Source organism: Salmo trutta, chromosome 18 (genome assembly GCF_901001165.1).
Source record: "Salmo trutta chromosome 18, fSalTru1.1, whole genome shotgun sequence".
Classification (NCBI taxonomy): domain Eukaryota; kingdom Metazoa; phylum Chordata; class Actinopteri; order Salmoniformes; family Salmonidae; genus Salmo; species Salmo trutta.
In genome coordinates this window covers 46,542,351-46,614,439 of record NC_042974.1, presented here as the reverse complement: position 1 = coordinate 46,614,439, position 72,089 = coordinate 46,542,351, and the positions used below count along the sequence as shown (strand labels likewise).

Here is a 72,089-nt window from a genome sequence, read left to right as displayed (position 1 = left end):
GGTACATCCTGTTTCCATTGTTCATCCTTGAGATGTTTCTACTAGAGGTCGACCGATTAAATCGGGATGGCCGATTAATTAGGGCCGATTTCAAGTTCTCATAACATATCGAAAATCGTTATTTTTGGATGCCGATTTGGCGTTTAAAAAAAAATAAAAAATTTACACACCTTTATTTAACTAGGCAAGTCAGTTAAGAACACATTCTTATTTTTTATGATGGCCTAGGAACGGTGGGTTAACTGCCTTGTTCAGGGGCAGAACGACAGATTTTTACCTTGTCAGCTCGGGGATTCAATCTTGCAACCTTACGGTGAACTAGCCCAACGCTCTAACCACCTGCTTTACATTGCACTCCACGAGGAGCCTGCCTGTTACACAAATGCAGTAAGAAGCCAAGGTAAGTTGCTAGCGAGCATTAAAATTATCTTATAAAAAACAATCAATCATAATCACTAGTTAACTACACATGGTTGATGATATTACTAGTTTATCTAGCCTGTCCTGCGTTGCATATAATCGCTTAGGTACACGTTGCTCCAACCATAAACATCAATGCCTTTCTTAAAATCAATACACAAGTATATATTTTTAAACCTGCTAACATGAATTTCTTTTAACTAGGGAAAATGTGTCACTTCTCTTGCAAACAGAGTCAGGGTATATGCAGCAGTTTGGGCCGCCTGGCTCGTTGCGAACTGTGAAGACTATTTCTTCCTAACAAAGACAGCCGACTTCGCCAAACAGGGGGACGATTTAACATAAGCGCATTTGCAAAAAAATCAATCGTTGCACGACTGTACCTAACCATAAACATCAATGCCTTTCTTAAAATCAATACACAGAAGTATATATTTTTAAACCTGCATATTTAGCTAAAAGAAATCCAGGTTAGCAGGCAATATTAACCAGGTGAAATTGTGTCACTTCCCTTGCGTTCATTGCACGCAGAGTCAGGGTATATGCAACATTTTGGGCCGCCTGGCTCATTGCGAACTAATTTGCCAGAATGTTACGTCATTATGACATAACATTGAAGGTTGTGCAATGTAACAGGAATATTTAGACGTAGGGATGCCACACGTTAGATAAAATACGGAACGTTTTGTTTTCGAGATGATAGTTTCCGGATTCGACCATATTAGTGACTTAAGGCTCGTATTTCTGTGTGTTTATTATATTAGAATTAAGTCTGATTTGATAGAGCAGTCTGACTGAGCGGTGGTAGGCAGCAGCAGGCTCGTAAGCATTAATTCAAACAGCACTTTCGTGCGTTTGGCCAGCAGCTCGTCGCTGTGCTTCAAGCATTGCGCTTTTTATGACTTCAAGCCCATCAACTCCCAAGATTAGGCTGGTGTAACCGATGTGAAATGGCTAGCTAGTTAGCGGGGTGCGCGCTAATAGCGTTTCAAACGTCACTCGCTCTGAGACTTGGAGTAGTTGTTCCCCTTGCTCTGCATGGGTAACGCTGCTTCGAGGGTGGCTGTTGTCGATGTGTTCCTGGTTGGAGCGAGGAGAGGGACGGAAGCTATACTGTTACACTGGCAATACTAAAGTGCCTATAAGAACATCCAATAGTCAAAGGTATATGAAATACAAATCGTATAGAGAGAAATAGTCCTATAATTCCTACAACCTAAAACTTCTTACCTGGGAATATTGAAGACTCATGTTAAAAGGAACCACCAGCTTTCATATGTTCTCATGTTCTGAGCAAGGAACTTAAACGTTAGCTTTTTTTTTTTTTTTTTTTTACATGGCACACTTTTACTTTTTTCTCCAACACTGTGTTTTTGCATTATTTAAACCAAATTGAACATGTTTCATTATTTATTTGAACTAAATTGATTTTATTGATGTATTATATTAAGTTAAGTGTTCATTCAGTATTGTTGTAATTGTCATTATTACAAATAAATAAAAAATAACAAAATTGGCCGATTAATCGGTATTGAAATATCATAATCGATCGACCTCTAGTTTCTACAACTTTATTTTAGTCCACCTTTGATAAATTAAATTGATAGGTAATGCACACACCTGTCATCTATATAAGGTCCCACTGTTGACAGTACATTTCAGTCCAAAAACCAAGCCATGAGGTCGAAGGAATTCTCCATAGAGCTCTGAGACAGGATTGTGTCAAGGCACAGATCTGAGGATGGGGACCAAAAAAATTCTGCAGCATTGAAGGTCCCCAAGAACACAGTGGCCTCCAACATTCTTATATGGAAGAAGTTAGAAACCACCAAGACTCTTCCTAGAGCTGACCACCTGGCCAAACTGAGCGATCGGGGGAGAAGGGCCTTGATCAGGGAGGTGACCAAGAACCCAATGGTCACTGAGTTCCTCTAGTTCCTCTGGCGATGGGAGAACCTTCCAGAAGGACAACCATCTCTGCAGCGCTCCACCAATCAGGCCTTTATGGTTGAGCAGCAAGATGGAAGCCACTCCTCAGTAAATGGCACATGACAGCCCGCTTGGAGTTTGCCAAAAGGCACCTAAAGACTCACCGAACATGAAAAACAAGATTCTCTGGTCTGATGAAACCAAGATTGAACTCCTTGGCCTGAATGTCAGGCGTCACTTCTGGAAGAAACCTGGCACCCTCCCTACGGTGAAGCATGGGTGGCAGCATCATGCTGTAGGGATGTTCTTCAGCAGCAGGGACTTGGAGACTAGTCAGGTTTGAGGCAAAGAAAAAGAGCAACGTATAGAGGGCTATTTGATGAAAACCTGCTTCTCAGACTGGGGCGAAGGTTCACCTTCCAACAGGTCAACGACCCTAAGCACACAGCACAGACAACACAGGAGTGTCTACGGGACAAGTCTCTGAATGTCCCAACCAGAGCCCGGACCTGAACCCGATCTAACATCTCTGGAAAGACCTGAAAATAGCTGTGCTACGACGCTCCCCATCCAACCTGACAGAGCTTGAGAGGATCTGCAGAGAAGAATGTGAGAAACTCCCCAAATACAAGTGTGCCAAGCATGTAGCGTCATACCCAAGACTCGAGGCTGTATTCGCAGCCAAAGGTACTTCAACGAGGTACTGAGTAAATGGTCTGAATACTTATGTAAATATGATATCAGTTTGTCATTATGGGGTATTGTGTGTACATTGATTAAATTGAGAGAAAAATCTATTTTAAAATAAGGCTGTAACCTAACAAAATGTGGAAAAAGTAAAGGGGTCTGAATACTTTCTGAAGGCACTGTAGGTGTTGTCTGAAGATATGTTTTGTGAGTATGGATTTAAATATGCAAATGAAGTGATGAATGGTCTAGGAATTTCAGAGGAGTGCAGCAGAGCTCAAGGCACTGCAGGTCCCCATTGGCCATGAGTCTGGTGTTGGGGGTGATAAGCCAGAGTTAGATGAGTAGAGTGAGTGACATGGGATTTAGCTGTGAAGCATGTCAGAGAGGTAAGAAAGAGCCAGGAAATGGAGAGATTTGTTGGTGAGCATAGGAGTTGGAGTGGATGTGATATTTTCCCAGGTTTTGGTGTAAAATTAAGGATGCAAGGATAGAGAAACCAACAACAAGTGTGAATGCTATTAAACCTTTGAGACAATGTGCACAATAGTGAAAAGTAGCATAAAGTCCAACGGTCAACAGTCTTATTTTATACCATAACATCAGATAAGGACCCAGAGGAGGGAGAACACCATCTTTTGCCCTTCCCCTGCCAACCCATCAGAATGCCTGCAAAAAGATTGAGCCTTAACGGTAACACCAAAATTATGTATCTTTCAGGGTGATCCCTGAACAGAATTCTGAACACATTGAAGAGGGTTGACAGAGGCTATAGAGAGGAGTGTTGCAGTAGTCCAGGTAAGAGGTGACAATCTGACAAACTGTTCAACGCAACAAATGAGAATGCACAAAACTTGGTGGTTCAACTTTGCAGAGCAGAAAATCTTATTGGTGTGTGGATCTGATGGAGTCAGAGACTTGGGTGCTTTATGGGGAAAACCAATGGCTGTGTGTTGTGTGCCCTTACCCTGTAAAGAATACAAAGTTATTTTAAGGTGCCTATGTCATGTAATCAAGTAGCTATTGAATTTTAAGTGCTTATAATATACATAGTTTTTTATGTAGGAATCATTTTATGAGAAAACTAAAGGGTGTGCAACATGCCTTTCTACATAACAAAGGACAGTAGACATTAGGTTGCTAAGTCACATGCTTGAAGAGCTATTGAAATGTTACAATAGCTTAAGTGCATATATCAAATATTGATATATGCACTTAAATGGGAAAACCAAAGGGTGTGCAATGTGTCCCTACCCTGTGGACATTCCAAAGTTGGTTTGTGTTGTCTAGGTCACATGGTCAAAGAGCTATTTAATTTTATGTGATTGTATAAATAAAAATGTAGGAATATTTGAGAACTAAAAGGTTGTGCAACTTTCCTCTATGTAAGTAATAAGGGACTGTTTAAAATGAGGTTGCTAAGTCACATGGTGTAACAGCTGTTGAAAATGTAATAATGCACTTTATTGACGGTCCCTAATTAGTTGCATTGACAGTGCTCGAAAAAATGAGCATGAAACTTTGTCTTGTTGAATGACAACAAAGACTTTATTGAAGAATCCCTAGTGTTGACCAATCACTTTGGCATGCCTCAAGAAAAAATGCTACAAGGTTGCTGTGTGAGATTATGAAACTCAGGTCGGAATCGTGAAAATAAGACCTGTGCAATGTTGTACACGTTTATTCCTTCATAAAGAGCCAAACCGGAGGTATGTAGCTCAAACCGTTCGCCAGCATTTGAAGTTTGAAGGTCCGAATATCGAATCAAACCAACATTTGCCACTAAGAGTTGCCCCTTCGCTCGGTCGACCACCACATTAGACCAATGTAGCAAAAAAAGACTAGCTGGACAGCGGCATGTGTAGCCTATTATTTTAATGCATTTCAACTTCTAATCATCAACAAGCAGCAAAAGAGCCGAACTTTGTTACAAAGTAGTTATTCTACCCGTGTAACTTGGCACGTTACAACCACTCAATGAAATTGTTAATATCCTAATTCTAAGACGAAATATTTTTAATTTAACCTTTATTGAACTACGCAAGTCAGTTAAGAACAAATTCTTACTTTACAATAACGTCCTACCCCGGCCAAACCCTCCCCTAACCCGGACGACGCTGGGCCAATTGTACGCCGCCCTATGGGACTCCCGATCACGGCCGGTTGTGATACAGGCCGGGGTCGAACCAGGGTGTGAAGTGTTTAACGACAATGGAGGAAAGTTCGAAGAGTTGGGAAAAAGTGGAGATTTCTTACCGCTCCCAAGCCCCAACAGCCTGCAAATGTCCCGTGTGAACCGCATGACTGCGACCATCCAGCATTATCGTCTCAAATACCCGTTAATAAAATCAAACACATTGTTACAAAGTGAACATGGGAACAATCGCTGTCAACCGGGAATCTGGGAGGTTTTGTCAGGACTTCCTTCTTCTTTAAATATGAATTGGCGGATCGCAACCAACTGAAAAGGTGCCTACACCGCCACCTACTGTACTGGAGTGTGAGGCCAGTATTTCTCTTCTCTTGCCCTGTGTTTCTGCCTACTGTTCTGGAATTCATTACACTTTGTGACAAAAAGAGGACAGAATTAAAAAATAAATAAAAAGCCCTACCAACTAAATGCGTCAGCCTGCTGGCACCTAGCTGAACTCAGGCTAACGTTAGCTGAACCGAAGGAGTATGCTCCCATACTCCCTTAATACCTTTACTTAAAAAAAAGAGATGCTATAGCCAGTATACACTTCCTCAAAATTGTCAGAATTAGTCTAAGATAACACAAGAAATCGTCATTCATTTTGACGTTTTTGCTTAAAAGAGAGCTTAGTCGCACAATTTTACATCTAACTAAGATGTTTGGTGCAGTATTTTTCAATGAAAAAATGAGCATGAAACTTTGTCTTGTTGAATGACAACAAAGACTTTATTGAAGAATCCCTAGTGTTGACCAATCACTTTGGCATGCCTCAAGAAAAAATGCTGACTGCCTGAACAGCTGAAAAAAAACATTCACTGAAGTCCAAAACTAAAAAAAGTCACAAAATGTTGTCATAATATAAGCACGAACTCTACCGAACTGTTTCAGCTGGGAAACATGCAGACGCCTTAACTCTACACCCATTAAAACCACACCACTATTGCACTACTTGGCCCTATCTGATCCTACACCAGGCCGGCAGCCTGGGAAGACGGGACGCTATCATTCAACACACATTGTAACTCCTCTGCAATAAAATCTTGTACACCGAAGTACTTCTCTGCAGCTGCCACCACAACATATATTTTCTGTTATTTACATTCAATTTCTGCGGAACAGTTGATAACCATGTCTTTTAACGCTAAGAAGCCAATCTGACTGAAACACATTATTCCTATCACTCTCTATTGGCCTCTGCCTACTCACATGGAGCCTCTTAGGATGCATTGCCCTGGACCTCTTTTCCTCTGCAATTCTTCATTGCTCAACCTGCCTTTCTCTCACCGGACACTTCTGATTTCAAGCACCATGGGTACCCCTACAGTTAACACACACAGCTTTTTCCACCGACAATACACATTCCTTTGTCTCATGCCCTCCTGCACACTTCTCACATCAAGGAATCTCCCTTCTACACACTGATACGACATGACCACATGCTTGGCACCTACAACACCTAATTGGTTCGGAACAAAAGTCACAGGTCGAAGCACGTGGTGCACTCTGGATGGAAAACACACAAAAAATCAGCACGAGTCCACTTCGAGGTACTTTCACCAATTCAACAGCCTCTAACCTCTTCTCCACCCATCCGGACACCACATATGGATCAGCCAGAAGGCAACGATCCATTATCTCCACAAATCTCACTCCCACTGGGCCAGAATCATCCTTGTCATCATTGGGACTAGGCCCGAACTCGGCGTTCTACACCGCACCTGCCACTGCAGGTAATTCATCCTCACTCTTGTCAGGTTCAATTTCTGAGATACCAGAGTAGTCGGGGCTTCCTGCGCATCGGCATATTGTCGTTGGTGGTACCACACAATGCCAACTAGTGATGGGTTGTTCGCAAATGAACGGCTCTTTTTGAATTTATCTTTTTTGGTGAACGTCGGGAACCGAATCGCATTGGAGAAAAGAGCCGTTCATTTCGCTCCCTGATTTGCATACTGGTACTACTGCTTTTGAGCTACAGATAAGTTACAAAATAATTCTCTAAAGAGGGTGAATCCTCAAATACAATAAATAGTGGGGAGAGAGAGTCAATTTGGTCCACGTTAATTTTTTCTGAGTGTTTTTGCAGGCCATATAATAATTTGGACAGGTAAAAATGTATTTGAATGTGCATTTCACAATCTGACGTAATGGTAGCCTACCTTTTGGGCTTTGAGATTTGCAATATTCTTCATGGTTTCTAGGTCGATTTTTAAGCATTTTTATTGTTTACAGAAGTTTTTCACATAGAAATAGAATCTAGAAGCAGGAAGAGTACCTTCATTCTGTGCTGTGATTTTTTTTGTTTTGTTAACTCAACTGACATTAGGCTAGCCTGGGTACCAGTAGCCTGGATACCAAACACCAGTCTCAACGTCAACAGTGAAGAGGCGACTCCGGGATGCTGGCTTTCTAGGCAGAGTTGCAAAGAAAAAGCCACATCTCAGACTGGCCAATAAAAAGAAAAGATTAAGATGGGAAACAGGGGGATCACATGACCCTTGAACGAGATGGCCGCATGAACTAAGAGCTCCGCACAAGTAGTTTCCAATTCTTAATCTTACCTCCACCTCAAATTAAAACTCCTTTAGTTTTAGTCAAAACGTCATGGCGGCTACAAAAGGTGACATTTTTACTCGGACTCGAACATTAGCGGTGGAAAAAGCCTCCAAGAAGCAGCTAGCTTCAGAAAAAGCTAGCGCTATTAGCCAGGAGCAAGAGGACCCCCCCACCCCGAGGCCCAACAAATGCCAACCTCGCACCCTGTCGAAGACATGCTTTCTGAGCTGAGATCCCAACATACAGAACTCAACATCAAATTAGATGGCATTAATTCTCAGCTTAGTGCGATATGGTGCAAGGTGACAACCCTGGAAAATGCTTTGCCTGACATCAATAGATCCAACGGGATATGTCGAGTTGTTTGGGAACTCGGCTGGGGTGCTCAGAGATTGTTATTTTATGTACGCCATTTATTTTTCTTTTATGTGGTTGCAGCTGTAACTATTATCCAACTTTACCCAGAGATGACTTGCACTAGAGTTCGATTACTGTTCGATGACGTTGACTAGTACCTTAAATCTATTGACATGGAACTGCCATGGTCTAGGTCATGCAATAAAATGGAAAAGATACTATGTGCTCTAAAAAAGGAAAAAGCAGACATTGCGCTATTACAAGAGACACATCTGTGAGCCCAACATGCCAAACTCCGCAGAGCTTGGGTGGGACAGGTGTATTTCTCATCTTTCAAATCAAACAGTAGATGTACAGCCATACTTATCCATAAGAATGTTCCACTCATAATTGACAAAAACATATCTGATCCGGAGGGGAGATTTATTTTGATAACTAGATCACTGTATGGGCAACCAATTACTATCTTAAACATATACGCCCCTAACACAGATACTACTGCTTTCATGTCAAAAATGATAACCCTGTTCAATGAGCATTGTGTTTCCTTTGGCGTGGTGGCCAGAGATTTTAATTGTACCCTCAACCCAACCCTAGACAAATCATCTCAAGTCCCCTCCACAAATCCTAGATCTGCAAACATGTTGAACTCTCTTACTAAAGAGATGGGACTGATAGATATCTGGAGAGAGACTAATAACTCATCTATGGACTTTACATACTACTCTAATGTCCATAACACCTACTCCCGTATAGATTACATTTTTATCCCAAAGATTTTCATAAATTCAGCCAAGTGTACAATCGGACCCATAGCACTTTCAGATCAAGCCTTTGTCCACCTCTGCTTTGACCTCTGAAAAAACATTCCGAGGTCAAAGAGCTGGAAATTCAACACCTCCATGTTATCAAACAAAGCGTTCCATACATTGGTAACTACATGGATAGACAACTACACACAAGACAACAAAGACTCTCCTGTTTCTCTGGCCACAATGTGGGACGCTGCCAAAGCCACACTAAGAGGTCAACTAATTGCATATGCTTCCTCTAAGAAAAAAGCAATGGAAGCACACAGGCTAGATCTTGAGAGGGAGCTGGAACGCTGTGAAAAAGTACATAAACAAGACAGCACCTCCTGGAGTCAACTTAAAGCAGCCAAAGCCAAACTGACCTCGGACTATACTCAGGAGATAAAAAAAAAAAACTTTACTAAACAGAAATACCATGAGTATAGCAATAGGCCTAGTAGATTGCTTGCTTACCAATTAAAAAAAGAGCAGTCAGAGCGTACAATCATGGCTATCCGAACAGCAGAGGATGAGGTCACATATGACCCAAAAAAGATACATTTTACTTTTCATGATTTTTACTGCAAACTATATACTTCTGAGAGAAAACATACGGAGGCAAAACTCCATTCCTTCCTAGAGGGAATCTCGCTACCTAAACTATCAGAGACCGACCAAGAAGATCTCAACTCCCCCTTCACTCCTGAAGAGGTCCTGGAGGCAATTACCTCCATGCCACCTAATAAGTCCCCAGGCCCAGATGGATTCCCCAGAGAGTTCTACAAAGCTTTTTGTCTCCAGCTTAGCCTAATTTTCATACCAATGCTGGATGAATTTTGCAAAAACTAAGTTCTCCCAGACTCTATACACACAACTCGCATTACAGTGTTGCAGAAAAAAGACAAGGACCCTCAATCCTGCTCGTCCCTCCAACCCATAAGCTTGTTGGATTTCGACTACAAAATAATGAAAGCGGACCAAACTGGATTTATTAGAGACAAGTACTCTTCTGATAACATTCGCCGTCTTTTTGATATTATTGATCAAGTAAACACACAGAAGACCCCTGTCCTGCTGGCTTCACTGGATGCTGAGGAGGCGTTCGACAGGATGGAGCGGAGCTTTTTGTTTTCAGTCTTAGACAAGTTCAATATGGGCCCAAACTTTATTAAATTAATTAAGTCCCTATACTCTCATCCAAATGCCATGGTGACTACTAACGGACTGAACTCTGACAGATTCCCTTTGGGACAGGGCACAAGACAAGAGTGCTCGCTGTCCCCCCTGCTCTACTTGTTGGGGGCGGAGCCTCTGGCAGAGTTGATAAGGAGCAATCCAAGTATTATGGGTGTTTCTGCAGGCAGCCTGCAGCACAAGATTTCGCTCTACGCGGATGATGTCCAGCTCTACATATCCAACCCTGAGAAATCCCTCCCATTTTAGACACAATTGCTCAGTATGGCAAGTTTTCAGGATATAAGATACATTTGAACAAAATCCACTGTTTGCCCTCTCAATCTTACACTCACCAGCTCTATGAAGGCACTCTGTCCGTTCCAATGGAAGACACAGGGGTTTCAATACCTTGGGATCTTCGTAACACCAGATCTGAATACCCTTTTCAAGGAAAATTATCTTCCACTCATGGATCGAATCAAGAACGATCTCCAAACCTGGATCTCCCTCCCAATTAGCTTAGTAGGAAGAATTCATGTCATCCGTATGAACATCCTCCCTAGATTGAACTATTTATTTCAGATGCTCCTATGCTATTTCCCAGTTTCCTTTTTCAAAACAACTAACCAAAGCATCACCAAATCTATATGGGCAATAATAAACCTAGGATCAAGTTCTCCACTCTATCGAAACCTGAATCTAAGGGTGGTCTTGCCCTTCCCTCCCTTCAATTGTACTATTGGTCTGCCCAAATCCGCAACATGCTAACATGGATCACAAACAGACAAGACTCAACGTGGATTCAGATAGAAGCCCAACCCTGTGGTTCATTGCCCCGAAGCTCAATTATATTCATTAATAACTTTAGTGAAGTGGGCAACATAGCCAAAACCTTTGTGATTTACAGCATCCTACTAACGTGGAGGCCTGTAAGAAATACCTTGGCATTTCCTCCCAAATATGTTCTCACTCGCCTATAGTATGCAACCCAGACTTGCCAAAAGCCCTGAGTGATGCCAACTTTAATCTTTGGCATACTCTAGGGATCAGGACCTTTTCAGACCTATTTCATCAAAAAACCACTACACTGAAATCCTTTCAAGAGCTCTGCAGTGAATTCATTGTGCCAAGATCCATAAAAAAAAGATATCTTCAAATTAGACATGTCATTTCCTCATTTACTTCCAAGAGGAGGCGGAGGTTTGCGACAGGGTATACTGCTCCTCTACTAATGTAAAAATGAAATTAATCTAATTACACATTTTTGTACAAATTTTATTACACTCCAATGAGACTCCATAGAATGAAAACAGATATTTCTCCTAACTGTAAAAGATGTACCTCTGAAAGTGGAACCTATATGCATGTATTTTGGAGTTGTAGAGAGATTGCCAGATTTTGGCAATCTATACATACTGCTGCACAGAAAATACTAGATGTACAGTTTGATATAACCCCGTGTATCTATCTTCTTAATGCCCAGCAGGACTTTGTTCTTGATCATGACAGAGAAAATTTGTTTATGACTATCACATACTTTGCTAAGAAATGTATTCTTCTATTGTGGGCTTCTAATACTTCTCCTACATTTAAAATGTGGATTGACCAGATTGTTGACTTTCTCCCTCTTGAAAAGCTCACTTATGACCTCCGCAAGAGACAGCCCAAGTTTGATAGACTCTGGTCTCCACTACTCAACTATATTTCAAATAGGATAGAGTGAATGGGGTGATTAGGGAAATGAGCAGATGCATGTTGTGTAAGGTGCTGTAAAAACAAATTATTTGCTCGTCGTCTCAGCTAAGGCTGGAAATAGCTAATAAGAACCTTGATAGGGCTGCTGCAAGTTTATTTTTATATATATATTTATTTTTTTATAATTTTTTACGTTTTTATTTTTAAGTCTGTCACATCTGTAAATGTGGAATGTGTTTTGTTGGTTGATTGAAAAACAAGAAAACTTAATAAAACTTTAGAGAGAAAAAAAAAGATGGGAAACAGAACAGACACTGGACAGAGGAACTCTGCCAAGAAGGCCGGCATCCCGGAGTCGCCTCTTCACTGTTGACGTTGAGACTGGTGTTGTGCAGGTACTATTTAATGAAGCTGCCAATTGAGGACTTGTGAGGCATCTGTTTCTCAAACTCAACACTCTAATGTAGTGTCCTCTTGCTCAGTTGTGCACTGGGGCCTCCCACTCTTTCTTTTCTGGTTAGAGCCAGTTTGCGCTGTTCTGTGAAGGGAGTAGTACACAGCATTGTACGAGATCTTCAGTTTATTAGCAATTTCTTGCATGGAATAGCCTTCATTTCTCAGAACAAGAATAGACTGACAAGTTTCAGGTCTTTGTTTCTGGCCATTTTGAGAGTGTAATCGAACCCACAAATGCTGATGCTCCAGATACTCAACTAGTCTAAAGAAGGCCAGTTTTATTGCTTTTTTAATCAGGACAACAGTTTTCAGCTGTTTGCAAATGGTTTTTCTAATGATCAATTAGCCTTTTAAAATGATAAACTTGGATTAGCTAACACAACGTGCCATTGGAACACAGGAGTGATGGTTGCTGATAATGGGCCTGTGTAAGCCTATGTAGATATTCAATTAAAAAAAATCTGCCATTTCCAGCTACAATAGTCATTTACAACATTAACAATGTCTACACTGTATTTCTGATCAATTTGATGTTATTTTAAAATGGACAAAACATTTTTTGCTTTTCTTTCAAAAACAATGACATTTCTAAGTGACCCCAACTTTTTAATGGTGGTGTATGTACATTTTAGCTCTATTTTTTCCTAATTTCCTTCTAGGTTTTCTTGAAAGAACAATCAGAGATTATAGATTGTAGTTTCCCAGTAGTCATTACCAGTTGGAGGGGCGTTCAAGGGGATTTTACCCAGTCCTGTGCAGGTATTTACGAATTTACAAAATGTTATGAACGCAGCATAATTCTTCATTTACTATTTAGCCTATGCTACTCCCAACCCCGTACAGTTACACCCTAATTTACATGGACTGTTGGGGGATTCCCAAACCTAGCTTAATGCCTGGAAAGCAGCCTTAAACTCAATATGTTGAAGAATTGCTCTTGTAGGCTCATCATAAAGCAACTCTAGCCATATGTTAATGTTAATGCATTCAATTACCATAATTATTAAGTGCTTGGTGATCCATAACACACATAGGCATGCTGTAATAACCTATAGACGGGTGTTTAGAAACAACATTGAGTGACAGAGAGATTCCTCACAGATGTCCTATGAAATGACTATGTAATTCTATGGATTCCTACTTGTTGCATGATATATCATCATTAAATAGATAGGATGTAACAATTCTGTCAATCTGAAAACACGGTGTTCATTTGGACCAGAATATTCAATTGAGACAGAATGACACAGGCAGAGAGACAAAGAGATCGTTGCACATCTGCATGCCATTTCAGCTAGATTAATTTGGTGCGAAGTTCATAAAATGTTTAAACAATAGAAATTGATTTTTAAGATTCCTCTGGTAAGTTTTATTCACAAAACACACATACATTTCAATGTTTAACACAATCAAAACAGTAATTGTCATACTATTACTTCTGTTTTGTTTACCTCGTTGATACCTTTTTTTTTTTTTCAGAAGATGAATTGTATGTGTGTCACGTAGAATAGTGTAAACCAATTCCAGTACTCCCAATTGTAGCCCTGGACAAAGCACCCTTATCAATTTGTCAACTTATCAGCAAGCCCTCTGAGTTGATCAGGTGTGTTTCTCTGAGGCTACAACAAAAATGTGTGCTGTTGGGGGTACAGGAGGACTGGAGTTGGGAAACATTGATGTGGAGTGCACATTCTTTTCTACAATTAGGCTGAGAGCTTTTGAGTTTGAGCTTTTCTTAAGTCATTCATGTTCTATTCCAGAATTCAACTCCTTATAGTGTTCTATTCTACAATTCTAGTATGCTTAAGGCTTGAATTAGCTTCCCTTTGGGATGTCATCAGTCGGAATCAGTTGAATGTTCAATAAAAGACGTGTCATGGTGTCACAGTACCATACAAGTGGATGGAGATCTGTACTTCTTCATTGAGAGTTGAGGTCTGTGGATCTGAGATCGTTCCTCTAGAAACAGAGCGTTCATTTTAGCTAACCAAGGGCACTGGGTGGGAAGAGTTTGCACATTGGAAATCATTTCATTATTCCTAAAGTTAAAAACTGTCCAAACGGTGCACCGGGCTATGAAGCACCTACAACTGGGAGGGCAGTGTTAAGGTATTGACATGGACGTCCAAATCTCCCGCCCTTCATCCCGTCAGAGCGGGTTAAGGTTTCAGCCACGTTTCAGGTCAGCCATGGCAGCCAGAGCAGCATTCCACCCTGGAGACCCCATCACTCCACCACCTTAGGAGAAACACACACACTAATACATTGGCATTTTAGTCATTTAGCAGATGCTCTTATCCAAAGCAACTTACAGTAGAGTGCATTTTCTTTTTTTTCATACTGGTCCACATGCAAGAGTGAATACACACACACACACACACACACACACACACACACACACACACACACACAGGATCTTAATTTGATCACTCTTTGTTTGCTGAGAATTTGCAAACGTGTACTGTATTAGAGTTTTAAAAAGGCTTCAAAAGTTTGTAATTTCCATTTTGACATTTCAGCCTTGATTTGCCCAACAAAAAATGTATCAACCCCTACAAAAATATCCATTAATTATAATCCACATAATAATTCACAGTTCCTGTTGCTGCAGGATTATTTTCCCACTGTAGCAAACTGGCTCAAATGAAGATCCTACATCGGCACACACACACACACAAGGATGACTAGGAGCTGGCATCGGATAGAATTCCAATAAACCATTTACGACCAATCACAAACCTGGATGGGAGCCACTGCCACAAAGATAAAGCCCTTTGATTGGTGAACGGTAGTCTGAAAGGGAGGGCAGAGGTCGAGCGAGGTAGAGCTGATCCAATGACATTGCTCCGTGGAAGATATTCTGTGGAGGATAAAATACCATACTACATAAATCTAAGTCCAATTTGCCCTCTTCTCCCTGAAGTGCGCTCTCGTTCAATTCCCCGCAACGATCTAAAAGCATTGGATTGGTGTGAGCATGGGCTAGGGGGAGTTTCCACCCTCTTAGCATCAAAGTAGAATAGGGGGGGGGGTCAGTAAGGGTAAGGTTTAGGGCATAACTTTGCTAACCCCACTTCTCATTTAGGCATGACCAAGAAGACAGGGCTTTGACTCACTCATCCATGTCTCTATGGTCGTTCCCTAATGGGGAACTGAGAGAATGGAAAGAACAGGACTGAGTGAAATAAGGAGAAATGGAATTGAGTCCGTGAATGAGTAGATGAGAACATAGTCAAGCTGGTAATACTCTTGGGACTTACTAACTGCACTAGTCTTAGACTTAAGTCTTTAAACTGCACTTTCAGAGTCCATTCATCGGCTTTGTGAAAGCAGCAGTGTAAAAGTGCACAGTAGTTTAAGCATGCAAAATGAGCCATGAACCAGAAACACTTACACAAATACTGCAGACCCAAGTGGTTGAACTACTTTGAATACCAGATATGAACTTTGATTCTGACGGACAGTATCATGGTAAACCACCATAAACCGTTCAATGCCGTTAGTTAGCACACATACACACTCTCTCTCTGACGAAAGGAAAGCAGGAAGAAGAGAGACGCTCCTTTAAAAATCACTTCCTGGTTCAGAGCCTGTGGTTTGGTGGTGTGCAAATCAGAACTTTGTATAAATACATGCTACTTCCCAGTGGAACACTATCTAATTTACTACTAGCTATTAGAAAATCGACTTGAAATATTGAAATGTACGTACATTGTGGCTGTGAACCGTCACACACACTGCACACACAGACATTTTCACACACACATACCCCTCCAGTTAGGCCAAATATCCTCTCCAGGTCGGGGGGAGTCAGGACGTCTTTGCCAATAATGGAGGATTTGAACCCAGGGGCATACTGCTCAATCCAGCTAAATACTACACAGATACACAGGCACACGGAGACATAGTCAGTTTCATTTAAGTTCAATAATGCCTGTGATGAGCAGTAAAATGTTATACAAAATCTTCAGAGGATGACGACTTTCTGCGTGGGTGACAATGTTTCTGTTACTAGCATCAGTGACAACTGCTCTAAGAGTGTTTCCACGTGAGTGTGTGTGTGTGTGTGTGTGCGCGTGCGCGTTCTAACCTGAGTCTGCAAAGGCCTCTCTGTCCTGGTCTGTCCACGCTCTCCCTCCCACCAGACTATATGGCGTAAACTGGGTGAACAGTAACACCACATGACTACCAGGGGGCGCCAGAGTTGGGTCCAACACCGATGGAATGGTCATCTCGATCATGGGCCTGTAGGGGAGAGAAAAGGAAGAATCTAAATGTGTGTGTGTGTGGTATGTGAACCTGTATGCACTTCTGTGGGTCCCTGGATGTGTGTGTTTCCGTACTTGCGTGTCTGTGTGTGTGTGTGTTTACCTGGACGAGGGCCGTCCCTCCTTGCAGTCTTCGTAGGCTGTCTGTAACACCCCCACACTCTCACAGTTGAGGTGAATAGAACACTGGTGGTGTGGGCCAGGCTTGCCGTCTGGTGTGGGGGCCGCTAAAAAGTTAGGAAGCTTATCCACTGCCACTGTTAGGAAGAATGGGTCCAAATTATTTGTAATTAGGTTCCTGCCCCCCAACCATCCACTCCAGAAAAAAACGGCCCACGGCTGAACCTAGTTGATGATCCCTGGCTTAGGGCGAAACTCTTCTCACGGTCTGATGGAACTGGGTGGACTGTGGCCAGATAAAGGTCTAATTGGAGGAGGAAACCCCGGCAGCCGGCAGTAATTTCCATCGTACCCCTGAGGCATGGATATTCGGATTCCACCGGGTTCAGGTTGAGAAGGGGCGTGTAGTATAGACCCCGGTTGGGCTGGTGGAGGCGCTGGGAAGAAGTCCCTGTCTCTCGGTCCGTCTTCTGGACAACGCGATCCATGGCGGCGCACAGATGGTGAAGCTTCTTCGCTTGCTCCTGGACGCGCTCCTCCACCTCCATGTCCGGGGTATCCTCTCCTGCTGACTTCAATATGTGAGTCGGTGATTCTGTCATATTCGTGTATGTAGGTGGCAGGGAAGTCAGGCGCAGGAGAAACCAAGTTGGTTAATATGGAGTATTTAATTAAAACAAACTCCAAAACCAAAAGTACAAAATAAAATCGGTAAAGTATACCCGTCGCACACCGATACACAAACCCACGTAACATAACATACAAACAATCACTGACAAGGACATGAGGGGAAACAGAGGGTTAAATACACAAGTAATTAATGGGATTGGAAACAGGTGTGATGGAAGACAAGACAAAACCAATGGAAAATGAAAAACTGATCAATGATGGCTAGAAGACCGGTGACGTCGACCACCGAGCACCACCCATGCAAGGAGGGGCATCGACTTCGGCAGAAGTCGTGACAGTGAGTGCCTTGTTCTCTCTTTTGAGAGTGAGAATTTCACTCTGGCTAAACTCCAAACTCCCCTCAGCCCTGCTACCTCCTCACACAACTTTTCCAGTGTTGCATGGATTCCAGCCAGAGCACTAGCCTCTACTTCAACGGTAAATAAATTGTCCGTGTCTGTAGATTCATCTGTTTTTCTTTCTTTTGTCGGGTTAGAGTTCTTTTGCGAGGTTGTCGGATCTTTCCATGATGGAGTATGTTGTTCCTCCATAGTGTAAAGCTGTTGGTATTCGTCGATTTCCCTCAGGATCTCCTTAGTATCCAGGTTGGCTCTTTACTGCAACCAGTTGTTTTTCAAAAGTTTTCAACAATGCGTCTTTCCCACGACCAACGACCGCTGTCTGTAGTACAGCACCTATCACTGTTATTTGGTTAGCGGTGGTTCCTAGTTGTTTAAAGCTAAACACGTTGCGGAATCCACGCGGTTTTGTTTTAATCAAAAATAACAAACCCGGTGTTTTCCAGCATACAGTGTTCAGATGCGCACTCTGATGACGTGTGACGACAATGAGGCGCATGTTGATTTTGTTCATCCACACCAGATGCGATCAGGACACGCAGGTGAAAAAATCTAAACAAACTCTGAACCAACTATATTAATTTGGGCTCAGGTCTAAACATTCATGGCAATTTAGCTAGCTACCTTGCTGTTGCTAGATAATTTGTCCTGGAATATAAACATTGGGTTGTTATTTTACCTGAAATGCACAAGGTTCTCCACTCTGACAATTAATCCAGAAGAAGAGACTGGCTTGGGCCAAGAAACACGAGCAATGGACATTAGACAAGTGGAAATCTGTCCTTTGGTCTGATTAGTCCGAATTTGAGATTTTTGGTTCCAACCTCCGTGTCTTTGTGAGACACAGAGTAGGTGAACGGATGATCTTCACATGTGTGGTTCCCACTGTGAATCATGGAGGAGGAGGTGTGATGGTGCTTTGCTGGTGACACTGTCTGTGATTTATTTAGAATTCAAGGCGCACTTAACCAGCATGGTTACCACAGCATTCTGCAGTGATAGGCTATCCCATCTGGTTTGCGCTTTGTGGGACTATGACCTAAAACACACCTCCAGGCTGTGTAATGGCTATCTGACCAAGGAGAGTGATGGAGTGCTGCATCAGATGACCTGGCCTCCACAATCACCCGACCTCAACCCAATTGAGATGGTTTGGGATGAGTTGGACCACAGAGTGAAGGAAAAACAGCCAACAAGTGCTCAGCATATGTGAGAACTCCTTCAAGACTATTGTAAAAGCATTCCCCATGAAGCTGGTTGAGAAAATGCCAAGAGTGTGCAAAGCTGTCATCTAGGCAAAGGGTGGCTACTTTGAAGAATCTAAAACAGAAAATATATTTGATTTGTTTAATACTTTTTTGGTTACTACATGATTACATATGTATGATTTCATAGTTTTGATGTCTTTACTATTATTCTAAGATGTAGAACAAGAAAAACGCCTGAATGAGTAGGTGTGTCAACTTTTGACAGGTACTGCATGTGCGTGTATATATATATATGTATGTATGTATGTATGTATGTATGTATGTATGTATGTATGTATGTATGCATGCATGCATGCATGCATGCATGCATGTATGTATGTAATATATATATATCGTTCCAGTTGTACCAAGGATAATTTAGCTATTTGCTAAGGCCCCTAAAGGTATAAAAAGGTATAAAAAACAATTGGGGGATGAAACATTGAATTTTGCATTACTGCTATTAGCCAATAGAAACACATTGAATAACAGATTCACTACATGGAACAAAAGATAGTCCTCCAAAAAATCTAAAGGAAGTTTGTTCTGAAGTGTCTGTCCTATATCTGAGAGATCTAAGAAAGAGCAGGAAACTATTTTTATATGTACAAAACAAAAATATAAAACCCAACATGTAAAGTGTTGGTCCCATGTTTCATGAGCTGAAGTAAAAGATCCCCAAAATGTTCCATATTCACAAAAAGCTTTTTTCTCTCATATTTTGTGCAGAAATGTGTTTACATCCCTGTTAGTGAGCATTTCTACTTTGTTAAGATAATCCATCCACCTGACAGGTGTGGCATATCATGAAGCGGATTGAACAGCATGATCATTACACAGGTGCACTTTGTGCTGGGGACAATAAAAGGCCACTCTAAAATGTGAAGTTTTGTCACAACACAATGCCACAGATGTCTCAAGTTTTGAGGGAGAGTGCAATTGACATGCTGACTGCAGGAATGTCCACCAGAGCTGTTGCCAGATAATTTAATGTTAATTTCTCTACCATAAGCCGCCTCCCAATGTCGTTTTAGAGAATTTTGCAGTACGTCCAAATGGCCTCACAACCGCAGACTACCTGTAACTGCGCCAGCCCAGGACCTCCACATCCGGCTTCTTCACCTGACAGATCTTCTGAGACCAGCCACCCATACAGCTGATGAAACTTTGTGAGAAGACCTATTTGTTCTCATGGTCTGGCAAATACCACTCTACCTCTGCCAACTTTCACCGCAGATGCGGAAGGGCGGTGGATTGAGACACAGCCCATGCAAAAAAAACATCTCTCTAGTTTAATCAGACAAATTCTGATGCCGATTTAGTTTTGTGATAATTCGATTTCCGCGTGGATGCAGAAATTGTATGCTAAGGGTTTCTTAAAGTAAGTACTTAAGTACAGTAAGTACTTGAAGAAAGGTAGTTCAACAACACAAAAGAAAAGTATGAGGTAGATAAGGGTCGTACCATTAATCTTAGTGACAGGGGAGGTGTAGTCTATCTGATCTACAGCTTTGATGAACGCTGGAGAAAGAGCACTCTGTGAGAAGCAAAACAGAGGGGTTAGGGTTAAGGTAAGAGGACACAAACACAATATTACACTTCTGAGTACAATATTTTTGGAACAATTTTTGTTGTCTTCCTGAATGTAATGTATATAGACTATTGTCTTTTCAATAGCCTCCTTTTTCAACTATTCAGACCCCTTGACTTTTTCCACTTTTTGTTATGTTACAGCCTTATTATAAAATGGATTCATAAAAAAGAAATCCTCAGCAATCTACACACAATACCCCATAATAACAAAGTTAAAAACTTTTTTTTTTAAATTTTGCGCAAATTTATGAAAAAATAAAAAAACAGATACCTTTTGAGGCTTGAAATTGAGCTCAGGTGCATCCTGTTTCCATTGATCATCCTTGAGATGTTTCTACAACTTCATTGGAGTCCAGCTGTGGTAAATTCAATTGATTGGACATGATTTTGAAAGGCACACACCTGTCTATATAAGGGCCCACAGTTGATAGTGCATGTCTGAGCAAAAACCAAGCCATGAGGTCAAAGGAAATGTCCATAGAGCTCCAAGATGAGGCACAGATCAGGGGAAGGGTACCAAAACATTTCTGCAGCAATAAAGGTCCCCAATAAAACAGTGGCCTCCGTCATTAATAAATGGAAGAAGTTTGGACCCACCAAGACTCTTCCTAGAGCTGGCCGCCTGGCCAAACTGAGCAATCGGGGGAGAAGGGCCTTGGTCAGGGAGGTGACCATGAACCGGATAGTCACTCTGACAGACCTCTAGTTCCTCTGTGGAGATGGGAGAACCTTCCAGAAGGACAACCATCTCTGCAGAACTCCACCAATCAGGCTTTTATGGCAGAGTGGCCAGACGGAAGCCACTCCTAAGTAAAAGGCACATGACAGCCCGCTTGGAGTTTGCCAAAAGGCACCTAAAGGACTCCTCAGACCATGAGAAACAAGATTCTCTGGTCTGATGAAACCAAGATTGAACTCTTTGGCCTGAATGCCAAGAGTCATGTCTAGAGGAAACATGGCACCATCCCTACGTTGAAACATGGTGGTGACAGCATCATGCTGTGGGGATGTTTTTCAGTGGTAGGAACTGGGAGACTAGTCAGGATCGAGGCAAAGATGAACGGAGCAAATTACAGAGACACCCTACTCCAGAGCGCTTAGGACCTCAGACTGGGGTGAAGGTTCAACTTCCTACAGGACAAAAGCCCTAAGCACACATCCAAGACAATGCAGGAAGTCTCTGAATATCCTTGAGTGGCCCAGCCAGAGCCCGGACTTGAACCCAGTCTGTAGAGACCTGAAAATAGCTGTGCAGCAATGCTCCCCATCCAACCTGACAGAACTTCGGAGGGTCTGCAGATAAGAATGGGAGAAGCTCCCCAAATACAGGTGTGCCAAGCTTGTAGCGTCATACCCAAGAAGACTCGAGGCTTTAATCGCTGCCAAAGGTGCTTCACCAAAGTACTGAGTAAAGGGTCTGAATACTTATGTAAATGTGATATTTCAGTAAAAAAAAATTATACATTGCAAACATTTCTTAAAACCTGCTTTGTTTTCTCATTGTGGGGTTTTGTGTGTAGATTGATTAGGATTTTTTTTTTTTTAATAAGGCTGTAACCTAACAATTTGGAAAAAGTCAAGGGGTTTGAATACTTTCTGAAGGCACTGTTAATGAGCTATGGAATTTTGAGCTTGTTCTCCAATGGGATAGTCTCACATTGCCAGTCTCACATTCAATCTGACTGGAGATTAAAGTTAATCACCAGTCTTGAGGTGTGTTAAGATGTGAAAGTGTGTTACCTGTAAGATGCATTACCTGAGGGGTGAGTGTTTTAAAGGTGACGTAGGGTGTAGCGTTGGACAGTACCACTCTGCTGTAGATCTCTGTGCCGTCCTTCAGGACCACCCCCTTGGCACTGCCATCTGACCCTACTAAGACCTGATGCACATCCTGTAACCCATACAGTGAGGGAAAAAAGTATTTGATCCCCTGCTGATTTTGTACGTTTGCCGACTGACAAAGAAATGATCTGTCTATAATTTTAATGGTAGGTTTATTTGAACAGTGAGAGACAGAATAACACCAAGAAAATCCAGAAAAACAAATGTCAAAAATGTTATAAATTGATTTGCATTTTAATGAGGGAAATAAGTATATGACCCCCTCTCAATCAGAAAGATTTCTGGCTCCCAGGTGTCTTTTATACAGGTAACGAGCTGAGATTAGGAGCACACTCTTAAAGGGAGTGCTCCTAATCTCAGTTTGTTACATGTATAAAAGACACCTGTCCACAGAATCACTCAATCAATCAGATTCCAAACTCTCCACCATGGCCAAGACCAAAGAGCTCTCCAAGGATGTCAGGGACAAGATTGTAGACCTACACAAGGCTGGAATGGGCTACAAGACCATCGCCAAGCAGCTTGGTGAGAAGGTGACAACAGTTTGTGCGATGATTCGCAAATGGAAGAAACACAAAAGAACTGTCAATCTCCCTCGGCCTGGGGCTCCATGCAAGATCTCACTTCGTGGAGTTGCAATGATCATGAGAACGGTGAGGAATCAGCCTAAAACTACACTGGAGGATTTTGTCAATGATCTCAAGGCAGCTGAGACCATAGTCACCAAGAAAACAATTGGTAACACACTACGCCGTGAAGGACTGAAATCCTGCAGCACCCGCAAGGTCCCCCTGCTCAAGAAAGCACATATACATGCCCGTCTGAAGTTTGCCAATGAACATCTGAATGATTCAGAGGACAACTGGGTGAAAGTGTTGTGGTCAGATGAGACCAAAATGGAGCTCTTTGGCATCAACTCAACTCGCCGTGTTTGGAGGAGGAGGAATGCTGCCTATGACCCCAAGAACATCATCACCACCGTCAAACATGGAGGTGGAAACATTATGCTTTGGGGGTGTTTTTCTGCTAAGGGGACAGGACAACTTCACCGCATCAAAGGGACGATGGATGGGGCCATGTACCGTCAAATCTTGGGTGAGAACCTCCTTCCCTCAGCCAAGGCATTGAAAATGGGTCTTGGATGGGTATTCCAGCATGGCAATGACCCAAAACACATGGCCAAGGCAACAAGGGAGTGGCTCAAGAAGAAGCACATTAAGGTCTGCTAAGAGCGTCTCCTAAATGACTAAAATGTAAGGTCCTGGAGTGGCCTAGCCAGTCTGCAGACCTTAATCCCATAGAAAATCTGTGGAGGGAGCTGAAGGTTCGAGTTGCCAAACGTCAGCCTCGAAACCTTAATGACTTGGAGAAGATCTGCAAAGAGCAGTGGGACAAAATCCCTCCTGAGATGTGTGCAAACCTGGTGGCCAACTACAAGAAACGTCTGACCTCTGTGATTGCCAACAAGGGTTTTGCCACCAAGTACTAAGTCATGTTTTGCAGAGGGGTCAAATACTTATTTCCCTCATTAAAATACAAATCATTTTATAACATTTTTGACATGCGTTTTTCTGGATTTGTTGTTGTTGTTATTCTGTCTCTCACTGTTCAAATAAACCTACCATTGAAATTATAGACTGATCATTTATTTGTCAGTGGCCAAACGTACAAAATCAGCAGGGGATCAAATACTTTTTTCCCTCACTGTATGCATGCACACCCACACACAGATATCACACAAGAACACATTATATTACCCATTAGCTATTAAATTCAAAAGGTCGAGTTACCAACTAGGGAACCACTAGATAACCACTCCTGGGGAAATTAAATCTGTCCTATATGGCTGTACGTATGTTTATTCACTGTATTATAATCAGCTGGACCATTACAGTTTAACATTAACTGAAAAACACTACAGAATAGAACAAATGTGAAAGCCGTGCCTATCCAGCCAGCTGACCTGTTCAGTAAAGATGTCTGCTCCGTGGGAGCGGGCAGAGCTAGCGATGGCCTTGGACACCCCTCCCATGCCCCCCTCCACATAACCCCACGCTCCCTTCTCCTTCTCCAGCTCCCCCATCACATGATGAAGGAGGACATACCTGCGGGGGGAGATACAAAGGGGGAAACTGTATTGTCCAAAACATATATACAATATAATGTTCTATTAAATTCTGAGAGGGGTGTGTGTGTGTGTGTGTGTGTGTGTGTGTGTGTGTGTGTGTGTGTGTGTGTGTGTCTCACCCACTGCCAGGGCTGTTAGGGCTGGTCATAGCTCCTATCACAGCATCTGTAGCCAGTGTGGCTTTAAGAGGCTCAGATTCAAACCAACGGTTCAGGATCTGAGAATTAAAAATAAATATTATAGATATTCAGCAATGCACAGAAGACGCTGGAAAGCTTTACAACATGGATGCAACTAGAATCAGATGAGGAAGGGTTAGACAGCAACGAGAACAGGAGGGCTTCTTAAAGAAAAACTAACAGGTCTGTGAGAGCCGGAATTCTTACTGGTTGGTAGGTGATCAAATACTTATATCATGCAATAAAATGCAAATGAATTACTTAAAAATCATACAATGTGATTTTCTGGATTTTTGTTTTAGATTCTGTCTCTCACAGTTGAAGTGTACCTATGATAAATTACAGACCTCCAAAAATGGTATATATATACAGTGGGGAGAACAAGTATTTGATACACTGCCGATTTTGCAGGTTTTCCAACTTACAAAGCATGTAGAGGTCTGTAATTTGTATCATAGGTACACTTCAACTGTGAGAGACGGAATCTAAAACAAAAATACAGAAAAGTAATTCATTTGCATTTTATTGCATGATATAAGTATTTGATCACCTACCAACCAGTAAGAATTCCGGCTCTCACAGACCTGTTAGTTTTTCTTTAAGAAGCTCTCCTGTTCTCCACTTATTACCTGTATTAACTGCACCTGTTTGAACTTGTACCTGTATAAAAGACACCTGTCCACACACTCAATCAAACAGCCTCCAACCTCTCCACAATGGCCAAGACCAGGGAGCTGTGTAAGGACATCGGGGATAAAATTGTAGAGCTGCACAAGGCTGGGATGGGCTACAGGACAATAGGCAAGCACCTTGGTGAGAAGGCAACAACTGTTTGCGCAATTATTAGAAAATGGAAGAAGTTCAAGATGACGGTCAATCACCCTCGGTCTGGGGCTCCATGCAATATCTCACCTCGTGGGGCATCAATGATCATGAGGAATGTGAGGGATCAGCCCAGAACTACACGGCAGGACCTGGTCAATGACCTGAAGAGAGCTGGGACCACAGTCTCAAAGAAAACCATTAGTAACACACTACGCCGTCATGGATTAAAATCCTGCAGCGCACGCAAGGTCCCCCTGCTCAAGCCAGCGCATGTCCAGGCCCGTCTGAAGTTTGCCAATGACCATCTGGATGATCCAGAGGAGGAATGGGAGAAGGTCATGTGATCTGATGAGACAGAAATAGAGCTTTTTGGTCTAAAAACTCCACACGCCGTGTTTGGAGGAAGAAGAAGGATGAGTACAACCCCAAGAACACCATCCCAACCGTGAAGCATGGAGGTGGAAACATCTTTCTTTGGGGATGCTTTTCTGCAAAGGGGACAGGACGACTGCACCGTATTGAGGGGAGGATGGATGGGGCCATGTATCGCGAGATCTTGGCCAACAACCTCCTTCCCTCAGTAAGAGCATTGAAGATGGGTCATGGCTGGGTCTTCCAGCATGACAACGACCCGAAACACACAGCCAGGGCAACTAAGGAGTGGCTCCATAAGAAGCATCTCAAGGTCCTGGAGTGGCCAAGCCAGTCTCCAGACTTGAACCCAATAGAAAATCTTTGGAGGGAGCTGAAAGTCCGTATTGCCCAGCGACAGCCCCGAAACCTGAAGGATCTGGAGAAGGTCTGTATGGAGGAGTGGGCCAAAATCCCTGCTGCAGTGTGTGCAAACCTGGTCAAGAACTACAGGAAACGTATGATCTCTGTAATTGCAAACAAAGGTTTCTGTACCAAATATTAAGTTCTGCTTTTCTGATGTCTCAAATACTTATGTCATGCAAAGAAATGCAAATTAGTGACTTAAAAATCATACAATGTGATTTTCTGGATTTTTGTTTTAGATTCCATCTCTTACAGTTGAAGTGTACCTATGATAAAAATTACAGACCTCTACATGCTTTAAGTAGAAAAACCTGCAAAATCGGCAGTGTATCAAATACATACAGTTGAAGTCTGAAGTGTACATACACCTTAGCCAAATACATTTAAACTCAGTTTTTCACAATTCCTGACATTTAATCCAAGTAAAAATGTCCTGTCTTAGGTCACTTAGGATCACCACTTTATTTTAAGAATGTGAAATGTCAGAATAATAGTAGAGAGAATGATTTATTTCAGCTTTTATTTCTTTCATCACATTCCCAGTGGGTCAGAAGTTTACATACACTCAATAAGTATTTGGCAGCATTGCCTTTAAATTGTTTAACTTGGGTCAAACGTTTCAGGTAGCCTTCCACAAGCTTCCCACAATAAGTTGGGTGAATTTTGGCCGATTCCTCTTGACAGAACTGGTGTAACTGAGTCAGGTTTGTAGGCCTCCTTGCTCGCACACACTTTTTCAGTTCTGCCCACACATTTTCTATAGGATTAAGGTCAGGGCTTTGTGATGGCCACTCCAATACCTTGACGTTGTTGTCCTTAAGCCATTTTGACACAACTTTGGAAGTATGCTTGGGGTCATTGTCTATTTGGGAGACCCATTTGCGACCACGCTTTAGCTTCCTGACTGATGTCTTGCGATGTTGCTTCAATATATCCACATTTTCCTACCTCATGATGCCATCTATTTTGTGAAATGCACCAGTCCCTCCTGCAGCAAAGCACCCCCACAACATGATGCTGCCACCCCCGTGCTTCACAGTTGGGATGGTGTTCTTCGGCTTGTAAGATTTCCCCTTTTTCCCCCTTTTTCCTCCAAACATAACGATGGTCATTATGGCCAAACAGTTCTATTTTTGTTTCATCAGACCAGAGGACATTTTTCCAAAAAGTACAATCTTTGTCCCATTGTCCATTTGCAAACCGTGGTCTGGCTTTTTTTATGGCGGTTTGGAGCAGTGGCTTTTTCCTTGCTGAGCGGCCTTTCATGTTATGTTGATATAGGTCTCGTTTTACTGTGGATATAGATACTTTTGTACCTGTTTTCTCCAGCATCTTCACAACATCCTTTGCTGTTGTTATGGGATTGATTTGCACTTTTCGCACCAAAGTACGTTCATCTCTAGAAGACAGAGCGCGCTCCTTCCTGAGCGGTAAGACGGCTGCGTGGTCCCATGGTGTTTATACTTGCGTACTATTGTTTGTACAGATGCACGTGGTACCTTCAGGCATTTGGAAATTGCTCCCAAGGATGAACCAGACGTGTGGAGATCTCCAATTGTTTTTTCTGAGGTCTTGGCTGATTACTTTAGATTTTCCCATGATATCAAGCAAAGAGGCACTGAGTTTGAAGGTAGGCCTTGAAATACATCCACAGGTACACCTCCAATTGACTCAAATGTTGTCAATTAGCCTATCAGAAGCTTCTAAAGCCATGACATAATTTTCTGGACTTTTCCAAGCTGTTTAAAGGCACAGTCAATTTAGTGTATGTAAACTTCTGACCCACTGGAATTGTGATACAGTGGATTATAAGTGAAATAATCTGGCTGTAAACAATTGTTGGGAAAATGACTTGTGTCATGCACAAAGTAGATGTCCTAACCGACTTGCCAAAACTATAGTTTGTTAACAAGAAATATGTGGAGTGGTTGAAAAACGAGTTTTAATGACTCCAACCTAAGTGTATGTACACTTCTGACTTCAACTGTACTACATCTGTAAGGTCCCTCAATCAAGTATTGAACTATAGTTTGTTAACAAGAAATTTGTGGAGTGGTTGAAAAACGAGTTTTAATGACTCCAACCTAAGTGTATGTAAACTTCCGACTTCAACTGTGTGTGTGTGTGTGTGTGTGTGTGTGTGTGTGTATGTGTGTATGTATGTATGTATGTATGTATGTATGTATGTATGTATGTATGTATAATATATATATATGTGTATATATATATATATATATATATATATATATGTGTATATATATGTATGTATGTATGTATGTATGTATGTATGTATGTATGTATGTATGTATGTATGTATGTATGTATGTATGTATATATATATGTATATATATATGTATATATATATATATATATATATATATATGTATATGTGTTTAGGATCTGAGAAACAGAGTAGAACGTACAGATATTAATATAACTACTGTTCCCTGAAGGAGGGAACTAGGTATAACATATTCACAGGAAGAAAACTGAAATCACACCCAACGGTCCAATGGATACCGAGCGTGCCCTCAGAAGCCCCACCTTCCTAGCTATAATACCGGGGCTCGCATTCATTTCCTCAATTCAGTACTGCTCTTCAGCGAGCCCAAATCACCTGAAGGTGCGGGCCTAAAATATGTTATACCTCGTTCCCTCCTTTAGGGAACAGTAGTTATATTCATAAATGTATGCTCCATTTCAGTCAGTCATTCGGTATAACATACTATGAGGATATACAGTACAAGCACGCCCCAATCCAGCTAAGAGGGTACCAAACTAGGAGGCCCACGGCAGCCAAGCACACACAAGTTCCACCAGCTCCAAAAATGGGTTACAGAAACCACATTTTTCCCTAATACTTTTCTGAGAAGCCTGAAATGTCAGAGCCCCATATAGGGAACCAGAACCTGCTGCAACTTGGCTATGTGCACTGACACGCTGCCACTGCAGCTCAAGTCCATTGAACTCACGGTTCCAAGAACAATACTTACCTTGCGAGCCTGAAATGTCAGAACTCGTACAAGGAACCGTAAGTCCAAAACAATGCATGTATACAATCACAGAATACATATCTGCGGTCATGGTTGCCAAACTGTCCCGTGCGCCGGGGACAATAGATCCCGTCCAGAGTATCTAGCACCAGTGTGCAGTCCAGAGTATCCGGCACCAGTGTGCAGTCCAGAGTATCCGGCACCAGTGTGCAGTCCAGAGTATCCGGCACCAGTGTGCAGTCCAGAGTATCCGGCACCAGTGTGCAGTCCAGAGTATCCGGCACCAGTGTGCAGTCCAGAGTATCCGGCACCAGTGTGCAGTCCAGAGTATCCGGCAACAGTGTGCAGTCCAGAGTATCCGGCAACAGTGTGCAGTCCAGAGTATCCGGCAACAGTGTGCAGTCCAGAGTATCCGGCAACAGTGTGCAGTCCAGAGTATCCGGCAACAGTGTGCAGTCTAGAGTATCCGGAAACAGTGTCTAGTCCGGAACCGAGGGAGACTGCCTGCGACCCGGAACCAAAGGGGTCTGCCTGTGACCCGGAACCGAGGGAGCCTGCCTGTAACCCGGAACCGAGGGGGTCTGCCTGTGACCCGGAACCGAGGGGGTCTGCTTGTGACCCGGAACCGAGGGAGTCTGCCTGCGACCCGGAACCGAGGGAGTCTGCCTGCGACCCGGAACCGAGGGAGTCTGCCTGCGACACGGAACCGAGGGAGTCTGCCTGCGACCCGGAACCGAGGGAGTCTTCCTGCGACCCGGAACCGAGGGAGTCTGCCTGCGACCCGGAACCGAGGGAGTCTGCCTGCGACCCGGAACCGAGGGAGTCTGCCTGCGACCCGGAACCGAGGGAGTCTGCCTATGACCCAGGCCCGGGTGAAGTTGTCTGCGACCCGGAACCGAAGGAGTCTACCTACGACTCAGAACTGAAATTGACTAACTGTGTTGTAAATGAGTCTGCCTACAGCATGGAAATGAGGGAACCTGCCCACGAGCCACAACTACTTGAGTCTGTCTACGACCCGGACCCCAATGAGTCTGCCTACAACCTGGAGGGCAGGAGGCCGGAACCAGAGCCACCTCCAGGATAGGTGGGTTGGGGAGGGCACAGTGCCGTCGTTGACGGCAGCCACCCTCCCTTTTTTGTTTAGGGGATATTTTTTGTTGTTGTTGTGGTATTGGGGAATTTTGTGTTTTCTTTTAAGGTGCATCCCGGGGTCTGCACCTTTAGGGGGGGGTACTGTCACGTCCTGACCAGCAGAGGGAGTAGTGGTGTAGTATTTTGGTCAGGACGTGGCAGAAGAAGTTTGTATGGGTTGTCTAGTATGTCTGTTTCTGGGTTAGTCTTGTGACTCCTGATCAGGAACAGCTGGGGATCGTTGTTCCTGATTGGGAGTCATATATATTTAGGAGTATGTTTGTCACTTGGATTTGTGGGTGGTTGAGCTAGCACTGCTATTATTTTGTATGTATAGCCTGGTAGCCTGTCTGAAGTCATTCATTGTTTATTGTTTTCTGTGTATACTTTGCTTTAAAATATTAAAAGATGAGTATCCACATTCCGCCTGCTGCAGTTTGGTCCATTCACCACGACAGCTGTGACACATGATTTGGCCACATATGATATTTCGATTATTTAAAAAAAGTAAGGTTTGTGGATTGTTTAAAATCAATTGCCTATAGCCAGAAGGAAAGGCAGCGCATGCAATTTGAGCAGATTATTGCTGAGTTGCGACTGTCTGTGAAAAGTAGAGGATAAGCCAGGCATATCGCAATATTTCAAAATACAATGTTGGAAAACATAGTTTGGAAAGCAAATGGTTGTTGCTGTAAAGAGAAAACAATGAAAAGACTCATGTCTTTTAGTTATCAAAATTCTCAATTTAATTGAGCGAACAAAAAGTATAGCCTATCTTATTGGCACCGGCGGAGAGCATCTGCAATATGCACACTGCACATATTCACTATTTATCATTGTTGGGTCAGTGCTACTTAAAAGTTTGTTTTTGGACAATAATTTCCTCCTCCAGTTTAGATGGATATCATATTCTATTAGTATCTCCCCTTCTCGTAGGCCTATTGTATGGACAACGTCGTTTTTATGTATGTTTTTGTCACCGTCAGCAGTAGGCTACCCTATAATTTGTCCTATAAAACATATTCTGCTAATGTCTCCAGTCATATAAAGTGTAGTAGAATTGCATGAAATGTGTTCATGAAAGGCCAAATTTTTTCCCATGCAAAGAAAGAAGAAATGTATCTGATATAGCCTAGGCCTGCTCAATTCTACATGTGTTCAGCCATGCATTGAACATTTTCTTTTTGTTGCAAAGAGTGATTGAGTTATAGTATTAGCCTAAATTATGACTATCCAATCTACTCATCACATAAGGAATAATAGGCAATCTTACATGTCTGCAAATGCGATTATGCATGTAATTCTTTATTATAAAGGTGCATTATTAGTATTACTTTTTTTGTATTTTTGCCCCTTTTTCTCCCCAATTCTGGTCTTGTCTGCAACTCCGCATTTTGCTCGGGAGGCAAAGGTCGAGTCATGTGTCCTCCAAAACATGACCCACCAAACTGAGCTTCTTTAACACCCGACCGCTTAACCCGGAAGCCAGCCACACCAATGTGTCGGAAGGAATCACTGTTCAACCGAGATCAGCCTGCAGGTGCCCAGCCCACCACAAGTAGTCGCTAGAGCGCGATGAGCCAAGTAAAGCCCCCCCGGCCAAACCCTCCCCTAACCCGGATGACGCTGGGCCAATAGTGCGCTGCCCGATCATGACACAGTAGTGATGATCTGTAGTGATGCCTCTAGCACTGTGAAGCAGTGCCTTAGACTGCTGCACCACTTAGGAAGCCATAAAGGTGCATTTTTATGGTAAAAATTATCTTCTCCAGACTTGAAACTCACTCGTCGCCTATGTATGCCAGTTAGGCTACACCGGTTGTAAAGCGGATTAATGTGCTTAATCTTAAGAATTGACTAGGCAGGTAGCCTAGTGGTTAAGAGCATTGGACCAGTAACTGAAAGATTGCTGGTTCAAACCCCCAAGCTAACTAGGTGAAAATTCTGTTGATTTGCCCTTGAGCAAGGTACTTAACCTCAGTTTCTCTGGATAAGAGCATCTGTTAAATGATGAAAATGAAATAAATACCACAGCATGGGAAAGCTAGGATCCTGGGAAAGCTAGGAACCTTCAAACTCAACATTTGGCTACTAGGATGGCTGAATTTTCCCTACCACCACCCTCTCCCTTCCTCGCTCTGCCTGGTGAGCCCCCGGTTCCATGGACTCAATGGATTCCATCTTTTGAAACGTACATTACTGGACTGGGCTTACAAGACGTGAGTGATGCTAGGCTAAAAGCACTGCTGCTACACTGCCTAGGAGCAGAGGGACAGTGTGTGTTCGGGACACTCAGTTATGCTGATGCTGTGGCTCTCTTGGAGAGACACTTCTCTACACCCCAAAGTGCTCTTCTCCATCGGTTTCTGTTCCGACGGCACCATCAGCTGCCTGGTGAGTCTGTACACCAGTGTGTGGCAAATCTACAGGGCTTAGCTAGCTCGTGTAAATTTGGGGCACTGCAGGAGGAAATGGTACATGACCAACTTATCGAGCATACAAACAACAAGAAAGTACGTGAAAGACTGTTACTTGAACCTGATGATTTGTCACTGGCAAAGGCACTCCAGTTAGCTTTCCAAGCGGAGTCCACTGCAGAATCTGCTGCAAAGCTAGCCTCCCCTCTCCAGCCTCTTGCTCTCACTGACACGGACCGCTCTGCTCAGACCCTATACACGCAGACGCCCCACCCTCAAGTGGAGAGACCCCCGTCATACAACCTCTATGCTGTGTCCCACTGGCCCTGCATGCAGACATCGATGCCGAGCTCCGGTGCCAGCTAGAGGAAGGCATCATCGAGGCTATTGATGCATCCCCCTGGATCGCAAACCTGGTGGTGGTAAAAAAGAGATCATTCCCCCTGTGTGGACCTTAGAGCAGCAAATATTTTATTTATTTCACCTTTATTTAACCAGGTAGGCAAGTTGAGAACAAGTTCTCATTTACAATTGCGACCTGGCCAAATATGGCCATCATCCCAGACAAATACCCCCTGCAGAAGAGTTCACTGCCCTGTTCTACAGCTCCAGGGATACCTACAGGTGCTGCTACACCTAAGCAGCCACAACCTCATAGCGTTCATCACCCACTTAGGGGTCTTCCGCTACAAGCGCATGGCATTTTGATTCAGCTCTGCCCAAAGCTGCTTCCAAAAGATCTTGACGTCTATCTACACGGGGATCCCAGGGGTGGCCATCTACCTCGATGATATCGTTGTTCACGGGCCTACCATCCGGGTCCATGATGAGCACCTACACAGCGTGTTCACTGCACTGGCACAACACAACCTCACTCTCAATGGAGAAAAGTGTTTCTTCTCCACCCCTGCCATTGACTTTGTGTAATTTAGCCTCTCTGCCGAGGGGATTTCCCCACTCCACTCCAACACTGCAGGAGCTCCAGAAGGCATCAGCAGACGACCCCACTCTCTCCAAGCTGGTGACCTTCATCACACAGGGCTGGCCCAACAAAGCACCAGAGGAGCTGTCGTAATACTTCAGGGTCTGAGAGGAGCTGTCCTGCTGGAATGGCACCTGAAAAGTTTGTCAATTGCGTGAGACGTTCTTCCTTCAGGCCAGCTAAAGAGCTGAGAATTTAGGAAATTAATGCAACCCCTGGTATTATAGCCAGGAAGGTGGAGCTTCCGAGGGCAAACTCCGCATCCATTGGCCCGTTGGGCGTGATTTCAGTTTACTTCAGGTGAATATGATTGGTCGTTGACTCCCCATAGTATATACTGAAAGGGAACACAGGAGTTACACAGCAGAAATTCAGTCTGAATGGACCCCATGCCTGTTAAGCAAGAGGGTGGTACTGGAGAGTGTGAGTAGGCCAACTCACATCATTCTACTAATCATAGTCTAAATGGAAGCGATGATAAGTGAAAGAAACAAAGTGATATAGGTGGTCTATCAACCTTCATTATTGGTGCAGTTATGATCTCATAGAAGTCTGGAATGTTCTTGCCCAGTTTCAGGCCTGTAAACACACAACAGAACAGGTGAGTATTATTATGTAATATATTGAAAAATAGAAAACAGATGTATTGTATTATAAATACAGTAATTATTTAACATTTCAGCTGTGTTTATTCACCCTACAAACGTGTAGGAAAACAACTTAGTACCACATTGGACAAGGGGCAAGGCACTCCTCAGTGCTGCCATCCTCCTCCTCAGGGCTCCCCCGGTTAACCCTGCGATGTCTACTGGGGGCGAGTCCAGGAGGGGGTGGATGGCCACCGCTAACTTATCCAGGTGGGTTATAAACTCTGGGTACGACTGGAGTGGGGGGGAAGGGGTAGGAGGGGAAGAGGGGGCGGAAAAGAGGGAGAGTGGGAGAGGGAAAGGGAGAGGCACAGAAAGAGTTACTGTTAATTACATAACAAGGAGAGGGGGAAACAATCACTACTCCCCTCCTTTTACTGTAGCCTACTGAGTACTAGCTAATAGAGCTAAGTGAGCTAACATCTACAATAAACAGCATCTGTACAGTAAGCTGTCTATCTTGTATTGCTACCCACCTTGGCGTCTGTCTCAGAGAACTTGCCGATCTCCCTCTGGTTCATGGCCAGGTCTGAGCCCAGCAGTAGAGACCGAGGGGGGAGACCCCCTACCCCCTCCTCCAACATTGGGGTGAAGGCATGGGGGTCCCGCATGTACAACTTCAGTCCATGTTTCTGAACACACACACACACACAGTGGGTATCATAAGTATTCACCCCCTTGGATTTATTTCACATTTTGTTGCGCTACAGATGGAACTACATAGATTTAATTGAACTTTTGTTTTGTTATTGATCAACACAAATTACAAATTAAATACCTAAAATATAGTTGTTGCACAAGTATTTACCCCCTTTGTTTAGGCAAGCCTAAATTAGTTCAGGAGTAAAATCTGGTTTAACAAAATTGCATAATAAGTTACATGGACTACCCCTTCCTCTGTCCCCCATACATACAGTTGAAGTCGGTAGTTTACATACACCTTAGCCAAATACATTTGAACTCAGTTTTTCACAATTCCTGACATTTAATCTGAGTAAAAATTCCCTGTCTTAGGTCAGTTAGGATCACCACTATATTTTAAGAATGTGAAATGTCAGAATAATAGTAGAGAGAAGGATTTATTTCAGCTTTTATTTCTTTCATCACATTCCCAGTGGGTCAGAAGTTTACAAACACTCAGTTAGTATTTGGTAGCATTGCCTTTAAATTGTTTAACTTGGGTCAAACGTTTCAGGTAGCCTTCCACAAGCTTCCCACAATAAGTTGGGTGAATTTTGGCCCATTCCTCCTGACAGAGCTGGTGTAACTAAGTCAGGTTTGTAGGCCTCCTTGCTCGCACACGCTTTTTCAGTTCTGCCACAAATCTTCTATGGGATTAAGGTCAAGGCTTTGTGATGGCCACTCCAATACCTTGACTTTGTTGTCCTTAAGCCCTTTTGCCACAACTTTGGAAGTATGCTTGGGGTCATTGTCCATTTGGAAGACCCATTTGTGACCAAGCTTTAACTTCCTGACTGATGTCTTGAGATGTTGCTTCAATATAGCCACGTAATTTTCCTCCTCATAATGCCATCTATTTTGTGAAGTGCCGAGCAAAGCACCCCCACAACATGATGCTGCCACCCCAGTGCTTCACAGTTGGGATGGTGTTCTTCGGCTTGCAAGCCTCTCCCTTTTTCCTCCAAACATAACAATGGTCATTATGACCAAACAGTTAAATTTGAGTTTCATCAGACCAGAGGACATTTCTCCAAAAAGTACGATCTTTGTCCCCATGTGCAATTGCAAACCGTAGTCTGGCTTTTTATGGCGGTTTTGGAGCAGTGGCTTCTTCCTTGCTGAGGGGCCGATATAGGACTCATTTTACTGTGGCTTTAGATACTTTTGTACCTGTTTCCTCCAGCATCTTCACAAGGTCATTTGCTGTTGTTCTGGGATTGATTTGCACGTTTCGCACCAAAGTACATTCATCTCTAGGAGACAGGGCGCGTCTCCTTCCTGAGCGGTATGACGGCTGCGTGGTCCCATGGTGTTTATACTTGGGTACTATTGTTTGGTCTACAATTGGTTTCTGAGGTCTTGACTGATTTCTTTTGATTTTCCCATGATGTCAAGCAAAGAGGCACTGAGTTTGAAGGTAGGCCTTGAAATGCATCCACAGGTACACCTCCAATTGATTTAAATGATGTCAATTAGCCTATCAGAAGCTTCTAAAGCCATGACATCATTTTATGGAATTTTCCAAGCTGTTTAAAGGCACAGTCAATTTAGTGTATGTAAACTTCTGACCCACTGGAATTGTGATACAGTGGATTATAAGTGAAATAATCTGGCTGTAAACAATTGTTGGAAAAATGACTTGTGTCATGCACAAAGTAGATGTCCTAACCGACTTGCCAAAACTATAGTTTGTTAACAAGAAATATGTGGAGTGGTTGAAAAACGAGTTTTAATGACTCCAACCTAAGTGTATGTACACTTCTGACTTCAACTGTACTACATCTGTAAGGTCCCTCAATCAAGTATTGAACTTCAAACACAGATTCAACTACAAAGCCAGGGAGCTTTTCGAAAGCCTGATAAAGAAGAGCAGTGATTGGTAGATGGGTAACAATAAAAATAAGCAGACTTTGAATATCTCTTTAAGCAAGGTCAAGTTAATAAGTATGCTGTGGATGATGTATTAAACCACCCAGACACATCAACGATACAGTTGGCCTTCTGAACTGCAGGACAGGAAGGAAACTGCTCAGGGATGGTGGTGATTTAAAAACAGCTACAGAGTTCAATGGCTGTGGTGGGAGAAAACTGGGGATGGATCAACATTGTAGTGACTCCACAATAATCACCTAAATGACAGAGAAAAAAATTATAAAAATACACAGAATAGCATGGTGGTGGCTGCATCATGGTATGGGTATGCTTGACATCGGCAAAGACTGGGGAGTTTTTTAGGATAAAGAGAAATGGGATGGAGCTAAGCACAGGCAAAATCCTTGAGAAAAACATGCTTCAGTCTGCTTTACATCAGACCTTTCAGCAGGACAATAACCTAAAAAACAAGGCCAAATCTATACTGGAGTTGTTTACCAAGAAGACAGGGAATGTTCCCGAGTGGCCAAGTTACTGTTTTGACTTAAATCAGCTCAAACATCTATGACAAGACTTGCTGTATAGCCATGATCCCAAACACTTTGATAGAACTTTAAGAATTTTTTAAATAATAATGGGCAAATATTGCGCAATCCAGGTGTACAAAGTGCTTAGACTAACCCAATAAAACTCACAGATGTAATCCCTGCCAAACGTGTTTCTAACATGTATTGACTCAGGGGGATGAATACTTATCTAATCAAGATATATTACTGTTTTATTTTTCATTAATCTCCCACTAACATTACAGAGTATTTTGTGTAGATCGTTGACACAAAACTACAATTAAATTAATTTAATCCCACTTTGTAACACAATAAAATGTGACGAAAGGGGAGTGAATACTTGTGATAGGCACTGTAACACACCTGATTGATTCAAATATTCAGACATAATGATCAGTTCATTCTTTCAAAAGCCTGCACACCCTGTGGGTCACCATAGACGTTACATAGAAGATCACTGATATATCAAGTATGATGGCTGGTCGTTCACCTTGAGCTCCAGGTCTCTGAAGATGTGTGGTCTGAGCAGGCTGAGGAGATAGGAACACCGGGAGAAATGGAAACCTGCAGACAGACATACAGACATGAAAAGGAAACACATTAACTACATAGTTAACAACTTGAGCTTCTACAATAAGAACACACATTTTTTCTGTGAGAGCAGATTCTCTACTCTTTTTGTGTCTGTGTTGACTCTACTGAACACCCTGCTGCACTACCATGAACTCCAGAGAGACCCTCTGCAGCAGGAGTCTGTCACCAGAGAGAGTGAACTTCACCTGGGATGATTTCCTCCGACACTGCCGCCCCTCCCAGAACATGTCTGCGTTCCAGAACTGCTGTCTTCAGCCCACCCTTCTGCAGATAGGCTGCCTGTGAATACACACACACACACACACACACACAACTATTAACATAATGCATGTAGACACACAAACGTAAATTAAGTTTGATATGTCACACATTTATGGAGATGGGTATATTTGGATAAGCAAATATCCACTTACCGCTACCAGTCCATTGTGTCCTACAATGAAAAATGATATGAGTGTCAAACATCCGTTTATAAAGATACTAGTGCCCTGATTGCTATAGTAAATCCAGCAACAATATATTGACAGTATCCACATTTGCAGAAACTATTAATCTAATTTGGCTCCTGTCCATTGTTTCTCATCCACTAGTGCTGAGCGATTAGTGTTTTTTAGGTCAGTTTCGGTTCGATTATAAAAAAATAATCAAGTTTTTTCAATTTTAGTTTCGATCATTTTTTAAACATTAAATGCACTTTGCATTATGTGGGTTGAAGGCTTTAACACAGAATAAAACAATAAAAGTCTCATGATGGAAGTGACTGCCCACTACTGCTTATCACTTATTATCCATCATTTAATAACATTACTTCAATAAGATATTTCAGTTATTGTGCATATTACATTTGTTTTATTTGATTACTTTATTATTTCATTTCAAGTAATCTCACCTCTACAGAGCTGCTGCTTATGCTGTCTGACAAAATCACAATTTTGTAGTTCTTCAAAATAAGGCATACTTTATGACTACTAAATACCAACTATCAATCACTTACATACTATATTTTCATGTAGAGATACCTTTTGAAGCAACAGCTGCTCTCTATATCACCTCACGATCGCGCATTTTTCTCTCTTCCGTAGCAGGTGTAAAAGAAACACAGACCGGACAGTACATTCACAATGGATCGTGGTAATTGTACTTAATTACCACGTTTTATAGGCTAAACTATGTAGAACATTGGCCTGTTGGAAACTACAACTCCCTACTACATTGCACAGTTCAGTCTGGATCTGATTTATCTCTGGAAAAAATGTGCAATGAGCCTGAGCTATGATATGATATGATATGATATGAACCAGCGGGTCAGCTCAGAAGACTGAAGGCATGGCTTAAAATGGGCGTGGCTTTCAGTCATTGTTGGCCACCAGTGAAAGTAAATGTCATTCAGGTTCAGCTGTTCTGTTTTGTTGTTATCATATGATAAGGTTTTGAAGTTTTAATGTGGCTTACAGAAGTGTATGAGTTCCTCAAGAGCCTATGAAATATTATATTCACTTTAGATATGATTTTCTTGTCATTTGTTAATAATACAATTAACTATCCCTTAATCAAACTGCTCAAACTGATAACTACTGAACTAAAATTATGTAGTGCCTAGTTAATGTATGTAGTTTGATAACTGCTGAACACTGTACATTTCAATATGTGTATCTCATGAATGTATCAATTTCACATCAATTTATGTTGAAAGGCAAAACCAAATCATATATGGATGTGGCTGTAAATACTACATCATAATTATCTATCAGCCAGTGTGTTTCAATAGGACAAAGTGGAAAGACTGGTTGCTGATTGGTTGGTTAAAAACCGCATTCAAGCCGGTGTCTAGTCCACAAGTAGTCTCTGCCGATGCCCCAACAACTGGATGTTCCAATTTTCAGGGGAAATGGAAAGAGAGCCTGTGACTTCCGCTTTTGGACGTTAACAAGGCGACACTCCATATTTACTGGATTGGTTGAACAGTGCAGAAGAGAACCTCTCAACAGTTTTTCTTTTCTCGTCAAGGACAGTTATGTAGGGGATCTAGTTTCAGGCGTTTATTTTAAACCTGCTACGTTAGGTTATTCCACAAGTTACCACCACCTGGGCTATGACATTGAAATGCCTATTCTCTGTTCCATCTCACTGCGCAATCCACTGTCTTATCAGCCCAGCCAGGCAATTTATAAACTTGATCTCCACTCTAAAAAGCATATAGACATTATCTCCCATTTCTTTAGAATGGCATTTGGTTTTCAACAGAGGAGATTTATAGAAACCTTTCTGTCTCTCTGACATCTGCAACATTGTTTCAATATTGAAATTCGATCTCAAGCTGTCTCATAGTAATGAACGAGTCGGGACGAGAGACAGGCAGGAAACTTTTCTCAGCCAGTCGAAATCATGAATCAGCATCATTTTTATGGATGTGTACAAAGAAATGTCAATAGAAAAACAGGTAAAATTAAATGAAATTCAGCTAGTTTGCTGTCTTTCCAGCTTCAGTTTTAAGTGATTGCGTTAGCTGGGTAGTTGGCTAGCTCCTCTCAACAGTGGCAAGAGAGCAAATGTTCCATGGCAGGCAAAATTGCGCATCATTAGCTCATTGTTATGGCTGTATCATTGTAAAACAAAAAAAACACAAATGCAGCTACTTGGTGGTATTTTGGCTGCAGTGTTTGCATGACTCTGTTAGCCAAAGTTGGCAGCTAGAAAGCAAGGGATTAGAACATTGCCAGCATGGTAACAGAACATTTAGAACGAACCAATGGGTATTTGACTGCCTTCATGACTCATGACCGCCTGTGTGGCGGTAAAACAGTCACCGCAACAGCCCTAATTGTGGAAGGATGGAATAGTATGAATAAATTCAGAGAAGCCGGTGTTTCAATGAAATTCAGATAATGAATGGACTTCGTCTCGGCCCTAACAACACCATGCCAATATATCCTCCAAACACTGGTTTCTCGGGTATTATTGCCTGTCTCTTATCACACAGAGACAGGCGATACTGTATCAGTTGACAAGTCAAGTAGAAAAGGGGATGTTGTACGTGGCAGAAATGGCATACAACACTGTGCTCTGTTTTTACTGTGGCCAACTGCTTTACAATACCCTTATTTACTATTAAATGTCCTACGTATGTACGTATAAGGATAATGTAACTGTAACACTGAAATACTTCTCAACATGCTCACAACCTGCCACTGGATTAAATAAAATGTTGAATGTCAAGTGATATTCAATATCTACTATTAGTTTTTATCGCTTTGGTGCAATTTTCACAAGTATGTGGTACATTTACACAACTCTCAGTACGAAACTCAAAACAAAAAGGCAGTTGTTTCAAAACTCTTAACTACATTTTCAATTGACTTAGTGCAACACACAAAATCATAGTCACTTTGTCACCAAACTTAATCATTGTTTCATCTAGAAATACATTTTTCACATTGTAATACATTTTCATATAAAGTAATTGCCTTTCACAATGTAATGCTCACATTACTTTTGATAGGATTCTCTTCTCTTTTGTTAATTGTATTGTATAGTATAGAGCTCACCAGCTTGTAGTCCTAAAAACCAGAAATGATATACCTCTGGTTTGTTCAGCCATTTCTATGGGCAAAATGAATGCAGAAAGAATAGGGTTTTGGAATAAATGCTGAAAAGAATAAAGCCTTTATAATTCATAACCATATAAATTATGAAGGCTTTATGTGCGTTGTTTTATTTTTTACATAAATGCTTCAAAATTCACAAAAAGTGACGCTACATGATGAAGATTATCTCATAGAACAAACGTAACGTATAAGGTCTCTTAAGTCTGTGTTTACCACAGACCTTATTTTGGGCGTTTATCCAAAAACCCTATGAAATCTCCATACATTTTCCCATAGGCTTTGTTCAACGACCATGGCGGAGTTAGTGCCTACAAAAATATGTAATTACTATATCTATAGGAATCAGCCGATATTAGCTAAAAATGCCAACCTCGGTATCGGCCGATGTCTAGTTTAATGTCGATGTGCAAAACCGATGTCAAAGCTGACGTGCATACCTATATAACGTAAGTAGATGATGTAATGACGCCACGTAAAATGTTGTGCTATACATGCAACACAACATTCCTAACCTAGCCCACAATGTCTGCTGTGTGGATCGAGCAGTCAACAAGTCGAGCAGTCATTTTAAAGAGTAAGAACATTTCAGTGCGACAACTTAAAGGCTGAAATCCATTAAAGCCAAGATAATGGAATTCATTTCCCTTGACAATCAACCTTCTCTCTGTTGTGAGTGATGTTGGCTTTCTTCGACTGGTCGAGCACCGGTACACACTACCAAGTGTGTTATTTTTCAGATGTTGCCCTACCGGAGTTACACAGCAATAGCGTCACTGCTATTAGCTTCACGACATACATACTATGGAACGCCATTTGGGTCTTTGCGTGTAAAAATAATACAGTAGCACTGTCAAAGCTGTACAATAAGGTCTGCAAACACCGGCCACGAACAATGTGTTTACAATAATGAGTTGGTAATAAAGCAGATTTTGTTTGACCGCAACTTCTGGGGTAGCTAGCTTTAGCTTGGTACCTAGCTAGCAGCAATACAACCAGCCTGAAAACAATGACCAGTAGAAACTGCAGTCATTTTCATTATTCTTAGCAATGATTTAGGAATCCTTGTGAGTAAGTATTAGCTAGGATTCCATGTGTTGTTCGCCATTTGAAATTGAAGTCAGTTAAGAACAAATTCTTATTTACAATGACAGCCTACCCCGGCCAAACCCAGACAACGCTGGGCCAATTGTGAACCGCCCTATGGGACTCCTAATCACATCCGGATGTGATACAGCCTGGATTCGAACCAGGGACTGTAGTGACGCCTCTTGCACTGAGATGCAATGCCTTAGACCGCTGCATCCATGTGTGTGTATCATCTATTTATCTGTACTAGAATGCTTAAAAGGCCGCTAAAACTTTAAATATCGGTATCTTTTTTTGGCAAGGAAAATATTGGATAAGTGTCACGGTTGTCGTAAGGATTGGACCAAAATGCAGCGGGAATATGTATACTCATCTTCTTTCTATTTTGAAGAAGGAGAAACAAATAAATACGTATACAAAAAAAAGAACAAAACGAAACAGTCCTGTCAGATGCACAAACACTAAACAAGGAACAACTACCCACAAAATCCCATAGAAAACACACCCCTCTTAAATAGGACCTTCAATTAGAAGCAACGAGGAGCAGCTGCTTCCAATTGAAGGTCAACCCCATTAACTAAACATAGAAATAGAAAGACTAGAATGAACATAGAAATATACTAACATAGAACATTAAACACAAACCCCGAACACAAACCCCGAAACACATAAAACAAACACCCCTCTTACATAAGAACATAGCCCAACAAATCCCGAAACGAGATTTTTCTTCTCACTTATCTACACACACTACCCCATAATGACAAAGTGAAAACATGTTTAGACATTATTGCAAATTTTTGAAACTTAAATACAGAAATGTCACACCCCTGAGTCAATACATGTTAATGATATAGTCACCTTTGTCATCTATGCATAATCACTTTAATAACTCTACCTACATGTACATACTACTTCAACTAACCGGTGCCCTCGCACATTGACTCTGTATCGGTACCCCACTTTATTGTTATTTTACTGCTGCTCTTTAATGACTTGTTACTTTTATTCTTATCCGTATTTTTTTTTCAACTGCATTGCTGGTTAGGGGCTCGTAAGTAAGCATTTCACTGTAAGGTCTACACCTGTTGTATTCGGCGCATGTGACTAATCAAATTTGATTTGATTTAATCACAGCTGTGAGTCTTTCTGGGTAAATCTCTAAGAGCTTTGCACACCTGGATTGTACAATATTTGAACTTTTTTATTTGTTATTCATGCTCTGCAGTGGTGATTTTAGCATGTAAATCTTGGTGGGGCAAACTCAACCATTTGTTTTAGATGCATGCCAGTAAAGCTAAAAAAAACAACACTAAACAATACATTAATTGCCCTATAAGGGTGACAAACGGTGCCCAAACTGTTAGGGCCTACGTAAAGCTGTCCGACAGCGGAGCTTTCCTTTCAGCACCATGGAGTGACTCCTTACCACAGCTACACCTGTGGCTATCATCTGGCAACCAAACAGTTTACTCAACCTCATTTACTGACTTTTTAAACCATAGCTGACATAGCTGACTTGCTTAAACAGATGTGGTTTCTACACAGGCTCCCTGCCTGTGCCATTAAACCCCTACAACTCATCCAGAACGCCGCAGCCCGTCTGGTGTTCAACCTTCCCAAGTTCTCTCACGTCACCCCGCTCCTCCGCACACTCCACTGGCTTCCAGTTGAAGCTCGCATCTGCTACAAGACCATGGTGCTTGCCTACGGAGCTGTGAGGGGAACGGCACCTCCGTACCTTCAGGCTCTGATCAGGCCCTACACCCAAACAAGGGCACTGCGTTCATCCACCTCTGGCCTGCTGGCCCCCCTACCTCTGTGGAAGCACAGTTCCCGCTCAGCCCAGTCAAAACTGTTCGCTGCTCTGGCACCCCAATGGTGGAACAAGCTCCCTCACGACGCCAGGACAGCGGAGTCAATCACCACCTTCCGTAGACAGCTGAAACCCCACCTCTTTAAGGAATACCTGGGGATAGGATATAGTAATCCTTCTAACCCCCCCCCCCGCAAAAAGATATAGATGTACTATTGTAAAGTGGTTGTTCCACTGGATATCTTAAGGTGAATGCACCAATTTGTAAGTCGCTCTGGATAAGAGCGTCTGCTAAATGACGTGAATGTAAATGTACTGACACCTTGTGGATTTGTGTAAGTCGATAAGAAACGATTTGTCCTTCAATAATAACGAACGCCAACATGAGTTGACATTTGAACCATACACAGACATTACATTGATGTTCAATAAATTCATAATGTTTGTTCTTATATCATTAACACTTACTGTAGCTCTAAGTATAAGCAAGTGCAAGCAAACGAGCTGCAACGAATAAGGCCTATTCAGTCAGCTCTTTCAAAATGGACACCGACAGAAATTCAGATAGACGTTAGTTCAGATAAGGCCTCAACATCTTGCTAAATTTAACTTTACTCTTCTTTAAGTCACTACAGACAGAGACGGACACAGAGACACACAGAGACAGTGAGAGAGAGACACGGTTAACCTACCATTTGAAGTATTTTATTAGGCCTAGGAAAATACAATCATAAGGATCCACTTTTATAGACAATATACTGACTCACAGACAGCGCATTGTGCAAACAAAACCACCCTCGCAATATCAACTGTAAATACACTGGTCTATTACTGAACATTTTATTTTTATTGAAAAGAGACTGTCACTGGCAAACATGGTTACAGACCCAACAACATTATATAACATCCAGCCCTCCTTGTGAAGAAAAGCATATTAGCTCCTTTATACAGTAGCATATAAGAAATTTTTGGACTGACAGTTGTTGTGCTGTGCTCACTTGAACAGGAAGGTGGTGCGGCTGCCGTTCTTGTGGAAAAATGTTGGCATCAAAGATTCTTCAAGTGAACTGGGAACTCTGAAAGAAACAAGGTCGGATCATGACATCAGTGATCTTCAGGTCGGAGCTCTAGAAAGAGGCCCGAGATCTCGGTTTGGAATTATGAGCTGGATGACCGTTTAAAATGTATTTTCCCAGTTGGAGCTAGTTTTTTCCCCGAGTTCCCAGTTGTCTTGAACTCACTAAAGTCTGAGATTTCCCAGTTCCGAGTTTCCAGTTGTTTTAAACATGGCAGAAGTCATGCTGTATTGACAGCATGGCCAATTTATTCTACCTTTACTGGCCCATGGTGTTGTGAGTGAATGTTTATCCTTTTATGCTTGAAGAAGAGACCATTTCAGACAGATGTTTTAAATCCTTCAACCCAGACTTGGACCACGCACCCTCTCCACCGAATAGCAAGCAGGGGAAGCCAAATAGTGATTGCTTTGCAAGGCTTGCAGTTAGCCACTGATTCCCTCCAAACCACTCATTGTTGAATTTGCGATTTTTCTGACTTATTGTGTAATGTTTATGTCCAATGGCCAATGAGCACCGATACCTTTTATATATAATTTATCTTCATATGACAAGGCTTGAAAAGGATTTGCCAGTAGATTGTCAACATGATTCATGATGATGACAGCTTGTTTCGCTTCCTAGCTAAGATTTTGAAAGTAGCATGATCAGTCCATTCAAAGCTACGGTAGATTGATGGCAAATCACGTTCTATCTATGGCAGCGGCAAAGGGGGCTTGAAATGTCTAGCTCTCCCAATAGATTCTGCGGTGACGTAGTGTCCCCATGAGCGACAGAACACTGAGCCAATCACAGCGCAATCAGAGATGATTACCAAAGCCTACGCTCTGTATATTCCACTGGCTTCCCCTCCACACAGAAATCACTGAGCTAGGCTGAAACACCTGCATTTTGGAGCTGCCTTACTCAAGAAAGAGACCATGTTTTTATGTGGTTTTATTAACTCAAAATATGTTTGTCTGCCCCACCGGCCCTGAATGACAGGATGCCACTGATGCTCCGTCAAGTTGTTTGTTGACAATTTTCAAGACGATTTAAGTCAAAACTATAACTAGTCCACTAAGGAACATTCAATGCCATCTTGGTAAGCAACTCCAGTGTATATTTGGCCATATATTTTAGGTTATTGTCCTGCTGAAAGGTGTCACACCCTGATCTGTTTCATCTGTCTTTGTGATCGTCTATACCCCCCTCCATGTGTCGCCCATCTTCCCCATTATCCCCTGTGTATTTATACCTGTGTTTTCGGTCTGTCTGTGTCAGTTTGTCTTGTTTGTTCAAGCCTACCAGCGTTTTGTCTCAGCTCCTGCTTTTCCCCAGTCTCTCTTTTTCTCGCCGTCCTGTCTCTGAGCCCGCCTGACTGACCACTCTGCCTGCACCTGACCCTGAGCCTGCCGTCCTGTACATTTGCCCTACCTCTGGATTACATTTGCCCTACCCCTGCTCCCCGCACTCGTCCTGAAGTGGGTGTCACCAGTCTGGCGCTACCTGTTCCAGCTCCACGCACCAGGCCTCCAGTGCGCCTTCCCAGTCCAGAGCTTCCGGCGACAGTTCCCGGTCAGGAGCTTCCGGCGACAGTTCCCGGTCCGGAGCTTCCGGCGACAGTTCCCGGTCCGGAGCTTCCGGCGACGTTTCACGGTCCGGAACCTCCTGAGACGGCCCACGGTCCGGAACCTCCTGAGACGGCCCACGGTCCGGAACCTCCTGAGACGGCCCACGGTCCGGAACCTCCTGAGACGGCCCACGGTCCGGAACCTCCTGAGTAGGCCCACGGTCCGGAACCTCCTGAGACGGCCCACGGTCTGGAACCTCCAGTGACGATCCACGGCCCGGAGCCTGCAGTGACAATCCATGGCCCGGAGCCTGCAGGGACGGTCGGCGGTCCGGAGCCTCCAGCGACGGTCGGCGGTCCGGAGCCTCCAGCGGGGGTTCCCAGTCCGGAACCTTCTGCGGCAATCTACGGTCCGGACTCCCCGGTGAAGATCTAATGTCCTGAGACCCCGGCGAAGCTCCACGGTCCGGAACCTCCTGAGACGCTCCACGGTCCGGAACCTCCTGAGAGGTTCAACGGTCCGGAACCTTCCCCTGCGCCGATGCCCAGTCTGAGCACGGCGCCCAGTCCAGCTCAAAGGCCAGAGTCTTCTTCTGCGTTGGTGCCCAGTCCAGGCACAGTGTTCAGTCTGAGTCCATGGCTGGATCCGGGGGATGAGCAGGTTCTTCGTCCCGCACCAGAGCCGCCCCCGATGCTGGAGGATCCGCGGGATGAGAAGTTTCTTCGTCCTGCACCTGAGCCGCCACCAACACTAGACACCCCCCCCCTAACCCTCCCTTTTGGTTTCAGGTTTTGCGGCCAGAGTCCGCACCTTTGGAGGGGGGGGGGGGGGTACTGTCACGTCCTGACCATTGATAGCTCTTATTTTCTATGGTAGAGTAGGTCAGGGCGTGACTGGGGGGGGATTTATCTAGTTTATTTATTTCTATGTTGGGTTCTAGTTTCTTTTTTCTATGTTGGAGTTTTTGTATGATTCCCAATTAGAGGCCATCGTTGTCTCTAATTGGGGATCATATTTAAGTAGTTGTTTTTCCCACCTGTGTTTGTGGGATAATATTTTGAGTTAGTGCATGTTGCACCGCTGTCGTCACGGTTTGTTGTTTTGTTTATAGTTTATTGTATGTCTTGCTAAGTTACACATATTAATTAAGATGTGGAACGATACTCACGCTGCGCCTTGGTCCTTCTCTACACACAAGCATGACAGACAGAGTGAAAAGAAAGCCTGTACAGAATAAAATATTCCAAAACATGCATCCAATTAGCAGCAAGGCACTAAACTAACACTGCAAAAAATATATATTGGCAAAGCAATTATCTTTTTGCCCCCGAATACAAAGTGCTATGTTTGGGGCAAATCAATAAAAAACATTACTGACTACAACTCTCCATGTTTTAAAGCATAGTGGTGGCTGCATCATATTATGGGTATGCTTGTTATCGTTAAGGACTGGGGAGTTTTTCAGGATAAAAAAATGGAGCTAACCACAGGCAAAGTCCTAGAGGAAACCTTGTATTGTCTGCTGTCCACCAGACACTGGGAAATTAATTTACCTTTCAGCAGGACTATAACCTAAAACACAAAGCTAAATCTACATTGGAGTTGCTTATCGAGAAAATAGTGAATGTTCCTGAGTAACCAGGTTAGTTTTGACTTAAATCTACTTGAAAATCTATGGCAAGACCTGAAAATGGTTGTTTAGAAATGATCAACAACCAATTTGACAGAGCTTGAAGAATTTAGAAAAAGATCATGGGGAAATGTTGCACAATCCAGGTGTGGAAAACTCTTAGACTTACCCAGAAAGACTTACAACTGTAATTGCTGAAAAATGTGCTTCTACAAAGTATTGACTCAGTGTGAACACTTATGTAAATAATGCATTTCTGTATTTAATTTTAAATAAATTTGCAAAAATGTGTAAAAATATGTTTTCACTTTGTCATTACAGGGTGTGTAGATGAATGTGAGAAAAAAATTATATTTAATAAATTTTGAATTCAGGCTGTAACATATGAGACAATTTGAAATAAAAAGGTTGACTGAATTTTGGCCTACATTTTCTTAAGTTAGAGCTAAGTTTTGGCCAACAATTGTTTTAGTTCAGGTAACACTTGGAATGAAACGTTGAGTAAACAAAACAAATCCTGTGGAAGCAGTTACTTAATAATAATAATGTTGTTTGTTTTTTATTTTATTTCACCTTTATTTAACCAGGTAGGCTAGTTGAGAACAAGTTCTCATTTATAACTGCGACCTGGCCAAGATAAAGCAAAGCAGTGCGACAAAAACAACAACAGAGTTACACATGGAATAAACAAACATATAGTCAATAACAATAGAAAAAGTATATATGCAGTGTGTGCAAATGAGGTAAGATAAAGGAGGTAAGGCAATAAATAGGCCATAGTGGCGAAATAATTACAATTTAGCAATTAAACACTGGAGTGATAGATGTGCAGAAGATGAATGTGCAAGTAGAGATACTGGGGTGCAAAGGAGCAAAACAAATACATAAATAACAGTATGGGGATGAGGTAGTTGGATGGGATATTTACAGATGGGCTATGTACAGGTGCAGTGATCTGTGAGCTGCTCTGACAGCTGGTGCATAAAGTTAGTGAGGGAGATATGAGTCTTTGCACAGTGAATATTTTGGGTTATTCACGCAACTCATCTGTCTGGGTCAAAATAACCCAGTGTGTGTTCTGTCCAATATTTACCCAACGCTGGGTTACAAAATAACCAAAATTGGGTTGGTTTTAACAAAGCATTAAAAAAAACAATGTATAGAGGGAGGCCAACGAGTCCAAATTAGCCTATAACAGTGTTGTTGTGTCACTGTAGCCTGCCTATCTTACATTTTCATAAAATAAAGGTTTGGGAACCGTTAACAAAGCCGTTAAAAATGTACAAATGATCAGCAACATTGAACAAGTATAGCGCTCCTGCAACTTTGTGTCAACAAAATTGCACAAGCGGCATGAAAAAAAGTAACCGCCGCACTAGAATCGGAAAGCCCGCGTCATGCACTATGCAGCCCGGTGCAGCTTTTGCCAGTCCCCCTTGTCCCCCTACCTCCTCCGATGATCACCGCGTCGTAGTGGGACTTGACAGCTGAGTGACTGGCTCTTGTCACCGTCCCTAGGGTTGTCACTGCCTGCCGAGTTCGGCCTGTCCATACCGTCGCAGCCATGACAAACTTGGATGTAGCTTTTCCTGGATTCCTTGTTTTTCTTCGTTGCTCCACGCAACTCTGTAGCCCGAACTGAACTCGTACAAGCTCCACCTACTTGACCATAGTTTCCCGTAGGTACAGATCCAGGATCAGTTTATTATTGCCCAATCCAGATCCCAACCGTTTATGAAAAAGCTCATAAACTGATCAGCGTCTATGGGAAACTTCATTTAATTGAACTGACTGAACTGATTGTCTTATAGTTCTACTATACTAATGTTGATTTTCTATTACTATACTGTATTTAAACTGGATTATATTTATACATTCACCTACAATAGTGTGTGACCAATCCTTTATCCACTGTTACATCAATGAAATCTTATTGAGGGTGATCAGTGCCAGTTCGAAAATGCAATGCTTAAACGCTAGTAGGAATATCAAAATAATAAATACATTTTTATTTTCATATCAGCATGCATGATTCATGCCGCAAAATGGTTAATTGGTGGTAAAGGACACCAGGTTCGAACCCAGTAGTAGATGGGTGTGTTTGTGTGATAAAGACAAAACATTTTCTACTGTATATAGGCTATCATATTGATTTTCTTATAAAGACAGTATGCCTACACTTTACCTAGCAAATTAAAATAAGTTTTGTGTAGAGTACAACCACAGATAGAACAAGGAGCATAAAAATCTTTGGTACGACTTAAACTGTCCCAGAACTAGCTTAGTATTTCTATGGTCTATTTTAAGGATTTGGCTGTCTAACCACACACTGACATGCACAGCTCTCTGGATGAGGTTCTTTTCAAGTCTCCAGTGAGTGATGACGTCCCTTTCATCTACAGTTGAAGTAGGAAGTAGGCATACACTTCTGTTGGAGTCATTAAAACTCGTTTTTCAACCACTCCACAAATTTCTTGTTAACAAACTATAGTTTTGGCAAGTCAGTTAGGACATCTACTTTGTGCATGACACAAGTCATTTTTCCAACAATTGTTTACAGACAGATTATTCCACTTATAACTCACTATCACAATTCCAGTGGGTCAGAGGTTTACATACACTAAGTTGACTGTGCCTTTAACACCCCAGCCATCCTACAATCCAAGCTTGATGCCCTCAATCTCACACAAATTATTAATGAACCCACCAGGTACCACCCCAAAGCTGTAAACATTGGCACCCTCATAGGTATCATCCTAACCAACTTGCCCTCTAAATACACCTCTGCTGTTTTCAACCAAGATCTCAGCGATCACTGCCTCATTGCCTGCATCCGTAATGGGTCAGCGGTCAAACGACCTCCACTCATCATTGTCAAACGCTCCCTGAAACATTTCAGCAAGCAAGCCTTTCTAATCGACCTGGCCCTGGTATCCTGGAAGGATATTGACCTCATCCCGTCAGTAGAGGATGCCTGGTTATTTAAAAAAAATGCCTTCCTCACCATCTTAAATAAGCATGCCCCATTTAAGAAATGTAGAACCAGGAACAGATATAGCCCTTGGTTCTCCCCAGACCTGACTGCCCTTAACCAACACAAAAACATCCTGTGGCGTTCTGCATTAGCAGCGAACAGCCCCTGTGATATGCAACTTTTCAGGGAAGTTAGAAACCAATTTACACAGGCAGTTAGAAAAGCCAAGGCTAGCTTTTTCAAGCAGAAATTTGCTTCCTGCAACACAAACTCAAAAAAGTTCTGGGACATTGTAAAGTCCATAGAGAATAAGAACACCTCATCCCAACTGCCCACTGCACTGAGGATAGGAAACTCTGTCACCACCGATAAACCCACTATAATTGAGAATTTCAATAAGCATTTTTCTATGGCTGGCCATGCTTTCCACCTGGCTACCCCTAATGCAGTCAACAGCACTGCACCCCCCACAGTTACTCGCCCAAGCCTTCCCCATTTCTCCTTCTCCCAAATCCATTCAGCTGATGTTCTGAAAGAGCTACAAAATCTGGACCCCTACAAATCAGCGGGGCTAGACAATCTGGACCCTTTCTTTCAAAAATTATCTGCCGAAATTATTGCAACCCCTATTACTAGCCTGTTCAACCTCTCTTTTGTGTCGTCTGAGATTCCCATAGATTGGAAAGCAGCTGCTGTCATCCCCCTTTTCAAAGGAGGGGACACTCTTGACCCAAATTGCTACAGACCTATATCCATCCTACCCTGCCTTTCTAAGGTCTTCGAAAGCCAAGTCAACAAACAGATTACCGATCATTTTGAATCCCACCGCACCTTCTCCGCTATGCAATCTGGTTTCAGAGCTGGTCATGGGTGCACCTCAGCCACGCTCAAGGTCCTAAACGATATCGTAACCGCCATCGATAAGAAACAATACTGTGCTGCCGTATTCATTGACCTGGTCAAAGCCTTCTACTCTGTCAATCACCACATCCTCATCGGCAGACTTAATAGCCTTGGTTTCTCAAATGATTGCATCGCCTGGTTCACCAACTACTTCTCTGATATTCAGTGTGTCAAATCGGAGGGCCTGTTGTCAGGACCTCTGGCAGTCTCTATGGGGGTGCCACAGGGTTCAATTCTTGGGCCAACTCTTTTCTCTGTATACATCAATGATGTCGCTCTTGCTGCTGGTGAGTCTCTGATCCACCTCTACGCAGACGACACCATTCTGTATACTTCTGGCCCTTCTTTGGACACTGTGTTAACAACCCTCTAGACGAGCTTCAATGCCATAAAACTCTCCTTCCGTGGCCTCCAACTGCTCCTAAATACAAGTAAAACTAAATGCATGCTCTTCAACCAATCGCTGCCTGCACCTAACCACATGTCCAGCATCACTACTCTGGACGGTTCTGATTTTGAATAAGAGGACAACTACAAATACCTAGATGTCTGGTTAGACTGTAAATTCTCCTTCCAGACTCACATCAAACATCTCCAATCCAAAGTTAAATCTAGAATTGGCTTCCTATTTCGCATCAAATCATCCTTCACTCATGCTGCCAAACATACCCTCGTAAAACTGACCATCCTACCGATCCTCGACTTCGGCGATGTCATTTACAAAATAGCCTCCAATACCCTACTCAACAAACTGGATGCAGCCTATCACAGTGCCATCCATTTTGTCACCAAAGCCCCATATTCTACCCACCACTGCGACCTGTACGCTCTCGTTGGCTGGCCTTCGCTTCATAATCGTCGCCAAACCCACTGGCTCCAGGTCATCTACAAGACCCTGCTAGGTAAAGTCCCCCTATCTCCGCTCACTGGTCACCATAGCAGCACCCACCTGTAGCACGCGCTCCAGCAGGTATATCTCTCTGGTCACCCCCAAAGCCAATTCCTCCTTTGGCCGTCTCTCCTTCTAGTTCTCTGCTGCCAATGACTGGAACGAACTACAAAAATCTCTGAAACTGGAAACACTTATCTCCATCACTAGCTTTAAGCACCAGCTGTCAGAGCAGCTCACAGATCACTGCACCTGTACATAGCCCATCTATAATTTAGCCCAAACAACTACCTCTTCCCCTACTGTATTTATTGTATTTATTTTGCTCATTTGCACCCCATTATTTATATTTCTACTTTGCACTTTCTTCTACTACAAATCTACCATTCCAGTGTTTTACTTGCTATATTGTATTTACTTTGCCACCATGGCCTTTTTTGCCTTTACCTCCCTTATCTCACCTCATTTGCTCACATTGTATATAGACTTATTTTTCTACTGTATTATTGACTGTATGTTTTATTCTATGTGTATCTCTGTGTTGTTGAATGTTGTCGAACTGCTTTGCTTTATCTTGGCCAGGTCGCAATTGTAAATGAGAACTTGTTCTCAACTTGCCTACCTGGTTAAATAAAGGTGAAATAAATAAAATAAAAAATAAATAAATAAAAATGAGATGTATGTTTCTTTTACCCTTGACACACCCAACAGATGGGCTGTTTGTCCTCCAGACAGAAGAGCTTAAGTTTGTCGCCATGCAGACTGCAGAGCACCTTGGACCGTGCTGAAGCTCTCAGACTCCTCTCCTGTAAGAAGGCCTCACACAGGTTATTCAGAGCCGTATTGGGGAGAGGTAATTCCTATAATAAGGTACTTTTCCTGCAAACTGGAAATTCCAGAGATTCCTTATATTTCCAGCATTCCTGCAGACAGACTTTAAATTCTCGGTCCACTTGTGTTCTCCATCTTCATTGATTACCTGGTCGATGTCTACGAGAACCTGTTGTAACTTTATGTGTGTGTGTGTGTGTGTGTGTGGTTTTGCTGAGCGTGCAAAAATAATATCTCATTTACAGTTCACATAATACAGCATACAGACCAGACTCCAGATATATTTTACATTGTTGTCCCGGTTGAATATGGTCATAGCCCATTGTTTTTTCCAATTCAGTATAAATAGTATGAAATGCGCAAACATCATATAATCAACTCATAAAACAACACTTGGTATTTTAAGAATATAGATTTTTATTGACATACTGTAGCAGCAGCTTCAACATAGTAAAATATACATTTACACAGACTGAACAAAACAATAATGTGTTCTATTTGTACAACACTATCTTTAGTTTCTTTTTCATGCACAGTCAGAGCTAATAAATGGTTCATAAAGGGGTTATAACATAACAAAATGGCTTATTACATAAGAACTACTCCAAGCTCAGATGAATAGGCTAAAGCTTGAATAAGACTGGGATTAACTATCCTAGCAGATAACTGGACAATACACAGCTTTCTGAAACGACTGCCTCGGGTCTGTTAGGGCCTATGACTCCATACATGGTCATTTCCCAGACAAATCCATTCCTGATCAATATTTTCCCTTGATCACAATATACAGTACTTCTTTGAAAATCAATAACTTCAATAAATGTGCAAAATTCTCAATCTTTTGTTATGATCCTTTATATGGTTCCTGTGCTGTGACATGTTAACATACATGTCACTTCTTTTCATGTGTGTTTATGCATGCATGTTAAGACATAATACTTTTGTGGGCAGCTATAAAATGTTCCATTATTATTTGGATATTGTTTGAGATTAATTGAGGATATGATCAAGCGTCAATCCAATTGAGGATTATTGCCAAGATCTGTGGCAGGGCAGTTCATGACTACTGCAGTGTTAGTAAAGCTATAGCAGGACCTTGTATTTCTCACTGTGCTCCACCGTTCAAGTAAATAGACTACTGTGCTCCTACGTTCAAGTGCATTAAGTGCAATGACAGGACTATGAGTGCAGGAAAGCTCTAGGTCCATATCCATAAAGTATCTCAGAGTAGGAGTGCTGGTCTAGGATCAGGTCCTCCCTGTCCTAATCGTATTAATTAAGATTACACTTTATGAACATGGGCCCTGGGATTATAGAGACTACACATCCAATGGGTACACTATACTTTACCTCTCAGAAATCACAGCAGGAAAGATGTACTCATTTCCATTTTGCAAAAGATAGAATAGTAAACGTTCAGGTTTGTAAGGGAGGTTATAATTTTTTTTACCACTGATGAAGTTGTGTTTTCTATATTGTATAGAAATATTAGTAGCACAAAGAGAGGCAAAGAGAGATGTGGTGGTGTACGTGTTAGTATTTACTCTCAAAGAGCATTCAAAGGCACAGGCTACACAAAGTACCACAGACCTAGATAGATTCATAGATGTGGATCTCTCTAACAGTTACAGTACTGTGTGTTTAGGACAGGGATGGACAACTCTGGTACTCAGGGGTGCAGCAGTGTCCGCTGGTCGTCTTATCTTCCTGTGGCACTTAATTGATCAATTAATATCGCTCATTGCTGAGAGAACACACGCCCGGGCCCATGTTCAAAAAGTGTCTCAGAGTAGGAGAGCAGATTTAGGATCAGGTCCCCCCGTCCATGGAATCCTATTTATTATGATCTAAAAGGAAAAAGATAGCCTTTAATTAACTCCTACTCTGAGACTCTTTGTGAACATGGGCCCAGGTTTCCCAGGAAGAAGTCAGTCACTGATTTGCAGGAAAAAACTAAAACCAGTAAACACATTGCCTTCCTGAGGACCGGAGTTGCTCATTCCTGGTTTAAGGTTATTATTATCATCCTTTCTACACAAGTTCATCTGTAGAGCAGTACAGTACATTATGATATCAGTTTTAAAGAGGATCTGTAGAGATAGACAAAAATAGCATTTACCTTAAAGGATAGCAGAGACATATAAAACGACCATGCAAGCAGCATCTTTAAGAACCATTGTGCAACATTCACATGATGCCAAAGTCGCCCCTCGTCTGTCTGTTTATCCATGCCCTTTTGGTTTACAGTACAATTCTAAATGGACGTAAAGCTAAACAGCTTACTCATCATGTCCACTGTTATAAGCACCATATTCACTGTCACTCCTCTCCCTGTTCTCCGAGAATACATAGTGTATAACTACAACTAGCTAGCAGCACACAGTGTCTTCCTTTAGGCACAATGGGGTACACTACAGTACATAATTCAATAAATACACTGGAATCATGCACACTCCCTTATACACAAACACACACACACCATATGTTGCCGTTCTGAGACACTCATCAACTATACTGTAGCAGCTAGAGACCAAGACACAGTGCAAGCCTAACAAGACAGTTCACCCAGATCCTATCTACCTAAGAGTTTGTGTGTGTGTCCGTCTATCTGTCCTACCTTCTCTCCATGTCAGAAAGTGCGAAGTGAAGCGAGAAGCAGGCAGGATAGTGACTCTGGTGGGGAGAAGAGGTTAGAGGCTAGGGTCTAATGACCCTCCTTCTCCCTGAGTCTCTCTGGTGCTCTGTCCCCCGGCATGGTTCTTCAAGATCCTCTCCACAAACACTTTGCCTCGACCAGCTACACGTGGCCCTGCACACACACACACACACACAATTAACATACACTCACACTAACAGGGTCCCATGAAAGTCCAAACAATCTACATACTCACCAGCTGATTCCTTCAGAATGTCCTCCAGTCTCTCTCTCAGAGCGCCTCGCTCTGTGTCTTCCTCTCTGCTCTCCACTCTCTGGCGGATCAGCTCCTTTATCTGCAGCACTGCCCCCAGCAGGCCATCTGAAGGAATTATACCATCAGAGACATGAAGGGTTGACTGAAGGAGCTAAAATGGCAGCCTGGTCTTATAGACCAGACGTAACATAGTAAATGTAAATATGGGACACTCAAATGAGTATGATATGTTACGTTTGGTATGGTTACAGATGATTACTTAACACAAACGTCTAGCAATCCAATGGTTAATTAGCAACTTTTCAATTACTTGAAACATTGTCCTGGCTAGAAACACATTTTGTCTTTACACCCTGGGTCACCACTAGACCCCATAACAACAGCTTGAGGTGGGTTACCGATTATGATAGGCAGAAATGACTCACCATACTCCTGGTTCAGCCCCCACAGTTTGATTTTATTGGCCTCATGCTGGGCTTTCTTTTTCAGTCGACACGCTCTTCAGAGAGTAAGAGAGAGAGAGGACAGTTTACAAAGCTATCGCCAGGACTTATGCTCCACTACACTCACCCTCACTAGCACTTACTGTAGCTAGACACACCCTGCTGTGCAAATCAAATGGACGTCTGAAAGTGCTGTGTGGAAAAGCCACCAGAAAATTAGGTCTCTATAGTTAGACAGGTAAGTCAGTGTGCGTGCGTGTGTGTGCCTGTGTATGTGTACCTGGAGGCCAGTTTGTTCCTCTCCTTTCGTGTTGGTGCCCTGGCAGTAACAGGCAGGTCACTGACAGGAGTCATGCCCTCCAGAGCAGAGCTGAGTGTGTGGAGCTGCTCCCCCAGGCTCTGTAGCTTCACAGGGCTAGGGGTCAGGTCACTGGCGTCTGTACGACGGGCTTTCCTCTGGCCTTGCTTACCTAGGGAACACACAGGGTTTTTGTCTGTAAGTCACTCTGGATAAGAGCATCTGCTAAATTACTAAATGTAATTGTATGCTTCACCAACCACTCAATACGCAACTGACAGTACATTTTACATTTGAATTTCTTAGTGTGTATATGTGACCCACCGAATGAGTGTTGATAAATTAAAACTGGCAGAGTGTTGGGTCTCCAACACCGTGGCTGTTGAAATGGACATATATGTTCTCAATTTAATATAAAATGTTTTACATCTTTCATTCCATTGTACATTTGTGGGCCTTGGGGTCTCACCATTGGTGGAGGTCCCCCCTATCAGGCACATGGTGCTGGGTAGGGTGCTAGGGCCCCAGATTATGTCCCCTCCATCTTTCTCTTCATCCTTTTCCTCATCTCTCCCTTTGGCTCTCCTGCTATCTCTCTCTCCATCTCTCCCCAGGTCTGCCTCACTGTAGAGGCTACATTCCCAGTAACACCAGCGTTTATTTGGTCTCACGTGGGGCTGAAGCTCCTCCTTTTCCTCCACTTCCTCCATGGCTTCTCTCCCCTCCTCATCTTCTTCCTCTTTCTCCTCCTCTCCAATATCACAGTCTGTTCCTTGACTAGACTCAGTGTCTAGCTCACTCTGTAGAGAGTAGTTATGTTCTTCACTGTGGACCTCCAGATCCACAGGAAGTGATATCCTCTCCTCCTGAACCACCTGATGCAGCCCTTTCCTAGCTTCACTCTCCCGCCCTCCAGCCTCTTGGTTCCAGGGCCCTGGATCTCTCCCAGCCAGGGGGAGGTGTCCAGCCACTAACCCCACACAGGGTGTGAGGTCTGTAGGGTTCCTCAGCTGCCTGCCCCCTGGTCTCTGGGATAACCATGGTTCTTCTCTGCTTCCCTGTGGAGAGCAAAACAGAGTAGGTAGAAGTTAGCTCTAAGGGCTCAGACACAACAATAGTGTTTGCTGACCGACAGTACTTAGCATCTCTGAACGTAATTTTTCGAACCGAGAGCGCACCGATTTTACATGTAGAATTGCATGAAAAATGTTGGCACTCAGACATCTATACTAGGTGGTCCCTAAAACACAGCACGCTTAACATTCGGCAGACAAATGCTAGAGCCACAATCGGTGCGATGTGTGCGAGCCTTAAACCAGGGTGACTTAGATTTACATTCTCCAAATGCAGAGTTCCTAAGGAGTGACTTCCAGGGATCTAATGGTTAAGGTCAGTGATGATGTTAATCTGGGTAATCTGTGGTTATAAGTAACCCCTACCTCAGGTGAGATGGAAGAGCGCTCGCAGCTTGGTGGCGTCCTCTCTGGGCTGCCTTTGATATAGCGTGTAATGTCATCCAGGGCCGAGACGTCCCAGCGACGCTCAGAGGTGTGTTTGTCATCAGTGGTCGAGTCTTCTAAGAGATCACTGAGTAGCTCACATCCATGCTGCTGGCCTCGACACAGGGACAGGGCTGGGGGCCCCAACATCACCACCACACACTACAGCACAGAGACAAGACACACACTACATGACCAAAAGTATGCGGACACCTGCTCGTCGAACATCTCATTCCAAAATCAGACGTTAACATGGAGTTGATCCCCTTTTCCTGCTATAACAACCTCCATCCTTCTGGGAAGGTTTTCCACTAGATGTTAGAACATTGCTATGGGGACTTGCTTCCATTCAGCCACAAGAGCATTAGTGAAGTCAGGCACTGATGTTGGGCGATTAGTCCTGGCTCCAGGTCGGCGTTCCAATTCATCCCAAAGGTGTTCGATGGGGTTGAGTTCAGGGCTTTGTGCAGGCCGGTCAAGTTCTTCCACACCGATCTCGACAAACCATTTCTGTATGGACCTCGCTTTTTGCACGGGCATTGTCATGCTGAAATAGGAGAAGGCCTTCCCCAAAATGTTGCCACAAAGTTGGAAGCACAAAATCGTCTATAATGTCATTGTATGCTGTAGCATTAAGATTTCCTTTTACTGGAACTAAGGAGCCTAGTCCGAACCATGAAAAACAGCCCCAGACCATTATTTAATCAGTCCAGAGAACATTCCACTGCTCCAGAATCCAATGGCGGCGAGCTTTACACCACTACAGCCGACACTTGGCATTGCACATGGTGATCTAAGGCTTGTGTGCGGCTGCTCGGCCAAATAAAAATCAATTTCATGAAGCTTCCGACGAACAGTTATTGTGCTGATGTTGCTTCCAGAGGCAGTTTGGAACTCGGTAGTGAGTGTTGCAACCGAGGACAGATGATTTTTACGCACTACACGCTTTTATTTGTCACATGCCAGTCAAGATGCTCTCAATGGTACAGCTGTAAAACTTTGAGGATCTGAGGGCCCATGACAAATCTTTCCAACCTCCTGAGGGGGAAGAGGTGTTGTCATGCCCTCTTCAAAACTGTGTTGATGTGTTTGGACCATGATAGGTCCTTAGTGATGTGGACACAGAGGAACTTGAAGCTCTTGACCGTCTCCACTACAGCGATGTGAATGGGGGCGTTCTCAGGCCTCTGTTTCCCGTAGTCCACAATCAGCTCCTTTGTCTTGCTGACCTTGAGGAAGAGGTTGTTATCCTGGCACCACGCTGACAGGTCTCTGACCTACTCCCTATAGGCTGTTTCATTGTAACCGGTGATCAGGCTGAACTCAGGCTGAACCCTGAACTCAACCCCATCGAACACCTTTGGGATGAATTGGAACGCCGACCTGGAGCCAGGACTAATCGCCCAACATCAGTGCCTGACTTCACTAATGCTCTTGTGGCTGAATGGAAGCAAGTCCCCATAGCAATGTTCTAACATCTAGTGGAAAACCTTCCCAGAAGGATACAACACGCAGTCGTGGGTGAACAGGGAGTACAGGATGGGGCTAAGCACGCACCCCTGAGAGGCCAGCTTGTTGAGGGTAAGCTTGGCTGATGTGTTGTTGCCTACCCTCACCAACTGGGGGCGGCCCTTCAGAAAGTGAAGTATCCAACTGCAGAGACAGATGTTTAATCCCAGGGTCCTTAGTTTAGTGATGAGCTTGGGGGGCACTATGGTGTTGAACACTGGGCTGTAGTCAATGAACAGTATTCTCACATAGCTATTCCTTTCATCCAGGTGGGAAAGGGCAGTGTGGAGTGCAATCAGACATTGCGTCATCTGTGGATCTGTTGGGGCGGTGTGTGAATTGGAGTGGGTCCAGGGTGTCTGGGTCGATGGTGTTGATGTGAGCCATGACCAGCCTTTCAAAGCATTTCATGGCTACAGACGTGAGTGCTACGGGCGACAGTCAGTTAGACGGGTTACCTTGGTATTCTTGGGCACGGGGACTATGGTGGTCTGCTTAAAACGTGGGTATTACAGACTTGGTCAGGAAGAGGTTAAAAATGTAATCGAAGACACTTGCAATTGTTTATAAGTATCTGGTATTCACTTCCAAAGGTTGCTGTAATTTTGGGACTGATTCAGATGTGGGTCACACAACAAGAGGACTCTGTGGCCAAAATAAAATGTTTTCCCCTGCACCTACCTGATCTGACTCTATGCTGCCCCCTGTAGGAGAGATGGTGAATGGCTCTGAAGTCACAGATAACCCATGGGTCCCATACGCCTCACCGAAGAAAGGCTCCATCCCACTGCTACCTGGCTGGAGAAAGGGTGGGGGAAAGACAAAGAGAGAAGGGCAGGAGGCCAGAGAGAGAAAGATAAAGAGAGAAGGAAGGAAAGACAGATGACTATCAGTTCTCATATTGTACAATAGCCCCCATTACGTCAGTAACCTAGCAACTCGACATGGAGTATCCATGGAAATACATTCTATTTCTATGGGAGTATCTTTATATTATGAGGTATAATGTAGAATACAACAAAGTATAACAAGGCTGTGTACCTGAGGCATGGTGGTGCTTGGACCTAGTCAGAGGCAGAAGGAAGGGTTAGCAGTTTAGAACGGTTAGCTTCCTCATCATCAGTACACAAACCGCAAGAGGTCAGAGTTCACATCATCTCATAATAGACTGACGGACAGTTAGCCTTAACATTAACAAATGTTATAGAGCAGCTGAATTATCACTGCAGTAAGACATATGCCTTAGCAAGACCATAAAGCTTCCATAAAGCTTCCATAAAATGTATTTATAGCTGATAGAGAAAAGAAGGGATGATCTGCTACATACAGTTTGGGAGTCATTCAATCAAGAACCACTACTTATTATCATGTATGTATATTATGATTGTTCACGTACTTTCTGAACAACTATCAGGATTGTTAAAACAACTATCAGGAAAAAAATGGAGTTGCTGTTTCCATTGTATGAGCACAGAGCGAGTGAGCGAGCAGAGGAAAGACTCTCTAATATCCACAGCCAACCTCCTGTGCCCCAGATCCCTAAAATAGTCATAATCAGTCATTTCACTGTCTCTCTCTCTCTCTCTCTCTCTCTCTCACACACACACACACACACACACACACACACACACACACACACACACACACACACACACACACAGGAGCAGCAGCCTTTCCACATGAGAGAGATAAATAAATATCTCTAAGGAATTGTTCAGTGCATTCTAGAATGTTCCGTTGAACTCTAAAGTGGTGAAAAAAAAGAGGAAGAAAGAGAGGGGTGCCTAGTTATTTCCAAGAAATAAGAGAATAGCAACCTCTGTACTTGACAGCTGTTGGATGAATATTTTCACAATAAGCTGACTGTTATTCTAATTCATAGGCCCACATCTAGCCGTAGGTCGTTCAAGCCCTTTAAAACCAAATTTGGCAAAAAATATCACCCTGACACTGTCCCTATCACTCAAGATACGAAAATGCAGTATTTTAAACGAACAGCTGTCTTACCTCCTGCATGGACGGTGTGTCACATTTTCCTATGTTGAAGCGCGCACCCGTCATCTGTCAACGCGCAGTCCCGCGATTCTGACAGAAAATAGGTTAAACGTTTGACCACAAAATATGATGCAGCATATTAACGCTATTCCATTTTTATGAGTCCTACACATCTATAACATAGGATGCCACTGTTTAGAACACAGGAAGAGTGCATCAGTCGCATTGAGTGGCATAAGAGCCGCAACAAAATAAAACCACCCTAACAGGAGGCTACAGGGACATTGCTCGAAATCATGTCTACCTTTGCTGTAGTAGGCTAGGCTACTTACAGTCAACTGTTCCATCTGTCAGAAGTACAAAGTTACATATATCTCTGTGGACCAATTCACTTCTCCACAAGTCCGCAGAAATTAATCGAATTCAAATAGATGTGGTCCTCTAGACGGCTATCGTCGCTAAATATTATTTGTTCTTAGTTATGAACGGCTGGCTTTGGGATGGTCTAGCCATAGGGAAACAAGGAAAACATTTTTCGTTATTTCTAATGAATACACACGTATGTTGTTAACGTGAATTGCATTACTGTTATCAAAATAACATAGTCATGTTCAAGATTTCATTATGTTAGTCTATATTTCCTCTAAACGCGATAATGTGTAACTTTTTGATAAATAATTCCCCTCACATCCCAAATGGTTCCATCCAGGATCAGCTGTGAAAGTAGATTGTAGGATTTGTTCTCAGGAACGAAGAGTAAGTAAGGAAGGAAATGAAACGAGAACACCAGTCATATAATTTGTGGAAGCAGATATGTCTGAAATGTAAGGGACATTTCGAAATGTACTGTGGGGGGGGGGGGGTGACAATAGTGGTAGGTGGATCAGTGGTAGGTGGATCGTTTGTCCAGATCTGCAATAGGTTAACTAACAATCATACTTCACATACAATTATTCTAAGTTGCATCAATTTTCTATATGAAGCCACAAGAACAAATAGGAATAGCTGATAGGCAGCGGAGAGGCCAGGTGCATCATTGCGCATGAAAGAACAGTGAAGACATGCAGCTTAAAAAGCTCCCTATTGATCTTGTTTAGGGACAATACAATTATCCTACCTAGACTAGCCAACAACACCACAATACAATTATCCCACCTAGACTAGCCAACAACACCACAATGCTATGAATAATTGTATTATTGTTTTCAAGTGAGTACAAAATTCTACTCTAAGCTGCAGTGAAAATGTCATTTGAATAATGGCGCAAAAGCTATGTGATTTTAATGTTTAATTCAAAATGTATTGCCTTTTATATGTGGCATAAACACAGCCAGTCACAATGCTTTAGTCTGATTAGGCTACTTCAAAAGTCTCCTGTAAGCGTGCGCACGTTCGTCCAAAATATAATTTCAGCATCCTTAAAATGGCTTGACATTAACCAGGTTTCCATCCAACCTTTTTGTGTGAGTGAAGGACATGTTGGATAAAAAATGTAATGACATCATGGAAAGCATGCCGTTTATTACATATTAAATAAGTTATGGTTAACTTCACAGGATGGTGACAGTACATGTTGATGAGATTGATGCTCCTTTCAATAAATATTGAGAGTCTTATGTTGGTGACATGATGATCGATGCTTGGTTGCTGTTTGACAATTAAAATAATGTCACACTGTTGTACATAATAATCTCATCATCTCGGCTATACTCAAGGGCGTAACTTTGTCATATTGGGTGGGTTGGGGTCAATGGGTTTCAGGGTCAGTACCTGTCTAGGGGGGTCCAGGGGCATTTTTTTATTAAAGAAATAACTGTGAAATAGTTGTTTCTGGTACATTTTTAAGGGAAAATACATCCCAAACTTTCCTGATAATTGGTCAGTATATCCCAACCGCAACTGAAATACCAATCATTTCTGTATTACTGTAAACTGTTGGTCTAACTCTATCAGTTCAGAAAGTAACCACGCTTGGTAATTTTTTTGTAGAACAACTATGAGAAAGTCAGTTCTGGGGTTTGTTCAGTTCGATTGAACGTTTGCTATGTTGCATAACGGGTTGTACTGAATGACAAGTTTCCCAAAAGCATCATTCAGCATTCTTAAACAAACTTTGAGGTAGCCTACATTTCCTCTGCTTGATGGGTGTGGCGGGTTGTAGCTTGAAGCAATAAGTGGTGTATTTTCAAGAGCAGTGGTGCATTTTGAACCCACAACCCAACCCCTCCCCATTTTTAAACTGGTCGTTCAGAGCAGCTGTAAAAAAGGCAGACCCTCTGAACCTGACTGGCCTTCAGATCTGTCACCTATCTAATTTCCAACCAATCAGGGCATTTGGACGTACTCCACGGCTCCACCCCGCGCACCTCAAGTCAGAGACACCTCAAGGAGAGGTAAAAGTATTTCTGTTTTTATTTTTAATAAATGTCCAACATTATTGGGTATTGTGTGTAGATTAATTAGTATTTTTATATATATTTTAAAATAATATTTAAGGCTGTAACGTAACAAAACGTGGAAAACGTCAAGAGGTCTGAATACTTTCCGAATGCACTGTACAAGGAGTACCAGTTCTGAGTCAATGTGCAGGGGTACAAGGTAGTTGTGGTAATTGAGGTAATATAGTATGTACATGTGGGTAAAAGTGACTAGGCAATCAGGATAGATAATAAAAATAGTAACATCAGCATATGTAAAGTTGGTCTATGTGTGTGTGTGTGTGTGTGTGTGTGTGTGTGTGTGTGTGTCTGTGTGTGTGTCTGTGTGTGTGTGTGTGGCGTCAATATGCATGTGTGTATGTCAGTTTTGTATGTGTGAGTGTGTGGGTAGAGTCTAGTGAGTGTGCATAGAGCCAGTGAAAAACAATTAATATAAATAAAGAAATAATAAAGGGGTTTAATGTAAATTGTCCGGGTAGCCATTTGACTAACTGTTCAGCAGTCTAATGGCTTGGGGTTATAAGCTGTTCAGATGCCTTTTAGTTACAGACTTGGTGCTCCGGCACCACTTGCTGTGCGGTAGCAGAGAGAACAGTCTATGACTTGGGTGGCTGGAGTCTTTTTTTAGGTCCTTCCTCTTACACCACCTGGTATAGAGGTCCTGGATGGCAGGGAGTTCGGCCCCAGTGCGCCTTGTGGTCGGATGCCGAGCAGTTGTCGTAACAAGTGGTGATGCAGTCAGTCAAGATGCTCTCAATGGTGCAGCTGTAGAACACATAGTTGTGTTCTGTGGGTGCCACTGTGTAGGCTGATACCCAATTTCATGGGTGCACAATCCATAGGTAAGGCTGTAGAGTTCAATTTGAATGTTCAATAACCACAATAGACTGACTAGAAAAGTGATTTTCCACAGTCGAAGTCCTACAATAAGAGCTAAGACATTAAAATTTGTGTAAACTCTACATAGTTATGTTCTGTGGGTGTCACTGAGTAGGCTGATACCCCCATTTTCATTGGTGCACAATACATAGGTTAGGCTGTACAGTGCAATAGGAATATTTAATACTCACAAAATACTGACAGTACTGCAATAAGAGCCATTTTTTTGGTTTATTGTCAAACTAATTCATTATTGTATTTCATTTAAAATTAGGTAACAACATCCCAACCTTGTTTAGCATTATCTAGTCCAAATATGGCATGATTCCACTTATTTGTATCCGTTTACATCACAATCAATGAGGGACTTTTATTTTGAAGGTGAACCGCAAATTCCTGGAAGCCCCGTGATTGAAAACGTTTTTCGGCAGTGCCGTTTCTCCAGACAATTATGCTCTTCGGTTCTATTTTAAATTGGTTGCACTCACTGTGTGATTCGTGGGTTACCTCATGTTGATAATTCACTCATCTGTAAATAATGTGCATGTTTTGGTAGGCAGAGACGGTATAGAAAGTATTGAATTCCTTTAAAATCTCTGTTACAATGTAGCCTAGAATAGCCTAGTAGCCTAAATACAGTACCAGTCAAAAGTTTGGACACACCTACTCATTCCTGGGTTTTTCTTTATTTTACTATTTTCTACATTGTAGAATAATAGTGAAGACATCAAAACTATGAAATAACACATATGGAATCATGTAATAACCAAAAAAGTGTTAAACAAATCAAAATATGTTTTAGATTCTAGATTTTAGAGGCTTTATTACTGCTGCTTTTAGTGAGTTTGGTACACATCCGGTGGATAGAGAGCCATTTATTATGTTCAACATAGGAGGGCCAAGCACAGGAAGCAGCTCTTTCAGTAGTTTAGTTGGAATAGGGTCCAATATTCAGCTTGAAGGTTTAGAGGCCGTGATTATTTTCATATTGTACTAAAACACTTGAGTGTCTCCCTTGATCCTAGGTCCTGGAAGAGTTGTGCAGACTCAGGACAGCTGAGCTTTGGAGGAAAACGTAGATTTAAAGAGGAGTCCGTAATTTGCTTTCTAATGATAATGATCTTTTCCTCAAAGAAAATCATGAATTTATCACTGCTGATGTGAAAGCCATCCTCTCTTGGGGAACGCTGCTTTTTAGTTAGCTTTGCGACAGTATCAAAAATACATTTAGGATTGTTCTTATTTTCCTCAATTAAGTTGGAAAAATAGGATGATCGAGCAGCAGTGACAGCTCTTCGATACCGTCTTTCCAAGCTAGTTGGAAGACTTCCTGTTAGGTATGTGTAACTGGCTGTAAGGGAGTCAGGCGCAGGAGAGCAGAATTTGGGTAGCAAACGGAGCCTTTTATTTCGCGAACAAAACACACGGCACTAAGAACACTAAACACAATACGGGTTGACTTAACCTGTTATGGATAGGGGGCAGTATTTTCACGGCCGGATAAAAAACGTACCCAATTTAATCTGTTTATTACTCCTGCCCAGAAACTAGAATATGCATATAATTGTTTCATTTGGATAGAAAACACCCTAAAGTTTCTAAAACTGTTTGAATGGTGTCTGTGAGTATAACAGAACTCAAATGGCAGGCCAAAACCTGAGAAGATTCCAAAGAAGAAGTGCCCTCTCTGACCATTTCTTGGCCTTCTTTATTCTCTTTATTGAAAACAGAGGATCTCTGCTGTAACGTGACACTTTCTAAGGCTCCCATAGGCTCTCAGAAGGCGCCAGAACGTTGAATGATGGCTGAAAAACAGTAGCGCATTTGGATAGTGGTCGATCTGAGAACAATGAGACGGGTGCGCGCGTGCACGTGAAGAGTCCATTTTAGATTTTCAGTCTTTCAACAAAAACAACAACTCCCGGTCAGAATATTATCGCTATTTTACGAGAAAAATCGCATAAAAATTGATTTTAAACAGCGTTTGACATGCTTCGAAGTATGGTAATGGAATATTTAGAATTTTTTTGGCACGATACGCGTCCGCGCGTCACCCTTCGTTACCCTTCGGATAGTGTCTTGAACGCACAAACAAAACGCCACTATTTGGATATAACTATGGATTATTTGGAACCAAACCAACATTTGTTGTTGAAGTAGAAGTCCTGGGAGTGCATTCTGACGAAGAACAGCAAAGGTAATCCAATTTTTCTTATAGTAAATCTGAGTTTGGTGAGTACCAAACTTGGTGGGTGTCAAAATAGCTTGCCTGTGATGGCCGGGCTATCTACTCAGAATATTGCAAAATGTGCTTTCACCGAAAAGCTATTTAAAATCGGACACCGCGATTGCATAAAGGAGTTCTGTATCTATAATTCTTCAAATAATTATTATGTTTTTTGTGAACGTTTATCGTGAGTAATTTAGTAAATTCACCGGAAGTGTTCGGTGGGAATGCTAGTTCTGAACGTCACATGCTAATGTAAAAAGCTGGTTTTTGATATAAATATGAACTTGATTGAACAAAACATGCATGTATTGTATAACATAATGTCCTAGGAGTGTCATCTGATGAAGATCATCAAAGGTTAGTGCTGCATTTAGCTGTGGTTTTGTTTTTTGTGACATTATATGCTAGCTTGAAAAATGGGTGTCTGATTATTTCTGGCTGTGTACTCTGCTGACATAATCTAATGTTTTGCTTTCGTTGTAAAGCCTTTTTGAAATCGGACAGTGTGGTTAGATAAAGGAGAGTCTTGTCTTTAAAATGGTGTAAAATAGTCATGTTTGAAAAATTGAAGTTTTCGGATTTTCGAGGAGTTTGTATTTCGCGCCACGCCCTATCATTGGATATTGGAGCGGTGTTCCGCTAGCGGAACGTCTAGATGTAAGCGCAAACCAGTCTAACGTGCACATACACGAAACAACAAACAATTCCACACACAGACATGGAGGGAACAGAGGGTTAAATACACGTCAAATAATGAGGGAATGTTAACCAGGTGTGTGGGAAAACAAATGGAAAAATGAAAGGTGGATCGGCGATGGCTAGAAGACCGGTGACATCGACCACCAAACGCCGCCCGAACAAGGAGAGGAACCGACTTCGGCGGAAGTCGTGACAGTAACCCCCCTTGACGAGTGGCTCCAGCAGCACGCCGACACCGGCCTCGGGGACGACCCGGAGGGCGAGGTGCAGGGCGATCCGGACGGAGACGGTGGAACTCCCGTAGCATTGAAGGGTCCAACACGTCCTCCACCGGAACCCAGCATCTCTCCTCCGGACCGTACCCCTCCCACTCCACGAGGTACTGAAGGCCCCTCGCCCGACGTCTCGAATCCAGTATGGAGCCAACGGCATACGCCAGGGCCCCCTCAATGTCCAGAGGGGGCGGACCCAGCTTCCGGCAGGGCAGGCGGAGAGGCAGGTTTCGGGTCGAGAGCCAGACCCGGTCCCCCGGTGCGAACACCGGGGCCTCACTGCAGTGACGGTTTGTGCTGGCTTTCTGGCGCAGCACGGCGCGCTGAATGTGAACATGGGCGACATCCCATGTCTCCTCCGCGTGCCGGAACCAGTCGTCCACCGCAGGAGCCTCAGTCTGACTCTGATGCCAAGAAGCCAGAACCGGCTGGTAGCCCAGTACGCACTGGAATGGGGAGAGGTTCGTGGAGGAGTGGCGGAGCGAGTTCTGGGCCATCTCTGCCCAGGGCACGAACACCGCCCACTCCCCCGGCCGGTCCTGGCAATAAGACCTCAGAAACCTACCCACATCCTGGTTCACTCTCTCCACCTGCCCGTTACTCTCGGGGTGGTGGTCGAAGACTGCCCGGAAGCGGCGGGTGAAATACTCGAAGTGATCCAGCGCCGCATCTCCTCCCCACAGCGTTGGCCCACTCCAGGGCTTTCCCCGAGAGGCACGAGACGAGTGCGGACACCTTCTCACGGCCTGAGGAAGCCGGGTGGACGGTCGCCAGATATAAATCCAGCTGCAGCAGGAAACCCTGGCAGCGTGCGGCCGTCCCATCGTACTCCCTGGGAAGTGCGAGACGAATCCCACTGGAACCGGGTGTGGAGGGGGTGAGTAGTGGAGACCCCTGTTGTGCTGGTGGGGGCGCTGGAGGGACCCTCTGTCTCTTCCAGCCGTCCATCGTCTGGACGACGCGGTCCATGGCGGTGCCGAGATGGTGAATCAACGCCGTGTGCTCCTGGACGCGCTCCTCGACTCCGCTACCATAGGTACCTGCTCCTGCTGACTCCATACTCGGGTGTGGAATTCTGTTAGGTATGCGTAACTGGCTGTAAGGGAGTCAGGCGCAGGAGAGCAGAATTTGGGTAGCAAACGAGCCTTTTATGAACTAAACACACGGCACTAAGAACACTAAACACAATACGGGTTGACATAACCCAGCACAAACCAGTCTAACGTGCACATACACGAAACAACAAACAATTCCACACACAGACATGGGGGGGAACAGAGGGTTAAATACACGTCAAATAATGAGGGAATGTAAACCAGGTGTGTGGGAAAACAAGACAAACAAATGGAAAAATGAAAGGTGGATCGGCGATGGCTAGAAGACCGGTGACGTCGACCGCCGAACGAACAAGGAGAGGAACTGACTTCGGTGGAAGTCGTGACACTTCCAGTTTGGTGTGGCGCCATTTCCGTTCCAATTTTCTGGAAGCTTGCTTCAGAGCTCAGGTATTTTCTGTATACCAGGGAGCTAGTTTCTTATGACAAATGTTTTTTTGTTTTTAGGGGTGTGACTGCAGAGTATTGTGTAAGGTTAAATTGAGTTCCTCAGTTAGGTGTTTAACTGATTTTTGTACTCTGACGTCCTTGGGTAGGCGGAGGGAGTCTGGAAGGGCATCTAGGAATTTGGGTTGTCTGAGAATTTATAGCACGACTTTTGATGATCCTTGGTTGGGGTCTGAGCAGATTATTTGTTGCGATTGTAAACGTAATGAAATGGTGGTCCGATAGTCCAGTACTATAAGGAAAAACATTAAGATCCACAACATTTATTCCACGGGACAAAACTAGGTCCAGAGTATGACTGTGGCAGTGAGTTGGTCCGGAGACATGTTGGACAAAACCCACTGAGTCGATGATGGCTCCGAAAGCCATTTGGAGTGGGTCTGTGGACTTTTCCATGTGAATATTAATGTCACCAAAAATGTGAATATTATCTGCCATGACTGCAAGGTCCAATAGGAATTCAGGGAACTCAGTGAGGAACGCTGTATATGGCCCAGGAGGCCTGTTAACAGTAGCTCTAAAAAGTGATTGAGTAGGCTGCATAGATTTCATGACTAGAAGCTCAAAAGACAAAAACATTGTTTTTTGTTGATAAATTGAAATTTTCTATCATAAATGTTAGCAACACCCCCGCTTTGCGGGATGCGTGCGGGATATGGTCACTAGTGTAACCAGAAGGTGAGGCCTCATTTAACACAGCAAAATCATCAGGCTTAAGGCATGTTTCGGTCAGGCCAATCACATCAAGATTATGATAAGTGATTAGTTCATTGACTATAACTGCCTTGGAAGTGAGGGATTTAACATTAAGTAGCCCTATTTTGAGATGTGAGGTA

At 42.9% G+C, this 72,089-nt stretch overlaps 3 protein-coding genes across 10 annotated transcripts in view; all 3 read right to left on the bottom strand.

Moving 5' to 3' along the window:
* Positions 1–5,468, bottom strand: part of zgc:123010 (RRM_SF domain-containing protein) — a 62,579-nt gene extending 57,111 nt beyond the window's left edge. For 2 of the 3 annotated variants that reach the window (XM_029698802.1, XM_029698803.1), the window contains exon 1: positions 5,293–5,466. In XM_029698802.1, the coding sequence (XP_029554662.1) occupies positions 5,293–5,350 (58 nt within the window). In that variant the 5' untranslated portion in view covers positions 5,351–5,466. Of the gene's footprint in view, positions 1–5,292 lie in introns of all 3 variants that reach the window. The other variant, XM_029698804.1, reaches the window with a different exon arrangement.
* An 8,134-nt stretch (positions 5,469–13,602) lies between these two features.
* Positions 13,603–50,581, bottom strand: pyroxd2 (pyridine nucleotide-disulphide oxidoreductase domain 2). Of its 2 annotated transcripts, XM_029698800.1 has the most exons (16): positions 50,369–50,569; positions 38,568–38,587; positions 38,340–38,433; positions 38,051–38,124; positions 34,918–35,073; positions 34,522–34,675; positions 34,312–34,373; positions 24,607–24,704; positions 24,323–24,464; positions 22,274–22,408; positions 20,389–20,461; positions 16,633–16,786; positions 16,352–16,506; positions 16,031–16,137; positions 15,001–15,121; positions 13,603–14,499 (listed from the first exon to the last, which is right to left on the bottom strand). In XM_029698800.1, the coding sequence occupies exons 1-16, from the start codon at positions 50,484–50,486 to the stop codon at positions 14,429–14,431; spliced, it is 1,734 nt and encodes a 577-aa protein (XP_029554660.1). In that variant the 5' UTR covers positions 50,487–50,569; the 3' UTR covers positions 13,603–14,428. The 2 variants fall into 2 exon arrangements, with proteins under 2 accessions (XP_029554660.1, XP_029554661.1); XM_029698801.1 differs by lacking the exons at positions 13,603–14,499; positions 15,001–15,121; positions 16,031–16,137; positions 16,352–16,506 and having other exon boundaries at positions 16,676–17,244; positions 50,369–50,581.
* Positions 50,582–54,910: 4,329 nt separating this feature from the next.
* On the bottom strand, positions 54,911–63,631 carry LOC115153390 (CREB3 regulatory factor). Of its 5 annotated transcripts, none has more exons than XM_029698795.1 (10): positions 63,506–63,631; positions 63,186–63,263; positions 62,220–62,242; positions 61,860–61,976; positions 59,610–59,831; positions 58,640–59,228; positions 58,153–58,342; positions 57,855–57,928; positions 57,409–57,534; positions 54,911–57,326 (listed from the first exon to the last, which is right to left on the bottom strand). In XM_029698795.1, exons 3-10 carry the CDS (start codon positions 62,226–62,228, stop codon positions 57,208–57,210), a joined length of 1,446 nt encoding a protein of 481 aa, XP_029554655.1. In that variant the 5' UTR covers positions 62,229–62,242; positions 63,186–63,263; positions 63,506–63,631; the 3' UTR covers positions 54,911–57,207. The 5 variants fall into 5 exon arrangements, with proteins under 5 accessions (XP_029554655.1, XP_029554659.1, XP_029554657.1 ...); XM_029698799.1 differs by having other exon boundaries at positions 61,860–61,972; XM_029698797.1 differs by having other exon boundaries at positions 63,186–63,631.
* Between the last annotated feature and the right edge of the window lie 8,458 nt (positions 63,632–72,089).

What these genes read in the sequence shown, in the direction of transcription:
- LOC115153390 (XM_029698794.1), bottom strand. Translation starts at nt 62,078, where the DNA reads ATGAGAACTGATAGTCATCTGTCTTTCCTTCCTTCTCTCTTTATCTTT. An exon ending in AGGGGGGACCTCCACCAATG is followed by an intron (nt 58,343 to 58,639) that starts GTGAGACCCCAA and finishes TGTGTTCCCTAG; the next exon opens with GTAAGCAAGGCCAGAGGAAA. An exon ending in CATTCTGAAGGAATCAGCTG is followed by an intron (nt 57,327 to 57,408) that starts GTGAGTATGTAG and finishes GTGTGTGTGCAG; the next exon opens with GGCCACGTGTAGCTGGTCGA.
- pyroxd2 (XM_029698800.1), bottom strand. Translation starts at nt 50,486, where the DNA reads ATGGCTGCGACGGTATGGACAGGCCGAACTCGGCAGGCAGTGACAACC. An exon ending in GACACAATGGACTGGTAGCG is followed by an intron (nt 38,434 to 38,567) that starts GTAAGTGGATAT and finishes GTGTATTCACAG; the next exon opens with GCAGCCTATCTGCAGAAGGG. An exon ending in TGGCAGTGGCTCCCATCCAG is followed by an intron (nt 14,500 to 15,000) that starts GTTTGTGATTGG and finishes GTTTCTCCTAAG; the next exon opens with GTGGTGGAGTGATGGGGTCT.